The sequence below is a fragment of the Dendrobates tinctorius genome, unplaced genomic scaffold, assembly GCF_039654945.1.
Source record: "Dendrobates tinctorius isolate UK_male_01 unplaced genomic scaffold, ASM3965494v1 ptg000115l, whole genome shotgun sequence".
NCBI classification, from domain to species: domain Eukaryota; kingdom Metazoa; phylum Chordata; class Amphibia; order Anura; family Dendrobatidae; genus Dendrobates; species Dendrobates tinctorius.
The window spans coordinates 1022579-1094667 of NW_027361783.1; the positions used below are offsets into that span (position 1 = coordinate 1022579).

The window sequence follows — 72089 nt, forward strand, 5'->3', positions numbered from 1 at the left end:
CATGTCTAGAACTCTGATCATGTGACCTGTCTAGGTTTCAGCACTGGATCTGCAGTCGTCTCGTCATGTCTGGAACTCTGATCATGTGACTGTGCTCTGTTATCCTGTGGATCTGAACCCGGAAGTGCTCCCCTGGTCCTGACCTGGAAGAGGAGGTGCTATGCCCTATATCAGGCCGCCCCTTCCTATGCTCAGGGCCTGAGTATTGTGTTGTGTCTCTGCATGGCTGCTTGGTCTGTGGAGCGCTCCCTCTATTCTGTGCCCTTGCACTCTGCTCTGTCGTGCATCTCTGCACACGCTCCGTGCTCGTATTCCGTCTCTTGTCTTGTGCCATGTCTTGTGTTGTCCTTCGTGCCATGTTCTGTCCCTGCTCTGCTTTGCCTTGTAGTCCTTGTTTGCTCTGATTCTGTTCCGTGTTTCTGTCCTTGTTTCATGTCCTGCTCTGCTTTGTGGCTTCAGGTACCCTGCCTCTGTCTCTGTTCCTGGCGTGTCTCTACACGTGCAGGCCTCCGCTCTGTACCTCTCTGCACGCGCAGGACTCTGCCTCGCCTGTCCCTGGCGTGCCTCTCTGCACGCGCAGGACTTTGCCTCGCCTGTATACCCTGTCCCTGGCGTGTCTCTACACGTGCAGGCCTCGCTCTGTGCTCTATCTAGTCCCAAGGCCCTGCCTTGGCCCGGCTCTGGGCTTCGGCCTATGCTCCGCTGCTAGACTGTCCCTGTCCCTGGCATGCTCTTTGCATGCGCAGGTCTCTGCCTTGTTCTTTGTATTGTCCCTGATGTTTCGTGCGCCCTTGCACTTTTCGCACTAGGCTTTGCCATACTGTCTGTACGTGTCTCTGTCCTGAGTCTTTGCCTAGCCCTGCCTTGTGGCTCCGTGCCTCCGTGCACGTGCCTGGTTTTCGTTGCCTGCCTGGTGTGCCTCAGCCGTGCCGCCTCTAGCCATGCTCGCCTGTGTGCCTCAGCCGTGCCCCGTCCAGTGCTATAGTGGTCTGGCTGCGTGGCCCCGCGGCGGTGCCGCCTCTAGTCGTGCCCGCCTGCAACTGCCATCGTCAGTTCCACCTGCCGGCGCTCCCAGCCGTGGTCTCCGTGCTCCCTTGCACTCACGCTGGTTCTCGCATTGTGCCTTTTCGTGCTACTCTTGCACAACTCTTTGTTAACTTTGCTCTGCTCTGATCCCTGTCTTGCCTGGTCCTTGAACCCTGTTCCTGGTGTGCCTCTCTGCACGCGCAGGACTCTGCCTCGCCTGACCCTGGCGTGCCCTTTGCACGCTCAGGACTCTGTCTCGTGCCTTGGCGTGTCTCCACACACGCACCCTGTCTCATTTGTGAACCCTGGCGTGTCCCCTACACACGCACCTCGCTTTGAACCTGGCGGGTCCCCTACACACGCACCTTGCCTTGCACCTAGCCTTGAACCCTGGCGTGTCCCCTACACATGCACCTTGCCTTGCACCTAGCCTTGGACCTCGGCGTGTTCCCTAACACACACCATGCCCGGATATCTGTCGTGCCTCCTTGCCTGGAACCTGGTTTGCCTGCCGGATGCCCGGAACCTGCCGATCGCTGCCAGAGATCATGAGCTGGATGACTGCGGCCTGATGTCCGGAGCTGATGTCCGCAGCCTGATTCCTTGATGATGTCGATCGTTGCCAGCAGTCCGGAGTCCGATGCCATCGTGCCATTACCCGTACCTAGGCGTGCCAGCTGGCACGTACCATGCTATGGACCTTGGCGTGCCCACGCGCGCACCTTGCACGTTTTGCTTGTTTACACTGTATGTGATCCTGAGTTATTCTAATGAAGTTACCTTGCACCTACGTCTTGTCTCGTCTTGCTTCCTGCTCGTCCTTGTCGTCAGACACTCGTCTAGTGTCCCCTGAGCCGGCCATCTGGTCCCAGCAGTCGTGGTGGCTCACCCCCTTGGTCTTGCCCCTGACACTCCCTGTATAGGGGGTGGATTCTCACAAGGTAAGCTCGCCCTCGGTGGGTGGGTGCCATGACCCAGAGGGTCCACTCAAAAAATGGGCTCAGCAGGAGTCAGTCACAGTATCTTTTACAGCTTCTGACAAACCCTTCCAAAAGAGAGCTGCCAAGGTATTATCATTCCAGGTAGTAAGGACCGCCCACTTTTGGAATTTTTGACAGTACAATTCTGCAGAATCTCGACCCTGGCTCAATGCCAACAGGGTCTTTTCAGCCTGATCAATGGCATTAGGTTCGTCATACAACAACCCCAAGGCTTGAAAAAATGCATTCACATTAGTCAGAATAGGATCATCTGGTTTCAAAGAAAATGCCCAATCCTGGGGATCGCCACGCAGCAAAGAGACAACAATTTTAACCTGCTGCGCGGAGCTCCCTGACGAGTTAGGCTTCAAGGCAAAAAATAATCTACAATTATTTTTGAAATTCAAAAATTTAGACCGATCCCCAAAAAACACATCAGGAGTAGGGATCTTTGGTTCAGCAGCATGTGAATGAGCAAGGTAGGCGGAAATTCCCCGCACTTCCGCAGCGAGCTGCTCCACACAATCAGACAATTGCTTTATCTCCATTGATAAAAAAAAAAATTCCCCCTACGGCCTCAGAGATATAGAGGAAAAAATATACACACTTTTTTTTTTTTTTTTTTACAATTCTTTCCTGCTATTGAGTACCCTAGGATCTGCGGTATGGCTGGTGATTCTGTTATGAATGAGTCACGTAGGAGGCAAAAACAGAAATACTAGCTAAGTCCAGAAAACCAGAGAAGTTGGCAGCTATCGGATTGCAGACCCCTGAACCTATCAACAACAACTAGCAGTAGCCGTGGGGGGTTCTTACAGTGCCCTGGACCCCTCGATCACAGCCAGAGAACTAAATAGCCTAAAGACAGAAAGGGAAATCTAAACTGCCCCAGAGCAGACCCCAACATATAATGACGGTGAAGCAAGATGAAAAAACACTCACACAGATAGAAAGATAGGCTGAGCAAATGATGGGGCCCAAGCTAACTAAATAGGACAGGATAGAAAAGCTGCTGTCTGCAATCTGCCAAAACCATATCAAAACAAGAGCCAACAGACTGATAGGGAAAAAAGCCCTGAAGATGCTAGGCTTCAAAAAGACTATATCAGTACTCAGGTATTTTCTGAAGACAGAGCCAAAAGGAATTCAGCTCACCCCAGCAGGGAATGGCAGAAATCAGAAAAACAAGGCAAAACAAAACCAAAACACAAATGCAAAAAGCAGAGCAGAAAACTTAGCTTTTGAGGAGCAGGAATCAGACTGGTCTCCTAGAATCCCTCAGAGAGATCACCAGCAAGGCAGAAGGGCGTTGGCTGCCTTATATCCAGTCAGCAATTCCAGTTACCCAGTCATCATCATCCTGCTCAGGTGCTTGGTAATCAGCCTCACTACCTTCCTTCACCAGAAGAGGGAGTTCATCAGACCTCAATGGTGAAGGGGAAATTGAACTCACAACAGCGCCCAAGTATTAGGGGAGATTGAATGGTGGAATGTAGTTAATGGAATTGTTCGTGACGCCACCTGTGGTGCTCGGCAAGTGAGATGTTAAGCCGACGCTGCATGCAGATCCACTGGGACTGATGGTATGGTGCAGCAAAGATGTAAAAGCTCCCCACAGGTGAAGCTGTAGTCCCAGGGCAGTGTAGATGTGGTTGGCACGGGGATGTAGCAGTGCCGGAAGGGTAGGAAGCAGACAAAGACACAGCGGGGTGCAATTTCTGTACCTTTACTTGATAAATGCAGTCCAGGGTCCTGATTACAGATGGTACTGGAGCAGGCTAGCCTGGAAGCAGCTCAGGAATTCTCTCTCAGCAGATTGGGCTGAGCTGTGCAGTCTCCTTCTTAGCGCTTATTTGAGTGAAGTACTCCTAGTACTGAGTTACACTGAAGTTCCTCCTAGTTCTCTTCTACTAGCACTCCTCGTATGTGTAATGCTGACGAGAACTATGTCAGAGAGTGGACCCTCTGGATCGCGGATCCGGAGCCCCTGGGCCGAGCACACCAGGTGAAGACCGACCCCTATACAGGGACCGTTTGGGGCAGGACCACAGAGGACGGAGGCGCGATAGCCGGAACCAAGAGGGACGGCTCCACGAACAAAAGGCCTGGGAAGGCAGCGGACAGATATACTAGCAGGGACAGGTGGCTCAGGGAAGGACACAATACGGAATGGCAAGAGGAAGGATCAGGGCGAACTGGAGACAGGGAACGGCCACAAGGAATGGAAGGAAAGGAGAGCCTGGACAGACTGGGGAGAGCGAGAGGGAACGACACAGAGGAAGGCAGGAAGGATAAGGCAGAGATTGGACTAACTACAGGAGAACTGTAGGGGCCAGATTGCTACACAATCATCAGGCGTCCTCCTAACAGCGAGGACGCCTGAAATATACCAACCCCCGGAAGTGCGTGCCCCAGGCCAGCCCCTCAGCGCCGCCCACAGCTGGAGAGAGAGGACGGGAGGGGGCGTGCGCGCGACAGAGAGCGGGAGCCAGGAGCCGCCGTGAGGGAGCGTGGACGACGGGCGCGAGCCCGGATGGGAGCGCGCAGGTAGGGAAACGCTGCGGTGCGCGCTGCAACAGAAGGGACATCGGCGGGCATAGCCGCCGATGTCACAGTACCCCTCTCCTTACGTACTCCCTTACTGAGATTGGCAAAAAACTTTTTCAGAATCCGGGGAGCATTGACATTCTCCCGGGGCTCCCAGGACCGTTCCTCGGGACCAAAACCCACCCAATCGATAAGAAAAAGGGTCTTACCCCGGACTCTTTTCATAGCCAAGATGTCCTTGACCTCGAAGACGTTGTCCGAGATAACAGGTGAAGGAGGGACGATGGAAACTGGTTGGAACCGATTCAGGACTACGGGTTTCAAGAGCGAGACATGGAAAGCGTTGGGAACCCGGAGCGAAGCAGGCAACCTCAGTTTGTAAGCCACTTCATTAATGCGTCCAATCACTTCAAACGGCCCAATGTACCGAGGCCTCAGCTTATAAGAGGGAACTCTCAGACGGATATGTCGAGTAGAAAGCCAGACTTTGTCACCTGGATGGTACGGAGGCACATCCTTCCGTCTTTTGTCTGCATGCTTCTTAATTCGGTTGTTGGCACCCTTGAGCGCGTCCCTGGTCTCTCTCCAAATCTGCGAGAATTCTTTAGCAAGAGAATCGGCTGCGGGTACTCCTGTAGACGTGGAGAAAGGTAACGGAATACCTGGGTTTTGACCGGTTACCACAAAAAAAGGTGACTTGGTGGTAGATTCGCTGGGATGATTGTTGTGCGAGAATTCAGCCCAAGGTAAGAGTGCGACCCAATAGTCCTGATGGGCGTTGGCGAAATGACGTAGGTAGGTGGTTAACACCTGATTAATTCGCTCCACTTGCCCGTTGGTCTGAGGATGGTATGCGGAGGAGAAGTCGAGAGATGTACCCATAAGCCGGCAGAGGGCCCTCCAGAAGCGGGAGGTAAACTGGACCCCCCGATCCGACAGAATCCGCTGAGGAAGACCATGCAGCCTGAAGACCTGGTGGATGAAGATCTCGGCCAACTTCGGGGCGGATGGTAGTCCCGGTAAGGGAATGAAGTGGGCCATTTTGGAAAAACGATCTGCCACGACTAAGATGGTGGTACATCCGGCTGAGCGGGGTAAATCAGTTACAAAATCCATGGCGATCTGCTGCCAGGGGACCTCAGGAACTGGCAATGGGTGAAGAAGACCGGCGGGCAAAGTCCTAGCCACCTTGTTCTGGGCACAGATTGTGCACGAGGTAACATAGTCCATCACATCCTGGCGAAGCGTGGGCCACCAGTAATACCGAGACAGCAGCAAGAGAGTCTTTTTAGTCCCAACGTGTCCTGCAATTTTGGAGGAATGCCCCCAGCCCAACACCTCTGTACGTCTGTTTTGAGGGACGAAAGTCTTACCGGGCGGAGGAATAGCAAAATTCACAGGGGCCACGGTGATCATCTTAGTAGGCTCGATAATATGGGATGGGACTTCATCCCTCTCCGATGACTGTAATGACCTGGAAAGGGCATCGGCCTTGATGTTCCTATTACCAGGTCGAAAGTGAAGTTGGAAGTCAAAGCGGGAGAAATACAGGGCCCACCTGGCTTGCCGGGCATTGAGTCTTTGGGCAGACTGCAGGTAAGCCAGGTTCTTGTGGTCAGTGAGGATGGTAAAGGGATGTACAGCCCCCTCGAGTAAATACCGCCATTCAGCCAAGGCCATCTTAATGGCCAGTAATTCTCGGTCTCCAATGGAGTAGTTGCACTCCGCAGGTGAGAAGACTTTAGAAAAGAAGCCGCAAGGAACCAACCGTCCGGATGAAGCCTGCTGGGACAGGACCGCTCCAGCTCCAGTGGAGGAGGCATCCACTTCCAGGACGAAGGGCCTGCTGGTCACAGGCCGATGCAAAATGGGTGCTGACGCAAAGGAACGTTTCAGGGCTTGGAAAGCGTCTTCAGCTTCAGGGGACCAGCTGTTGGGCTTCATTCCCTTGCGGGTCAAGGCCGTGATGGGTTTGGTAACCGTAGAAAAATGAGGCACAAACTGATGGTAATAATTTGCGAACCCAAGAAACCGCTGGATGGCCTTAATCCCCACTGGACGGGGCCACTTGAGTACCGCACTGAGTTTTTCGGGATCCATCTTTAGGCCGGAATCGGTGACGACATATCCCAAGAAGGGCAGTGACGACTGCTCAAAAAGGCATTTCTCAATCTTGGCGTAGAGTTGGTTCTCTCGAAGGCGGTGCAAGACCAAGCGTACGCTTTTGCGATGGGAGGACAGGTCGGGCGAGAAAACGAGAATGTCGTCAAGATAGATGACCACACAGGAATAGAGTAGATCCCGGAATACCTCGTTGATAAATTCTTGAAACACATCGGGAGCGTTGCAGAGGCCGAAGGGCATAACTAGGTATTCATAATGCCCGTCACGGGTATTGAAGGCCGTTTTCCACTCATCCCCTGCACGGATCCGGACCAAATTGTAAGCTCCCCGCAGATCTAACTTCGTGAAGATCCGGGCTCCTCTCAGACGGTCAAAGAGCTCAGGAATCAACGGAAGGGGGTAACGATTTTTAACGGTGATATTGTTTAGACCCCGGTAATCAATGCAAGGCCGCAGTGATCCGTCTTTCTTCCGGACGAAGAAGAAACCCGCGCCCGCAGGAGAGGAGGACTTCCGGATAAACCCCTTGGACAGATTTTCTTGGATATATTCCGTCATGGCAGAGGTTTCGGCAGGAGAAAGAGGGTAAGTTCTACCTCTGGGAGGAACCGCTCCAGGAATCAGGTCGATGGGGCAGTCATAGGACCGGTGCGGAGGCAGGGAATCCGCCTCCTTCTTGCAGAAAACATCAGCGTAGGCGTGGTATGGAGCAGGAAGGCCGGGGAGGTCCGTTGGCCTAGGCTGAGGATGGGAACGAACCAAGGTACGTAAACAGCTAGCATGGCAGGTGTGCCCCCAGCGTAGGATCTCTCCGGAGCGCCAGTCGATGACTGGCTCATGCCGCCTAAGCCAAGGAAGTCCTAAGAGAATGGCATGGGATAATTGAGGCAGGACATAGAAGGCAATCTTCTCAGAATGAAGTGCGCCAATTTGTAGCTTTACTTCAATGGTAACCGTGGTGATGAGCCCAGGAAGAGGTTTGCCATCGACGGAGGTGATAGCTCGAGGGTTACTTAAGACGACCACGGGAATCTGGAGTTTGTCAACCTCATCCTGGCGGATGAAGTTGCCTGCTGCGCCCGAGTCCACATACGCCTCCACAGAGCCACGCCCCCGACCTGTAATAAGCAGAGCTGAAAGAGTAAGTGGGAGAGAGGGGGACAGATCACCTAGGGGGCCCTCTCCTACCTGGCCTAGGCGGATGCGTTTCCCGGTCTCTCAGGACAAGTGCGTACGAAGTGATTGGCCCCTCCGCAATATAGACAGAGTCCCTTAGTCATCCTCTCCTTACGCCGTTGTTCGGACAGCTTGATGCGATCCACCTGCATAGGCTCGGGGACAGTGTTACTAGGAAGGGCAACGGTGCGCGGAATGGGAGCTTGGTATAATCTAAAGGACCTCTTCTCCCTGGCTGACTCTCTAGCGCGTTCCTGAAAACGCAGGTCAATACGGGTAGCCAGGGAGATGAGATCTTCCAGGGTGGTAGGAAGGTCACGCCCGGCCAACTCGTCTTTGATTTTACTAGAAAGGCCTCTCCAAAAAGCACCAACCAGGGCTTCGTTATTCCACCCCAGCTCCGAGGACAAGGTTCGGAAACGGATGGCGTATTGCCCTACAGTAAGGGACCCCTGGCAGAGGTTAAAAAGGGCCTCTGTAGAGGAAGCAAGGCGTCCGGGTTCATCAAAAACCTTACGGAATGTTTCCAAAAAACTCTGGATGTTAGTCACCACCGGGTCATCCCTCTCCCACAACGGATTCACCCAAGCCAGCGCCTCCCCCTCTAGATGGGAGATTATAAAGGCCACCTTAGCACGGTCCGTGGGGTATTGTTGGGGCCGAAGATCAAAGTGCAATCTGCACTGGTTTAAAAATCCCCTACACAACTTTGGGTCCCCACAGTACCTAGGCGGCTTACCAAGACGGGGAGGAGGGAAAGAGACAGCGTCCCGGGCTTGGTTAGAAGCGGCCGCAGAGGACTGCAAAGAAAGCAGCCGATCATCCACGGACGCCATATACCCCAAAATGTGAGATTGCGCCTCGCGCTGCTGTGCGAGCTCCTGCTGAAGACTGACTAAGAGAGGTGCATGCGCTGGGTCAGCGGTTTGCAAGGCGGAGAGCCGGGTGTCCATGGACTTCATGAATGACATGATACGGGTCTGATTTTCTCTTAGGAAAAGCAGTTCCTTTTGAGTGGCCGCCGCGGCACCGGCGGGGTCCATGGCCTGATGATACTGTAATGCTGACGAGAACTATGTCAGAGAGTGGACCCTCTGGATCGCGGATCCGGAGCCCCTGGGCCGAGCACACCAGGTGAAGACCGACCCCTATACAGGGACCGTTTGGGGCAGGACCACAGAGGACGGAGGCGCGATAGCCGGAACCAAGAGGGACGGCTCCACGAACAAAAGGCCTGGGAAGGCAGCGGACAGATTTACTAGCAGGGACAGGTGGCTCAGGGAAGGACACAATACGGAATGGCAAGAGGAAGGATCAGGGCGAACTGGAGACAGGGAACGGCCACAAGGAATGGAAGGAAAGGAGAGCCTGGACAGACTGGGGAGAGCGAGAGGGAACGACACAGAGGAAGGCAGGAAGGATAAGGCAGAGATTGGACTAACTACAGGAGAACTGTAGGGGCCAGATTGCTACACAATCATCAGGCGTCCTCCTAACAGCGAGGACGCCTGAAATATACCAACCCCCGGAAGTGCGTGCCCCAGGCCAGCCCCTCAGCGCCGCCCACAGCTGGAGAGAGAGGACGGGAGGGGGCGTGCGCGCGACAGAGAGCGGGAGCCAGGAGCCGCCGTGAGGGAGCGTGGACGACGGGCGCGAGCCCGGATGGGAGAGCGCAGGTAGGGAAACGCTGCGGTGCGCGCTGCAACAGAAGGGACATCGGCGGGCATAGCCGCCGTTGTCACAGTATGGCAGACAGCTGAAGCCACTATTCCTCTCTTGGCTCACTCAGTGCTGTTGTGCCTCCGAGTCTTAGATGGCGGTAGGGCATTTACAGCCTCCTACTCCTCTGGTGTCTGTTGCAGGACCATTAGTATTCGTACAACCATGGAGACCAGGCTCCAGTTCATGCGCTCTCACTGTGAGGGAGCTCTCTTTCCTCAGCTCAACCTCCAGCTTCTCTCCACACGTCTACACACGTGGCCCTCCTCACACTAACTGACCGCTCCTTCCTCTTGGCCCTCAGAGAGGACTCTTCCCTTCAAATCTGGTTCAGAGTCCCCCCTGCTGGCCTGGAGTGGAACTGTGTTGCATGTATAGGTTAACTGCGAGAGAGACCCTTCACTGCTTCCAAGACTGGCATTACCCTCCCTGGAGGAAGGCAAAGCCACTGTGGTGGCCATACTCCTGGGGGCGCCACACATGCTGATCTGTTACCTTCCCCACCTAGGGAGGTATGGGACAGATGATTATGGGATAACACAAAGCAGACTGTAAAAACAGACAGCGATAAAAAAACTATAATCATATATTTCATTAACAAAATGTACAAGTGGGAATCAGTAGGAGGGATAAACTAAAGAGGAATAGGATTAAACAAATGGAGCGCCCGCCAGGGCCGTGGGGATACTCGGCACCAGGCCAGTTTTTAAAGGGATGCGTCACGGCAGCAGTGACCCGGTGCATCCAGTGGCCCTGTGCCACCAGTGGCCCTGTGCATCCAATAAAAAAAATGATGATTTTAAAGAGAAATAAAGTTGCGAATAGATGATTTGTGATGCCACCTTTGGTATTCGGCAATAAGATGTTAGCCGACGCTCCTTGAGGAGACCGCTGGGGCTGATGGTGATGCAGCAGAGTTGTTACAGCTCTCAACAGGTAGAGCTAAACCCCAGGGCAGTTGTAGTGTAATAGATGTGATGATGGTGGTTTAAGTGTCCCATTTAGTCTTTCCACTTTCCCACTACTTTGTGGCCTATACGGTGTATGAAATGCTTGCTGTATACCCAGGGCCTGCATGACTTCCCTCATTATTTCTCCCGTGAAGTGTGTACCCCTATCGCTTTTTATGGTTTCTGGGACACCATACCTGCAGATCAGTTCTTTCATCAGTTTGTCTGCAGTCGTTTTAGCAGTTGCACATTTTACTCGATAGGCTTCCGGCCAAACAGAGAAGAGATCTACACATACTAGGACATTTGCATACACTCCTACCTTTGGTATCTGTATGTAGTCAATCCGCAGTCTCTGAAATGGGTAGAGAGGCCTAGGTGTCGCTTTCTTAGGGACTTTTACTGTTTTATCTGGGTTGTGCTGTGCACAGATGAGGCATGATTGTACAAGATTCGCGGCTGCGTAACTGAAACCAGGAGTGATCCAGAAGCCATCTACCATGGCACACATGTGACTTTTTGAGGCGTGAGTGGGGCCATGTGTTGCTTGTGCCATGATTGGGAACAGGGACTTTGGTAGGCACAATTTATTCTTATTTTCCCATACTCAAGTCCAGCTGACCACATCCACCTCAGTAAAACTTGAGGGAAAACCCACCTGGATCCACGCCAGTCACTGCAAGAAGGTCCTGTCAACAGTAGAATGACTGTACTCATCACCTTGCTGGCAGTGACAGGGTTACTGCACTCTACAGAGACACAGGATAAACTCTTAAATGCTGACTGGGACAACAAACTTATTCGGCATCATGCTCTTCTTATAAAGGACATGGAAGGACAGAAACCGAAAGACTGTTGGATCTGTACACACAGCCCAGTATCTGCAAGGACTATGCCGTACTTTGCCTTACCTCTGGAGCCATGTAAGGTATTAACCCCACACTGCATATACAATGAGACTTGGACTCAATCTAGGTTTTGGGGAAAAGATGTGCCCCGTGATATATCTGCCTCATGGACCCCCCAGACTGAACTGTGAACTGTGGTTCAGTCTTCAACACACTGGAGCAAATACCTGTGGTGAGGACAATTATTGCTTCCGTATATACACTCATAATCAAACACAGGTTAATGAGACGGTGTACCAAGATGGTGTTGAAGGCTGTAAAGCATCTACGGGTAAAATAATAAGGAAAGGAAGGGGTAAATGTACATCTGGTATAAGGGGAAAACAAATGAATAATACCTGGTGTGCCCATAAGTCCTTTCTTGTATTTTTTATTTTTTTTGCATTGTACAGACTTGTATGCAAATTTTGTTATTTTGCTTAGTGTTTTATGTAGCCGTAAAAGCGCCAATATATTATATTATATTTATTACTTAAGCTACTGAATAATGTATGTGTGAAAAAGGAATCTGAGGCTGAACCTTCTGTAGTGTATCATAGACCTTAGATAGCCATTGCTGATGGGGAAAGTGAGTGTCCACACTGAGGGTGGATGAGCGAAGCAGGTAGGAAGCCCCCCTATGGGTACTAGACCCATGAGACAGTAGCTCCTTTGTGGACATCAGCTGACCCTGTGGCAAAGGTTATACCATTTACAAAAGGGGAAATTGATGTAGAAGAGTTAATGGTTTGCCTTTATATCCCTTTAATTGCCTTTAATTCTTGATTTGCCTTTTGCCTTTCATTTATTCTTATGACGCTGCAGTTTGCCTGTCTCATCTTCAAGGGAAAAATGCTTCTTATCATATATATGTTCTCAATAGTCAGTAACATGTTATGGGTACATTGTAAACAAGGTATGACCCTGACGGGTGGAGGGCTACATGAGCTCCCTAGAGTTACATTTGTTGTAAATGATATAAAGTGATCTGCCCATGGCCCGTGTGTGTGAGCAGTCTCTTTTGTCTCCAAGTGCTTGTAAATTACGGGCGAAACTCCTAATCCAGCCTCACTGGTGATCTGGCATACCTGACTCTTGGTCAGAACGAAAAGCAGCTACGACATAGTGCAGGGTGGATGGCGCAGTAAATAACTTGGAGGACACAGCAGTGTGCAGTCTTCACAGGTTTTACTCACAATTTTGATGTTTCAATCTGCAGCCGGGGTGCTGTGTCCTCAGGGTTTGTGGTCCTGACAGCTCTCAGGTAAATTGGGGTACACCATGTCAGAACTCCCTTCAGATGTTCCTTTCCTGGCAGTCTCATTGCACTGGCTCCCTCCTCCCCTGCGCCTTCACACACAGTGTCCCGAGCCAGCAGCCCCGGATCTTGTTGGGCGACGTGTTAGGGTCTCCTTGATCCTATCCGGCTGCCTTTTCAGTGAATGTGTTGGATGTGGCTGCAGCACATGCAGATACTGCAACCTCCGGTTAACTAGCTGAGTCCTTACTTTCTCCACTAGTCTGGGGCCGGTCCCCTACTGCGACTTGATCCCTCCACCCGACTACGGTCGGTGTGGATATGGGCCCCACGGGTGGATTCCTTGCAACCCATGCCCCTAGGACCCCTTTTTTCTCTCTTCTACTGAAGCCATCTTTCTGTTCTTGGGTCTTTCCTATCTCTCTTTCCACTGTCTGCTGGTTCAGGAATGAGCTCCTCACTGCTCAAGTCCCCAGCACCAACTGAACCCCTTCCCTCCAACTGTCACTTCCGTCAGCTCCCCCTGCTGCTTTCTCCACCCACACTCTCTGCCTAGCTCCTCCCAGGACCTGAGAGGTATAGTGTTGGATGCAAGTGTCTAGGTTCTGGGTAGTGCCCCCTCCTTACCTGAGAGCAGAGTACCACACCACTGGTTGAGGTGCAGTACCTCTGACTGAACCCTCAGGGGTTCCACACAAACAATACAAAATTCATTCCAATATCTCCTCAAACAACACCCACCAACTGCTACTAATTCAGACTACTCCTTCACCACCAAACCAGGAAGTATAAAACTATCATCCCTTGTGCAAATGGTGATCATAAATACCTGAGAGGAATGGAAACACCTAACGGCTGAGACAATTCAGGATGGAGAGCTCCAGGAAATCCACAGAACTTATTACCCTTGCAATAACAGAGCAATGAAGACCTGCACTGCAATAAGGAAGGTGAAGCAGATCTTGTACGTGCAGGAGTTTGTGTAACCAGATGCTGCAATCTTCTGGCCCCTCTCTGTTGCGGTATCCAGGTGACTGGGATTGTCAGAGTAGTGGATAACCTCTTTAACTGTATAGGAAAGTACAGCAGACTGCTTGTTCCTATACTGAAAAGCTCCTTCAAAGAAATACAGTATGCACCATGCAGTATACGTTTCTTTAGAATGAGTTCGCATACTGGACGGATGACTTGGCATCCCTCCTGATAGTGGGCACTTTTGGGGACATACTTCCTGAAAGTGTGCACCTGATAGTTTGCATAAACATGGTGTTGCCATAGCCTAAGGCAAGAAGGCTGGTCATACTATTTATATATAAAGATTTAAAATGTTACTAATAGGAGGGATTATATGAGGCATGGTTGCATTTTCTTTGATAGAAACATACCATGGGGCATGTATCAAGATTGGTGCAAAAGAAATGTGAGATAGGACTTATAAGGTAGCTGCTCTCATTTCCTAAAATGTCATTGAGAAAGGATAGAATCAGATTGGTTGCAATCATTAGCAACTCCACATTTCTTTTATTCCAGTTCTGAAACTTCATCTCAATCAGAACATTATTTCAGAACAGAACTAGTGGGCTCTAGTGCCCTATTTTATTTATTTATTGCAAATTGAAAGGAGAGCAAATTTTATTAAAATTACTGTATAATGAGTTTTATAATTAACTAATATAGTTTATTTGCTGAAGCTGAAAAATTCTATAGCACATCTATCTGCCTATATAAGGGCAGCATTTTATAGTTGCAGAAACATTGTGTCATTTGGCTACTAGGAGAATATACTGGACACTAAGTTGATGAGTCCAAGGTATTCATGAAGTGAGTACTCCCCCGCCTCCTCCCTGCTGTGTACATGCATCCATGCATGCACAACCACAGCGCGGACGGAAAGTGCTCTCCTTATGTATAAACTATGGGCCCAATTCATTATTGCTTTTGCGCCTATTTTATATCTAGTTTTTGGTGTATTGTGCCTTTTTATTGTTTGCACCAAATTCACCTTTCCATTTGTGCCTTTTTTGATGTATATTTTATATATTTTGTTCTTTTTTTTTTTTTTAAGTTAACCACTGTGACCGTGGTTTAAGGTTTTCAGATATATTCACCCAATTCATCATTTGCAACTTTTCAAAAGGTCTCAAAGTTTCTTGCAAATGTTCTCATTTCTCCCATCCTGGAGTTATTCTACATACAGCAGAAATTTTTAACACGTGTTTTTCATCATTTTGTAAAACGTGTGAATTATTGGACTAAAGAGTCCTAAAAATGGTTTAAAAACTGAAAAAAAGACCATTTTTGACTTAACGACAAATTTGTGAATATCACTTGTCATTTAGATGAATTTGGAGCTAGAAAAGGCAGTGAATACCACAAAACTAAAAAAGTAAAGGTAACGTAAAAAATCCCCCGCAAATGATAATTCGAGCCCTATGTGTCAAGAACAACAATTTTTTAACTGTTTTGGATATGAGGAGCATACTTGGCTGACAGATCCGCTTTAAGCGTTAGAACATATACTTTTCGCGTGAGCTTTGTTTTAGAAGATATCATTTTCATAGTCATTTGTCTGATCAGCTTGGTTGTTATAGGTATTATCATACTCCACAGCGCTCATTTCATTATCCTCTTCTTCCATGTCGTGACTCCGAGTTGGTCCATCTATTACATTTTCCAGTGCATCAGAATCTAGGGTTTCAGCTGGTGCTGTGACTTCAGCTTCTTGTCCATCATCGGGCTTTAAAGAATCTTTGCTTCTTATCAGAGCCATGCTTGGTAAGGCAGTCGTTGGTCTTTCACGAAGTCTTTTCTTTAGTTCCTCTTCCTTTGTCTGCAATATTGCATTAATACAATTAATGGCAACCAGACAAGGCAAAGTGAACAAAGAAGGGAACGTTATCTCGTTTCACTTATATCATGAAAGGCTGTATAAAAGCTGAGCGAGTATAATACCATTTCTACTGTAATTTTGATGCAATGATATCTGCTGTAATATGTCTTTCATTTTTATTTCTTTGAGTGGAAACATTTTAAAGAACAATGTAAGTATAATAGCAAAGAATCATTAACTTTTCACTAACAATTATGCTTGTAGGGCATCCCAAAAATGGAACAAAATAGTCCTAAAGAGCACCTGTCTCTTGCCATAAATGTACAATTTTTTCACCCTAATAACGTTCTCCTGAACTGAGTTTTATTGTTTTTTTGTTCCTGTGCCTTTCTGTTCCTGAGATGTAGCCCCCATTTTTCAATATATAAATATAACCTTGTTAGCCAAGGGGGTGTGAAGACTCCCACATAGAGAAGTTGAAGATTACGCCCCCTTGGCTAGCAAGGCTAGAATTAAAGACATGGAAGGTAGGGGGGATTCACACAGGAATGGAAAGGTGCAAGAACGAAAAAACAAAGCTCAAGTCAGGAGCACAGCGTAATTAGGGTGAAAAAAATGGTATATTTATGGCCAGAGACAGGTGCTCTTTAGGACTATTTTGTTACACTGATGCAGCAGGTAGGATCAGCACTCCATAAATTCTCATTGGTGCTACTGGAAGAAACCAAGGGCAGCGTTCATCAGCTACCGTAAACAGGTAATGAATGGAACGCCGTTCACTCCTGCACACTGCCGCTCCGTTCTAAGGGAGCTAAAAGTTCCCCCTTCTGATGATTGGGGCAGGTCATAATCCCCACTACTCAACAAGTTAGCACCTACCCTATGGATTGATGAGAAGTGATAACTTGTTTTCATTAGATAACCATTTTAGACACTCCTGAACCCATGCTCATTAATGGAGCAGAATTAGGCCAGAATGGGGTCAAAGGACACAAGATAGCAGGAATATTGGTTGCAAGAGGTGCTGTTGGGTCTATTAGATATGTAAAAAATGTGCAAAATAAGTTTCTCAGTGTTACTTTCTGATTCATCTACGATACATGATGTCAGATACATGTAAAGTCTATTTTAGGGTAACATTATAGATTTTACAGAGATTGCTAATTAGAACTAGAGTTGAGCGACTTTTGGTTTTTTAGGGTCGCGTTTCGTTTCGTGAAACCCGACTTTTCCAAAAGTCGGGTCGAGCAAGATCGTCCGATTATAGGGAAAAGTCAGGGTCGTCCCGAAACACGAAACCCAATGTAAGTCAATGGGGAATAAAAGTCGGCAGTGAGAGGAGGACAGGAAACACACCTACAGTGCCCATTTGAATGCCAAAAGCATCAATTCTTCTTACTTAAGCTTGTCAACCTTAATTAACTTCATAATACAAGTTACGCACTTAAAAATGGGGGTTATTTGGCTAAAGTTGTGGGGGGGAGGGCTGGCTGCAGGTTTTCATGTGCCCTGGGCGAAAGAGCGCCCCTTTAACACATACCACAACTCATCATGCTCCGATACGGCAGAGAAATAGCGGTATAGTACAATGAAAAATACCTCACTTTTTACATCTCATGACGAGGCCCATCTATTTCTCCATACAGAATCATTGGTCCTATATAATGTTTGAAACAGTATATGATGAGCTCCACATAATGCTACAGTATATGTTGGTCCCCATGGATGAAGCTCCACTGTCTTATGGGCCCAAATAATGCTCCAAACATAATGGGCCCCATTTCTAGTGCTCTAGTGTATAATGGGCCCTGTAAATGCTGCTCCAGTGTCTGATGTCCACCTTTGGAATGTTCCAGTGTATGGTGGGCCCCATCTATCATTCTCCAGAGTATAGTGCTCTCCAAAAATTGCTGTCCCAACATTGAAAACAATTAAATAAGTCTCCTCGCTAGGGAATCCCTGTACTTGTCTGGATTCCTCGTCGTCCCCATCTTCCATCTCACTGCACAGTATTTCAACTTTGCAAGTGCTGTGATCCAGGGCAAGCAGGGGGGGCCCACTCGTTGGCGACGGCACTGGCACAGGGCCCCTGATAGTACGGTGGTGTGTCTGATGGCGGGTGGACCGAACCTGCACTTTCATCTGCAGCTTCCTCTTTGTCACCGTGTAAGATGGAACTGTATATGGGAAGGGTAACCTGAGTTTCATCAGGGTCAGATTCAGGTCGTGTAGCGTGCGAGGGGAATGTAGTGGTCTGGGTCAATGTACCAGCAGATTCATCGAGCAGTGGCTGGGCATCAGTGCACTTGTGTCGCCCCCAGGAGTACGGTCGCCACAGTGGCATTACCTTCTTCCTAGGGAGTGTGATATCATGCTTGGGAGCAATGAAGGATCTCTCTAGCAGGTTAACTGATTGGGCGGCGTTATTCCCACGAGTCATGACCCTCCAAACAGCGTTCATGAAGGCAAAGTGTTTGTTTTACGTGGGCAGTATGGTTGCAAAGCTGAAACTTATAGGAATGTCCAGAAGGGCACCACCAGGAGTGGAGCCTACGGTTAAATTCGACTCCACCTGGGAAACCTCAACCATGCCAGCTACAGAACAGATGCACACATTGCAAGCTTAATTCCGTTAACGAACGAGACTCCGTCATGCCCCGCGGTCCGAGTCCGGCTTACTAGAGGGACACGTGAGGCTCTGGCACATGAGATTGGCCAATAACTGGTGTCTCATGCCCTTACATGTCCGTGGCTGCATGTGCGCTACACTGAAAAGGCCAGCGTTTGTCGCTTACAGGTGCAGATAACCCGCTGAACAACGTTAGTGATGGGGATCACTGATTACAATTATTACCCGTGAACAATGATTTCCCAGTAAGTGCAGGTCAACCGCAGTTCCGGAATTAGGCCTAACCGTCATTCCTGAAAAAATGAAAAACTTACGTGTGCAAACCACAGGTGCTGTAGCTTGCTTAACAGCTCGCCAGCCGTTCTCACGCCCAGTATGGATTACATGTGATTGCACAAAGGTGAGAAAGGGTACCGTATCCCCAGATAACATGTATGGATAGCGTACACATTCAAAATATATGTCTATACATCAGGAGGCAGGCTCAGACGGTGTTAGGCCCAGTATGGATTGCACGTGATTGCACAAAGGTTAGAAAGGGTACCGTTTCCCCGGATAACATGTATGGATAGCGTACACATTCAAAATATATGTCTCAGGAGGCAGGCTCAGACGGTGTTAGGCCCAGTATGGATTGCACGTGATTGCACAAAGGTTAGAAAGGGTACCGTATCCCCGGATAACATGTATGGATAGCGTACACATTCAAAATATATGTCTATACATCAGGAGGCAGGCTCAGTCGGTGTTAGGCCCAGTATGGATTGCACGTGATTGCACAAAGGTTAGAAAGGGTACCGTATCCCAGGATAACATGTATGGATAGCGTACACATTCAAAATATATGTCTATACATCAGGAGGCAGGCTCAGACGGTGTCAGGCACAGTATGGATTTGATGGCCCAGACTACACAGCGGAGGAGCAGGGAGAGGTAAAGATTGCAAATGCTGGGGCCCTGCCCAAGCAAGGGGGGCCCACTCGTGGGCGTCGGTACTGGCACTGGGCCCCTCATAGTACGGCGGTGTGTCTGACGGCGGGTGTGCACCACCACCGTCAGAGACACTTGATTGCACTATGAAGGACCCTGTACCAGTGCCCGCGCCCAAGAGTCGGCCTACCCACCTGTCCAGGGCAACGGCACTCGCACGGTGTCGTGCGCTAGGTGGTGACCCCGGCCATGGGGGGGGAGGCAGCACAGTTAGGGAGTTTTAGAAAGTGGCATATGTTGATGTTGGACATTCAGCTGATGCAAAAGGTGAAATAGGTCAAGTCCCAGGAAGAGGTGGACCAAAGCAAGCCATTTTTCTGTCACCCTATGTGTCATCAGAGGAAGGTGGGACAAAATCCTTGGAAACCCATGCGTGGTTCATTTTAATGAAGGTTAGATCATCCACATTTTGGGTTGACAGACGGGTCCTTTTTTCTGTCAGGATTGATCCAGCTGCACTGAAGACTCTTTCCGATAGCACACTTGCAGCTGGGCAAGCGAGCTCCTGTAAGGCATATTGTGCCAATTCAGGCCAGGTGTCCAGTTTAGCAGCCCAATAGTCAAAGGGGAATGACTTGTGTGGGAGAACATCGATATGGGAGGAAAAGTAGTTTGTAACCATAGTTGACAACTGCTGTCTCCTGTCACTTTCCATCGATGCAGTATTACCAGTTGTGTGAGCGGTACTTGAAAAATCAGTCCACAACATTGTCATGAAACCCCTGTCTCCAAAGCCACTTCTGCTGTGTGCACCACGAACACCTCTGCCAAGCTGCCCCCGGCCCGTACGGCTCGTGTGAGAACCATCACCGCTGCTGTGTGCTGGGAATGCCTCAAGCAACCGATTTACCAGAGTTGCTTGTTTATTAGCCAATATTAGGTCAAGGTTCTCCTGTGGCATGATGTTTTGTAATTTGACTTTATAGCGTGGATCCAGGATGCTGGCCAACCAGTAGTCGTCATCGTTCGTCATTTTGGCAATGCGTGGGTCCCTTTTTAGGATCTGCAAGGCATAATCTGACATGTGGGCCAATGTTCCCGGTGTCAATGATGCACTGCGAGTGCTGGTTGGAGGAGCACTTTCTGGCAAATCCACATTCCTCCAGTCACGCACAAACCCTGTACCAGACCTTGCCACGCCAACATTTTCACTTGCCCCACGAGATGCATCCTCCTCCCCTAAGTAATCATCCCCATCATCCTCCTCCTCCTAATCTTCTTCCTCCACCTCGTCCAGGAGAGGTCCCTGAGCAGACAATGGCTGAATGTCATCAAGGATTCCCTCCTCCTCTTCCTCCTCATCAACATTGGCTGCAGACGCCTGCTCCTTAAGGTGCGTCAAAGTTTGCATGAGCAGACGCATAAGTGGGATGCTCATGCTTAGGATGGCGTCGTCTGCGCTTACCAGCCGTGTGCATTCCTCAAAACACTGAAGGACTTTACAGAGGTCTTTCAGCTTCGACCACTGCACACCTGTCAACTCCATGTCTGCTCTCAAAGTGCCTGGCCGTGTATCCTCCCGCAAATGCATTATGGCCTGCCTCTGCTCGCACAGCCGCTCCACCATGTGCAGGGTGGAGTTCCACCTTGTTGCAATGTCGATAATGAGGCGGTGGTTGGGAAGGTGGAGCAATCGCTGCAGCTTCTGCATACGAACGGAGTGTACAGGCGACCGGCGGATGTGCGCGCACAGTCTTCGCATCTTCTGGAGCAGGGCTGTTAACTCCGGATAATTTTTGAGGAAGCACTGCACCACCAGGTTCAAGGTGTGAGCCAAGCAAGGTATATGGCTGAGTTTTGAAAGGGCTATGGCTGCCACAAAATTACGGCCGTTATCACTAACTACCTTCATTGCCTCAAGATGTACACTGCCCAGCCATGACTCAGTTTGTCGCTTCAAGTACTCGGCCAGCACCTCGGCGGTGTGTCTGTTGCCCAAACACATCATCTGCAACACAGCCCGCTGACGCTTTCCACTAGCTACTCGATAGGGGGACACATCGTGTGCAACAGTGGCAGCTGCAGATGGAGTGGTCGTACGACTGCGCTCTGTGGACGAGCTTTCGCTTCTGGAGGAGGAGGAGGAGGGTGGAACGCCTACAGCCAACTGTTTCCTATACCGTGGGCTAGGCAGCACTGTCCCACCACCGCTGTCCCCTGTGGACCCTGCATCCACCACATTAACCCAGTGCGCAGTGATGGACACGTAACGGCCCTGGCCATGCCGACTGGACCATGCATCAGTTGTGAGGGCACCTTTCCGCTCACTGACTGCTTGAGTGCATGGACAATGCGGTCTTTCACATGATGGTGGAGGGCTGGGATGGCTTTGCGAGAGAAGAAGTGGCGACTGGGTAGGTCATAGCGTGGTACTGCATAGGCCATGAGTTCGCGGAAAGCTGTGCTTTCCACCAACCGAAAGGGCATCATCTCAAACGAGATTAGTTTGGCAATGTGGGCGTTCAAACCCAGTGTACGCGGATGAGAGACTGAGTACTTTCTTGACCTACTCATAGTGTCTGGGAGGGTGAGCTGGACTTGAGAGCTGCATATGGTGGAAGTAGCAGTGGACAGGGCGGACTGAGAGAGGGTTGATGATGGTGATGGAGTTGGGGTTCTTTCTGATGGCCTAGAATCAGTCTTTCGTTGATATAAGAGTGGGATTCCCTGACTGCTGTGGCCTTGCAACGACACCTCAACATTTGCTGCTGTGCTACCCGGTGGGCTTACAGTGGGGGAAACAATGTAGCGTTGCTGACTACCTTCGTTGTGATCAGTTGCACATGTGGCACTTGAGGTTTGGTGTTGTGTCCACGCTTGCAAGTGCATGCTGGTTAAATGTCTAAGCATGCAACTGGTATTCAAATTTTTCAGATTTTTCCCTCGGCTAAAGGTCTTTGCGCACTTCTTACAGATAACCTTGGCCTGATCATGAGGATTTTGTTCAAAAAAGTGCCACACTGCACTCTTCCTACTTTGGCAGACATTTTGTGGCCTAGCACGCTGTGATCTTTTGACCCTCTGGACAAGCTGTCCAGCAACTCTTTTGATGTTTGGAACCTGTCTTTGGAGTGCTCCGGGCATGCCAGATAACAGCTGTTGCGATGTCGATGTCTGCTGTGGATGCTCCTCATCTGAGCTATTGGAAGCAGCACCCTCTTCCCCCAATGGATGCCAATCTGGGTCAACAACTGGGTCATCCATCACCTCCTCTTCTATGTCATGTGCACCTTCCTCTGTGTCACTGTGTATGGTGGTATAGTGTGCGGGAAGGGGCACCTGAGTCTCATCAGGGTCAGAATCTGGCTCTGTACACTGCGAGGACAATGTAGTGCTCTGAGTGAATGTACCAGCAGAATCATCCATCAGCGGCTGTGCATCAGTGCACTCCATGTCAGATTCATCTTGGCCTGGGTAATTCACCATTTCACTTGATAATCCAGGCATGGTATGTGAAAACAGCTCCATGGAGTAATCAGTAGTATGGCCTGCGTCATCCTTCAATCTTGGTTGGGGTGAAGGACACAAGGAAAGGTGTGGTTCATGAACATGAGCCTCCAATGACGACTCAGTGCTTTTACTTTTTACAACTGAAGAAGAGGAGGCGATAGAGCTGGAGGCTGAGTCAGCAATGTAAGACAAAACTTTTTCCTGATGCTCTGGCTTTAAAAGCGGTTTGCCAACTCCTAGAAAACTAAGCGTTCGAGGCCTTATGTAGCCAGACGATGACGCAGGCTCAACACCTCCTGCATTCGGTCCTATTTTGCTCTTGCCACTACCATCAGATCCACCACCAACACCATCATTACCAGCTGCCAACCCCCGCCCAATTCCACGGCCTCTTCCACCAGCCTTCCTCATTTTTGGTAGAAATGTAGACAAAATCCAACAAACTATATAGTAATGTAAAACAAGGTACAAGGTGTCTATAGGACAGGGGAGATTTTGAATTTCTGCAGACACTTGTGGACACTGGACACTTTTGGATTGTGTGAGGCCCAATGAATATCTGAGCGCTATGTGACAGGCTCGATGGCACAGCTGTGACCAAAGTGACTAGAGGATAAGGGAGATTTTGAATCTCTGCACACACTTTTGGACACTGGACACTTTTGGATTGTGTGAGGCCCAATGAATATCTGAGCGCTATGTGACAGGCTCGATGGCACAGCTGTGACCAAAGTGACTAGAGGATAAGGGAGATTTTGAATCTCTGCACACACTTTTGGACACTGGACACTTTTGGATTGTGTGAGGCCCAATGAATATCTGAGCGCTATGTGACAGGCTCGATGGCACAGCTGTGACCAAAGTGACTAGAGGATAAGGGAGATTTTGAATCTCTGCACACACTTTTGGACACTGGACACTTTTGGATTGTGTGAGGCCCAATGAATATCTGAGCGCTATGTGACAGGCTCGATGGCACAGCTGTGACCAAAGTGACTAGAGGATAAGGGAGATTTTGAATCTCTGCACACACTTTTGGACACTGGACACTTTTGGATTGTGTGAGGCCCAATGAATATCTGAGCGCTATGTGACAGGCTCGATGGCACAGCTGTGACCAAAGTGACTAGAGGATAAGGGAGATTTTGAATCTCTGCACACACTTTTGAACACTGGACACTTTTGGATTGTGTGAGGCCCAATGAATATCTGAGCGCTATGTGACAGGCTCGATGGCACAGCTGTGACCAAAGTGACTAGAGGATAAGGGAGATTTTGAATCTCTGCACACACTTTTGGACACTGGACACTTTTGGATTGTGTGAGGCCCAATGAATATCTGAGCGCTATGTGACAGGCTCGATGGCACAGCTGTGACCAAAGTGACTAGAGGATAAGGGAGATTTTGAATCTCTGCACACACTTTTGGACACTGGACACTTTTGGATTGTGTGAGGCCCAATGAATATCTGAGCGCTATGTGACAGGCTCGATGGCACAGCTGTGACCAAAGTGACTAGAGGATAAGGGAGATTTTGAATCTCTGCACACACTTTTGGACACTGGACACTTTTGGATTGTGTGAGGCCCAATGAATATCTGAGCGCTATGTGACAGGCTCGATGGCACAGCTGTGACCAAAGTGACTAGAGGATAATGGAGATTTTGAATCTCTGCACACACTTTTGGACACTGGACACTTTTGGATTGTGTGAGGCCCAATGAATATCTGAGCGCTATGTGACAGGCTCGATGGCACAGCTGTGACCAAAGTGACTAGAGGATAAGGGAGATTTTGAATCTCTGCACACACTTTTGGACACTGGACACTTTTGGATTGTGTGAGGCCCAATGAATATCTGAGCGCTATGTGACAGGCTCGATGGCACAGCTGTGACCAAAGTGACTAGAGGATAAGGGAGATTTTGAATCTCTGCACACACTTTTGGACACTGGACACTTTTGGATTGTGTGAGGCCCAATGAATATCTGAGCGCTATGTGACAGGCTCGATGGCACAGCTGTGACCAAAGTGACTAGAGGATAAGGGAGATTTTGAATCTCTGCACACACTTTTGGACACTGGACACTTTTGGATTGTGTGAGGCCTAGTGTTGAGCATTCCGATACCGCAAGTATCGGGTATCGGCCGATATCAGCGGTATCGGAATTCCGATACTTAATTCCGATACTTTTTTCATATCGGATTCCGGGATCGGAATCGGAATAGGAAGTTCCCATCATGCTATGAGCCTGCTTGCTTTGATTAAGCCAATGGGAATCCTCCGAAGTGTGGGCACATCCTGTTAGGCATGTAGGCATGTTAACTATTGGCATGGCTGTGATTGGCTGCCGAAATGATGTCATGATGCACTATAAAAGCCACCGCAGCCGCCATTTCTGGTCACTCTGCTGTGAATTCAGTTAGGGACAGGCTGCTGTAGAAGACTGTGAGGGACAGTTAGAAATAGCGATTCTAAAAACAATATTGTGCTTTATCCAGGCTACATAAACCACCACTGTAGCTTGCTTTTCCCTAGCAGCGCTGTTTTCACAGCTGTCTGCAAGGGCTGTGTGAGTGCAGCTCACGCTGTGGAGTGGGTCCTGCAGCCACGTCAGGCTGTAGGCCACCCAGTGTGATCACTGCTGCCTCATACATCTTTTATTTTTTGAGCTGCATTTTTTAAATAATTTCAATCTAGTGTGCTTCCATCCGTATCCATATACGTTGGTTGCAAACACTAGTAGTAGACAGCGGAGCCTTTCTGCAGCCTTTCAGTGCTAGTGTCCACTTTGCTGCACTGTTCACGGCTGTCTGAGAGGTCTCTGACTGTGTGTGAGTGCAGCTCACGCTGAGTAGTGTGTCCTGCAGCTACGTCTGGCTGTAGGACGCTCAGCGTGCGTCACTGCCTCACACATATTTTTATTTGAGTGCAGCTCATTTTTTCTTCTATTAGTGTGCATCCATCCGTCTCCATCTACGGTGGTTGCAAACACTATATAGGAGTACACAGCGGAGCCTTTCTGCAGCCTGTCAGTGCCAGTGCCCACTTAGCTGCACTGTTGACGGCTGTCTGAGAGGTCTCTGACTGTGTGTGAGTGCAGCTCACGCTGAGTAGAGTGTCCTGCAGCTACGTCTGGTTGTAGGACGCTCAACGTGCGTCACTGCCTCACACATATTTGTCTCTGAGTGCAGCTCATTTTTTCTTCTCCTATTAGTGTGCATCCATCCGTATCCATCAACATTGGTTGGTTGCAAACACTATATAGGAGTAGATAGAGGAGCCTTTTTTTCTGGCTTGTGCCCTGCCGGCGCAGCCAGATTAGTATTACCCAATTTTTTTGGAGCCTCATCTTTTGCATTGTAGGTTACCTGCCTGCATTGTAATAGCTCCAAAAAGTTGGTGATACTATCAGTTTCAATTCTTTGTTCTCATACTTTGAGTTTGTTTCAAACAAAGAAACCACATAAAAAGTTCACCAAACACTACATTTTGAACTTGTGTAGGCCACATCAGCTCCTATTAAAGTCTAGTCCACACACACACACTTCATAAAATTAGTGTTTCTTGTACCTGTAACCAGCTGTTCAGGAATAAGCACACTAAGGCCCCCCTTTGTCCTTTTTTGCCTATCTTAAGCAGTCTTGCAAGATGAAGAAGGCAGGGAGTAAGGCGCGGGGGCGTGGGCGTGGGCGTGGAGTTTCAGCAGGGAGAGGACGTGGGGATTCTGCAGGGAGAGGACGTGGGGATTCTACAGGTAGAGGACGTGGGGATTCTGGGCCTGCTGCGGGCACCAGTGGATCAGCATCCCCCAGTTTTAGCAGGCAACAGTCCTTTATGCGCAGCTTTGTAGGACCTCAACGTACCCCACTGCTGCGGGAGGAACAAATTGAAGCCGTTGTCGGATGGATGGCAGCTAACGCATCGACTTCAATTACTTCCGCATCCTCTCAGGGTCAGAGCACCGAAGAGCAACCATCTGTCTCTTCACCACCTGCCAAAGTGCCCAGGCAGTCAGAGAGACATGGACAGGAGCCATCACAATCTCTACTTCTGTTCTCGGAATCTGTTGGCTTGGAAAGAGGGGGCCAGCCAAGCAGCATTCCTGAATGTGAAGAAGAGGGAGTATGCAGTGATGCGCAACTTCTTTGTCCCTCTGAATCTGAAGAGGCGAGTGGGCCAGTGCCTATGGTCAGCACACCTCAGTACGCATCAGATGATGACGAGACTCAGTTGCCACTTTCTGGTGCGTACGGTGCTGGCGAGACAACCCCGGAGAAGCAGCTGTTTGAAGAGGGGAGGGAAGATGATGAGGTCCTTGACCCATCATGGCGTGAGCAACAGGAAGGTGGTGGGAGCAGCTCGGAGGAAGAGATTCCCCTACCGGCCAAAACAGGAGGCAGAGGGAGGGGGAAGACTTGGTTGCCTGTACCCTCCACTTCGGCACCCGTTAGGAGCATTCCTCCTTCCAAAGGCAAACCGGGCGCTCACAAGAGTTGCAGTGCGTGGTCCTTTTTTGACACAGTTGCAGATGACATTTGCTTTGTCAAATGCAAGCTGTGTCATCAGAGAGTCAAAAGAGGGAGAAATGTCAGCAACCTCAATACCACAAATATGTGGAAACATGTGCGCACCAAGCACGAGTTGGAGTTGCATAGACACCCTCAAGACGTAGGCCAACGTACAGCACCACCTACCACCTCTTCAGTTCGTGTTGGGCCCTCTTCCTCCAGCTCACACACTGCTGGTTCGGCTTCCTCACAGGATCGCCAAGGAAGAACCTCTGCCACTGTTGTCCGGAGACCCTGTCAGATTCCACCCATAACAGCACGTTCCCATCCATCACAGCCATCGGTAGCACAGGCATGGGATAAAAGGCGCCCTTACTCGGCAAACCATCCCCGAGCACAGTCTCTGAATGCTGGCATTGCCAAACTTCTGGCAGTTGAAATGCTGTCATTCAGGCTGGTGGACACTGACACCTTCCGGGACTTAATGGCATTGGCAGTCCCCCAATACAACGTGCCCAGCCGCTTTTATTTCAGCAGGCGAGCCGTCCCTGCCCTGCAGAAACATGTTGAGGGCAAAATAAAACATGCGCTACTAAACGCCGTTAGTAGCAAGGTCCACCTGACCACCGATGTGTGGACCAGTAACCATGGACAGGGACGATACCTTTCCCTCACTGCCCACTGGGTCAATGTTGTGGAGCCGGGTACGGATCTGGAGAGTGGCGCTGTACGTGTTCTTCCAACGCCACGGATTGCAGGACTCCAGTCTGTACACATAGACTCCTCCTCCTACTCAAGTTCCTCAGAAACAGCAGAGCAGGAGCCTGTTACGACCGATATGAGCACAGCCGTGGCCAAACGTCAACAGGCTGTACTCAAATTAATTTCTTTGGGGAATCGAAGCCACACAGCGCAGGAGCTCTGGAATGCTATCAAGCTGGAGAGCGATGTGTGGTTTGGGCCAGCGAATCTCCAGCCGGGCTTGGTAGTGTGTGACAATGGCCGAAATCTGGTGGCAGCTCTTGGCCTAGGCAACCTCACACACATCCCATGTCTGGCACATGTTCTTAACTTGGTCGTGCAGAGCTTTCTGAGGGACTATCCGGATCTTGATGCACTGTTGCACAAGGTCCGCATAGAGTGCACTCACTTGCGACGTTCCAGCACGGCAAGATCGCGCCTCGCTGCTCTGCAGCGACGATTTGGCCTTCCAGAACATCGCATCATATGTGACCTACCCACCCGGTGGAATTCAACGTTACATATGTTGGAGCGGTTGTGTGAGCAGCAGGCAGCAGTCATGGAGTACCAGCTGCATCAGGCGCAAACAAGTCGCACTGTGCGCCGTTCACACTTCAGCACCATTGAGTGGGCCTCTATGAAGGACATCTGCCTCGTTTTGCGTGCCTTCGATGAATCCACGCGGATGGCGAGTGCAGATGATGCACTAGTCAGCATGACTGTCCCCCTTATCTGCCTGCTTCAACAAACACTGCAAGCACTAAGGGATGAGGTTTCAGAAGAGGTGGAGGATGAGGAGTCCCAAATGCCATCTGCTTCTGGACAGTCTGCGCTACGTGTTTCCTCACAAAGGCCTAGGCAGGGGACACTTTGTGAGGAGGATGAGGAGGAGTCGATGGAGGAGGAAGACATCTCTCCAGAGGAGGGAGGTACACAAACCTCTACTCAGTATGTACAGCGAGGGTGGGGTGATGCAGAGCAGGTCGAGGTCACGCCTCAAACAGGGGACAGCGGTTCTTTGGCAGTTGGGAGTCTGCAGCACATGGTTGATTTCATGCTGCAGTGCCTGAGAAACGACCGCCGCATCGCCCACATTCTCGTCTCGGCTGATTATTGGGTGTACACCCTCCTAGATCCTCGCTACCGGGACAGCGTACAAAGGCTCATACCAACGTTGAACCGGGAGCGTAAAATGCGGGAGTACGAAGAGTCACTGGTGCAGTCCATAATGTTTTCCATTCCACCCGACAGCATTGTTGCAAGTGCTTTACAAAGCAGCTCTGTGCGTCGAGGCAGTGGAGGAAACTCTGCACAAAGAGGGAGCAGAGGCAGTGCCGCAGCACAAGGCAAGACCACTATGGCCCAAATGTGGCAAAGTTTTGTGTGTCCACCACAATTGTCTACACCATCAGCGACGCCTCGAGTCAGCAGGAGGCAACGCTTCCGTCAGATGGTGTCAGACTACATGTCTTGCCCTGTCGCTGTACTCCCAGATGGCTCTTCCCCCTTCAAGTTTTGGGTCTCTAAGCTGGATACATGGCCAGAGCTTAGCCAGTATGCATTGGAGGTGCTGGCTTGCCCTGCTGCCAGTGTATTATCGGAACGTGTCTTTAGTGCCGCAGGTGGTGTACTAACAGACCGTCGCACGCGACTATCTTCCGATAATGTTGACCGGCTGACTTTTCTGAAAATGAACAAGGCCTGGATCTCCAAAGACTTTGCCATTCCTCTTACAGACTAAATTAGTGGTTGGCAACTGTATCCAGGTCTGCTGGTGTGTTCATTTTTCTACCACCTGAACTATAATCCCTGTGCTTCAACACAGCCAGTTGTCGCTCAGATGTGTCGTCTGCACAGAGAAACACACTAGCTCCTGTGTTACTGGGGTTCAGTAATGCCAGCTGATCCCCTGCTGTGTGGACGGCAGAGTCACCAGCTCCATCAACATTCAAACCACTACTGATTTTTAACCGTGCCCAACTTAGGTCTCTGGCTCCACTGTCTCTACTATTTCCCCTGACCTCCAACCCCGCCATCTACATCTCTGAAGTGGCGTCAGCACAATCTACACTTGTTCCTGTGTTCCTGTGGCTCAGTCCCATCAGTTTATCCCCTGATGTGTGTCCGGCAAGGTCTCCTGCTCTGTCCACATTCCCATAACCAGTAGTGGGAATGAGGACAGAGCTGGCGAACTTGCCGGACAAACATCAGGGGATCAACTGATGGGACTGAGCACCAGTAACACAGGAACAAGTGTAGATTGTGCTGACGCCACTTCAGAGATGTAGCTGGCGGGGTTGGAGGCCAGGGTAAATAGTAGAGACAGTGGAGCCAGAGGCCTAAGTGGAGCATGGTTAGAATCAGTAGTAGTCCACAACCTCCATAAAAACCGCTGCCCATTGGCCTCTGCATGCGGCATGCGTAATCCTGGGCACCAACAGCGTCAGTTGGTGTTCAGAAGTGTCGTCTCCACAGAGCCAAACACATTCGTTCAAGTGTTAGTGGGGTTCAGCACTGCCAGCTGTTCCCCTGCTGTGGAGATGGCAAGTCTCCTGCTGCCTTCACCTGCCAAAATCCAGTAGGCCCCAGCCTGCTCCTCGCCTAATCCTGGGCTCCAACAGCGTCAGTTGGTGTTCAGAAGTGTCGTCTCCACAGAGCCAAACACATTCGTTCAAGTGTTAGTGGGGTTCAGCACTGCCAGCTGTTCCCCTGCTGTGGAGATGGCAAGTCTCCTGCTGCATTCACCTGCCAAAATCCAGTAGGCCCCAGCCTGCTCCTCGCCTAATCCTGGGCTCCAACAGCGTCAGTTGGTGTTCAGAAGTGTCGTCTCCACAGAACCAAACACATTCGTTCAAGTGTTAGTGGGGTTCAGCACTGCCAGCTGTTCCCCTGCTGTGGAGATGGCAAGTCTCCTGCTGCATTCACCTGCCAAAATCCAGTAGGCCCCAGCCTGCTCCTCGCCTAATCCTGGGCTCCAACAGCGTCAGTTGGTGTTCAGAAGTGTCGTCTCCACAGAGCCAAACACATTCGTTCAAGTGTTAGTGGGGTTCAGCACTGCCAGCTGTTCCCCTGCTGTGGAGATGGCAAGTCTCCTGCTGCCTTCACCTGCCAAAATCCAGTAGGCCCCAGCCTGCTCCTCGCCTAATCCTGGGCTCCAACAGCGTCAGTTGGTGTTCAGAAGTGTCGTCTCCACAGAACCAAACACATTCGTTCAAGTGTTAGTGGGGTTCAGCACTGCCAGCTGTTCCCCTGCTGTGGAGATGGCAAGTCTCCTGCTGCCTTCACCTGCCAAAATCCAGTAGGCCCCAGCCTGCTCCTCGCCTAATCCTGGGCTCCAACAACGTCAGTTGGTGTTCAGAAGTGTCGTCTCCACAGAGCCAAACACATTCGTTCAAGTGTTAGTGGGGTTCAGCACTGCCAGCTGTTCCCCTGCTGTGGAGATGGCAAGTCTCCTGCTGCCTTCACCTGCCAAAATCCAGTAGGCCCCAGCCTGCTCCTCGCCTAATCCTGGGCTCCAACAACGTCAGTTGGTGTTCAGAAGTGTCGTCTCCACAGAGCCAAACACATTCGTTCAAGTGTTAGTGGGGTTCAGCACTGCCAGCTGCTCCCCTGCTGTGGAGATGGCAAGTCTCCTGCTGCCTTCACCTGCCAAAATCCAGTAGGCCCCAGCCTGCTCCTCGCCTAATCCTGGGCTCCAACAACGTCAGTTGGTGTTCAGAAGTGTCGTCTCCACAGAGCCAAACACATTCGTTCAAGTGTTAGTGGGGTTCAGCACTGCCAGCTGTTCCCCTGCTGTGGAGATGGCAAGTCTCCTGCTGCCTTCACCTGCCAAAATCCAGTAGGCCCCAGCCTGCTCCTCGCCTAATCCTGGGCTCCAACAGCGTCAGTTGGTGTTCAGAAGTGTCGTCTCCACAGAGCCAAACACATTCGTTCAAGTGTTAGTGGGGTTCAGCACTGCCAGCTGTTCCCCTGCTGTGGAGATGGCAAGTCTCCTGCTGCATTCACCTGCCAAAATCCAGTAGGCCCCAGCCTGCTCCTCGCCTAATCCTGGGCTCCAACAGCGTCAGTTGGTGTTCAGAAGTGTCGTCTCCACAGAACCAAACACATTCGTTCAAGTGTTAGTGGGGTTCAGCACTGCCAGCTGTTCCCCTGCTGTGGAGATGGCAAGTCTCCTGCTGCCTTCACCTGCCAAAATCCAGTAGGCCCCAGCCTGCTCCTCGCCTAATCCTGGGCTCCAACAGCGTCAGTTGGTGTTCAGAAGTGTCGTCTCCACAGAGCCAAACACATTCGTTCGAGTGTTAGTGGGTTTCAGCACTGCCAGCTGTTCCCCTGCTGTGGAGATGGCAAGTCTCCTGCTGCCTTCACCTGCCAAAAACAACAGGCCCCAGCCTGCTCCTCGCCTAATCCTGGGCTCCAACAGCGTCAGTTGGTGTTCAGAAGTGTCGTCTCCACAGAGCCAAACACATTCGTTCAAGTGTTAGTGGGGTTCAGCACTGCCAGCTGTTCCCCTGCTGTGGAGATGGCAAGTCTCCTGCTGCCTTCACCTGCCAAAATCCAGTAGGCCCCAGCCTGCTCCTCGCCTAATCCTGGGCTCCAACAGCGTCAGTTGGTGTTCAGAAGTGTCGTCTCCACAGAGCCAAACACATTCGTTCAAGTGTTAGTGGGGTTCAGCACTGCCAGCTGTTCCCCTGCTGTGGAGATGGCAAGTCTCCTGCTGCATTCACCTGCCAAAATCCAGTAGGCCCCAGCCTGCTCCTCGCCTAATCCTGGGCTCCAACAGCGTCAGTTGGTGTTCAGAAGTGTCGTCTCCACAGAGCCAAACACATTCGTTCAAGTGTTAGTGGGGTTCAGCACTGCCAGCTGTTCCCCTGCTGTGGAGATGGCAGTCTCTCCTGCTGTCTCCGCATTACAAAGACAGTAGGCCTCTGCCTACACCCTCCTATTTCCTGGGCTTCAACACAGCCAGTTGTAGTTCGGAAGTGCCGTCCACACGGAAAGAGATACTTGCTCCCGTGTCTCAGTGGGGTTCAGTAACGTCAGCTGATCCCCTGCTGTGTGGATGGCAGTCTCTCCTGCTGTAAACTCATTCAAAATACAGTAGGCCTCTGCCTACACCCTCCTATTTCCTGGGCTTCAACACAGCCAGTTGTAGTTCGGAAGTGCCGTCCACACGGAAAGAGACACTTGCTCCCGTGTCTCAGTGGGGTTCAGTAACGTCAGCTGATCCCCTGCTGTGTGGATGGCAGTCTCTCCTGCTGTAAACTCATTCAAAATACAGTAGGCCTCTGCCTACACCCTCCTATTTCCTGGGCTTCAACACAGCCAGTTGTAGTTCGGAAGTGCCGTCCACACGGAAAGAGACACTTGCTCCCGTGTCTCAGTGGGGTTCAGTAACGTCAGCTGATCCCCTGCTGTGTGGATGGCAGTCTCTCCTGCTGTAAACTCATTCAAAATACAGTAGGCCTCTGCCTACACCCTCCTATTTCCTGGGCTTCAACACAGCCAGTTGTAGTTCGGAAGTGCCGTCCACACGGAAAGAGATACTTGCTCCCGTGTCTCAGTGGGGTTCAGTAACGTCAGCTGATCCCCTGCTGTGTGGATGGCAGTCTCTCCTGCTGTCACCTCATTCAAAATTCAGTAGGCCTCTGCCTACACCCTCCTATTTCCTGGGCTTCAACACAGCCAGTTGTAGTTCGGAAGTGCCGTCCACACGGAAAGAGATACTTGCTCCCGTGTCTCAGTGGGGTTCAGTAACGTCAGCTGATCCCCTGCTGTGTGGATGGCAGTCTCTCCTGCTGTAAACTCATTCAAAATACAGTAGGCCTCTGCCTACACCCTCCTATTTCCTGGGCTTCAACACAGCCAGTTGTAGTTCGGAAGTGCCGTCCACACGGAAAGAGAAACTTGCTCCCGTGTCTCAGTGGGGTTCAGTAACGTCAGCTGATCCCCTGCTGTGTGGATGGCAGTCTCTCCTGCTGTAAACTCATTCAAAATACAGTAGGCCTCTGCCTACACCCTCCTATTTCCTGGGCTTCAACACAGCCAGTTGTAGTTCGGAAGTGCCGTCCACACGGAAAGAGACACTTGCTCCCGTGTCTCAGTGGGGTTCAGTAACGTCAGCTGATCCCCTGCTGTGTGGATGGCAGTCTCTCCTGCTGTAAACTCATTCAAAATACAGTAGGCCTCTGCCTACACCCTCCTATTTCCTGGGCTTCAACACAGCCAGTTGTAGTTCGGAAGTGCCGTCCACACGGAAAGAGATACTTGCTCCCGTGTCTCAGTGGGGTTCAGTAACGTCAGCTGATCCCCTGCTGTGTGGATGGCAGTCTCTCCTGCTGTAAACTCATTCAAAATACAGTAGGCCTCTGCCTACACCCTCCTATTTCCTGGGCTTCAACACAGCCAGTTGTAGTTCGGAAGTGCCGTCCACACGGAAAGAGATACTTGCTCCCGTGTCTCAGTGGGGTTCAGTAACGTCAGCTGATCCCCTGCTGTGTGGATGGCAGTCTCTCCTGCTGTAAACTCATTCAAAATACAGTAGGCCTCTGCCTACACCCTCCTATTTCCTGGGCTTCAACACAGCCAGTTGTAGTTCGGAAGTGCCATCCACACGGAAAGAGATACTTGCTCCCGTGTCTCAGTGGGGTTCAGTAACGTCAGCTGATCCCCTGCTTTGTGGATGGCAGTCTCTCCTGCTGTAAACTCATTCAAAATACAGTAGGCCTCTGCCTACACCCTCCTATTTCCTGGGCTTCAACACAGCCAGTTGTAGTTCGGAAGTGCCGTCCACACGGAAAGAGATACTTGCTCCCGTGTCTCAGTGGGGTTCAGTAATGTCAGCTGATCCCCTGCTGTGTGGATGGCAAAGTCTCCTGCTGCCTACACAGTCGTACCACTACTGATTTTTAACCGTGCTCCAATTAGGCCTGTGGCTCCACTGTCTCTCGTATTTCCCCTGTCCTCCAACCCTGCCAGTTACAGCTCCGAAGTGGCGTCTGCACAATCCACACTTGTTCCTGTGTTACAGGTGTTCAGTCCGATCAGTTAATCCCCTGATGTGTGTCCGGCAATGTCGCCTGCTCTGTCCACATTCCCATTATCGGAATGTGGACAGAGCAGGCGACATTGCCGGACACACATCAGGGGATTAACTGACCGGACTGAACACCTGTAACACAGGAACAAGTGTGGATTGTGCAGACGCCACTTCGGAGCTGTAACTGGCGGGGTTGGAGGACAGGGGAAATACGAAAATCAGTGAATCCACAGGCCTAAGTGGAGCTTGGTTCAAATTAGTAGTCTACAACCGATCTTAAAATTTCTTCAATGCAGCCTAAGCCTGCTCCGTGCTTGTCCCTGGGCTTCAACACAGCCAGTTGTTGCTCGGAAGTGCCGTCTTCACAGAGTAAAACACTAGCTCCTGTGTTTGTGGGGTTCAGTAACGTCAGCTGTTCCCCTGCTGTTTTGATGGCAATCTGTCCTGCTGCCTCCCAATTGACAGCACATCAGGCCTCAGCCTGCTAAGTGCTTGTCCTGGGCTCCAACATCGCCAGTTGCTGCTCATAACTGACTTTGGCACGGGTACTCCCTCCTGCCCAGCTTGGTTCCAGCCCTGCCTGCTGTTTCCGGGAAGTGTCAATGTCAGTTTGCCACCCCAAGTTGCCATGTCGTGTTGCGGTTGGGTTAGCCGAGGCTAGGGTGCCAGCAGTTTAGGTGCTTCCTATGTGGACTGCGGGTTCTGGTAAGAAAGGTTTGTTCCATAGTGCCAGTAGGACAAGCACCCCCTGTAGGACTGTGTGATTCGGTAACTGCGGCCAGCTTGCGGCATGCCAACTTTGCTTTTCAGGGGTAACTTCTGATACCCCTCCGGGTTCCAGCACCGTCAGCTGGTTCTCATCAGAGCCTTTGGCCTAGGTGCCTCCATCTCGGTATCCGAGTTCCAGCAACGTCTGCTGGTCCTTGGTAGTGCTTTGTAGCACAGGTACCTCCTGCTTAGTAACCGGGTTCCAGCACCGTCAGCTGGTCCTCGGTTGTGCCATTGGCTCTTATTCCTTCTGCTGCCCCTCCGGGTGCCAGCACTGTCAGCTGGTCCTCGCTATTTCCATTTGCTCTTGCAGCTTATGCTACCCCTCCGGGTTCCAGCACCGTCAGCTGGTTCTCGTCAGAGCCTTTGGCCTAGGTGCCTCCATCTCGGTATCCGAGTTCCGGCAACGTCTGCTGGTCCTTGGTAGTGCTTTGTAGCACAGGTACCTCCTGCTTAGTAACCGGGTTCCAGCACCGTCAGCTGGTCCTCGGTTGTGCCATTGGCTCTTATTCCTTCTGCTGCCCCTCCGGGTGCCAGCACTGTCAGCTGGTCCTCGCTATTTCCATTTGCTCTTGCAGCTTATGCTACCCCTCCGGGTTCCAGCACCGTCAGCTGGTTCTCGTCAGAGCCTTTGGCCTAGGTGCCTCCATCTCGGTATCCGAGTTCCGGCAACGTCTGCTGGTCCTTGGTAGTGCTTTGTAGCACAGGTACCTCCTGCTTAGTAACCGGGTTCCAGCACCGTCAGCTGGTCCTCGGTAGTGCCATTGGCTCTTGTTCCTTCTGCTGCCCCTCCGGGTGCCAGTACCGTCAGCTGGTTCAAGAGGACAAAGAACAGGAAGACAACCACCAAGATGCAGAACAACAAGAGAGAGAAGACAAAGAAGCATAAAAAAAACAAAGCAGAAGAACATTAAGCATAAGACTAATACTCTGAGCAAATGATATTATCTTATTTATAAGCAGAAGAAGACTAAGCAGTGTATGGGGGTGAGTCCGTTCCTCCTCGTGGTGCCCCTGGAAAAGGCCTGCTTCTGCAGGCCAAACTGAACGCGGACAAATCCTGTTGTAAATCTTTTGTGACAGGCAGAACGGAAGGTGTAAACTTCTAACTTTTCTAGATAACAACTACAGGAATGCCTGACACAAACAAGAATATGATGAAGAAGAATAGGAAGAAGATGAAGAAGCTGAATATGTAGAATAATAATTGTTGAATAAGAAGAATATGAAGAATGTAAGAAAAGGAAGAAGAAGAAGAAGAAGAAGAAGAAGAAGAAGAAGAAGAAGAAGAAGAAGAAGAAGAAGAAGAAGAAGAATGTAAAAAAAGGAAGTAGAAGAAGAAGAAGAAGAATGTAAAAAAAGGAATAAGAAGAAGAATGTAAAAAAAGGAAGTAGAAGAAGAAGAAGAAGAATGTAAAAAAAGGAAGTAGAAGAAGAAGAAGAAGAATGTAAAAAAAGGAAGTAGAAGAAGAAGACATACATGTCTGGCAAAATATAAATGAGGCTAACATAGTCAATATCTTTGTAACTCCTAACATCTTTAAAAAAAAAAGTTTAATTCCTGCTATTCCATTTGATTGGGCTAAACCTCTATGGCTTTAATGTCTCCTCCACCTCCCACAATACATTCTACATTATTCTTAGTTGTTTTTCTTCATGTAGAATTAACCTACAAGGAAAGAAAGGGTTTTTTTTAATTCCGATATTTTGGCCCCATTGACTTGCATTGGTTCCCGGTATCGGAATCGGCGATACCGATACTTTTTTTTAAGATCGGCCGATCCATTCCGATCCGATATTTTCAAGTATCGGCTGGTATCGCTCAACTCTAGTGAGGCCCAATGAATATCTGAGCGCTATGTGACAGGCTCGATGGCACAGCTGTGACCAAAGTGACTAGAGGATAAGGGAGATTTTGAATCTCTGCACACACTTTTGGACACTGGACACTTTTGGATTGTGTGAGGCCCAATGAATATCTGAGCGCTATGTGACAGGCTCGATGGCACAGCTGTGACCAAAGTGACTAGAGGATAAGGGAGATTTTTAATCTCTGCACACACTTTTGGACACTGGACACTTTTGGATTGTGTGAGGCCCAATGAATATCTGAGCGCTATGTGACAGGCTCGATGGCACAGCTGTGACCAAAGTGACTAGAGGATAAGGGAGATTTTGAATCTCTGCACACACTTTTGGACACTGGACACTTTTGGATTGTGTGAGGCCCAATGAATATCTGAGCGCTATGTGACAGGCTCGATGGCACAGCTGTGACAAAAGTGACTAGAGGATAAGGGAGATTGGATTGCTTTTAAAAAAGCAGTTTGCAGAGCAGTGGGTAAAAAGCAATGCCAGCCTGTCAGGAAGCCTTAAAAGGCAGCCCAACAACCAACACCACTGATACACCACAATATAGCCTCCCCTTGCACTGCACACACAGTGACTGGTGTGTTGTGCAGGCCAAATTGCTAGCAGCAGAAGCAGTTTTTTTTTCTTCTCAGCAGGACAAAAAAAAAAAAATTGGGATTGCTTTTAAAAAAGCAGTTTGCGGAGCAGTGGGTAAACAGCAATGCAGGAATGTCAGGAAGCCTTAGAAGGCAGCCCAACAACCAACACCACTGATACACCACTATATAGCCTCCCCTTGCACTGCACACACAGTGACTGGTGTGTTGTGCAGGCCAAATCGCTAGCAGCAGAAGCAGTTTTTTTGTCTTCTTCCCTGCCTAACGCTCTCCCTACAGAATCAGCAGCAACCTCTCCCTATACTGAGATCGGCAGAAGTAAGATGGCGGTCGGCGTGCACCAAAGCAAGCCAATCACTTGCATGCCCTTCTGAAAGATGGTGGTGACCCCTGCCTATGTCATCACGTTGCCCACAGTGTCCGTGGAGCCTGATTGGCAGAAAAAGAGCGCAAAACAAACTTTTGAAACGCGACTTTGACGCGTAAGTCGCCGACCTCGTGGCCGACCTCATCCTAGGGTCGGGTTTCGTTTCATGAAACCCGACTTTGCCAAAAGTCGGCGACTTTTGAAATTTTTCGACCCGTTTCGCTCAACTCTAATTAGAACTATTGTAGAAACTCTTTTTTAACCAAAAACTATAACAGATAAAAATAGTTATAAATATGAATTAAGAAATAAATTACGGACTTTTTTCTTGTTATTATCATATGAGAATCTTGTATTTTCTTAGTACTTGTCATTAATTGTAAAAATTAATCTAGCTGGTGGAAGCCTACCGGTACAAAATAGTACTGCTACAGCATCAAAATATGGTTACCTTTCTTCTTTCTTCTGCAGCCTGCATTTTGGATTCAATGTCTTCCTTTGTAAGACTTTTGGTTTTCTTTCTTATAGTTTTCAGTTTTTCCAATTTGGCTGGGGGCCTTCGTAATGATTTTCCTGGTGTGTCCATCTACAGGAACAATTATTCACAATTATATTTGCTGACAGCTACTAACTCACTTTCTCTTACAGAAGTGCAATGTTGACATGGGCCCATAACCCCTCCATGCAGAGGGAGACATAGAGAGCAGAGTACTCCAGGCAAGAGAAAGCTTCATGTTGTCCAATAATTCTTGAGAGGGAAAATGTATGGTCTGGCTGTTAAAAAAATCAGCAAACTTGAGGATGAGTTTCCCGAGTGTGAATGGAGCAGTAGTATACATACAGGTGCTTCTCACAAAATTAGAATATCATCAAAAAGTTAATTTATTTCGGTTCTTCAATTCAAAAAGTGAAACTCATATTATACATTACAAACAGAGTGATCTATTTCAAGGGTTTATTTCTGTTGATGATTATGGCTTACGGTCAATGAAAACCCAAAAGTGTTTATCTTAGTAAATTAGAATAATTAACAAAAATCACCTGCAAAGGCTTCCTAAGCATTTAAAAAGGTCCCTTAGTCTGTTTCAGTAGGCTCCACAATCATGGGGAAGACTGCTGACTAGACAGATGTCCAGAAGGCGGTCATTGACACACTCCACAAGGAGGGTAAGCCACAAAAGGTCGTTGCTAAAGAAGCTGGCTGTTCACAGAGTTCTGTATCCAAGAATATGAATGGTACGTTGATAGGAAGGTAAAAGTGTGGTAGAAAAAGGTGCACAAGCAACCGGTATAACCGCAGCCTTGAAAGGATTGTTAAGAAAAGGCCATTCAAAAATTTCGGGGAGATTCACAAGGAGTGGACTGCAGCTGGAGTCATTGTTTCCAGAGTCACCACACACAGACCTATCCAGAACATGGGCTACAAGTGTCGCATTCCTTGTGTCAAGCCACTCATGACCAATAGACAGCGCCAGTAGAGATGAGCGAATGTGTTCGGTAAACGATCACCAAACATAAATTCGGCACAAATATGGTACATTCGGATTCGTGATCGGTAACACGAGCATTTTTCTTAATATCGGAAAAAGTCGGTAACATTCAGTAAAAGTGCAGGAAAGTAATTGTGTTGCCACTAAAGTATTTTAAAGTAGATAGATGATAGATAGGTAGAATAAAAAACGGCAATTCATGTGCTACTTACAGTATAATCACAGAGTAACTTGTTAGAATAGAACAGATAGAATAGATATATACACATAGATTACATATATACATAATAGATGTTAGTGATGTACACATATACAGTATATATGCATATTAGATTGACAGACAGACAGATAGATAGAAGAAAACTATGGTGTGGGGACCCCTCTATTCTTGATGTGACCATCCATACTGTGAACCACTGGTGAATGAGCTGCTGTCCTCAAGGTTACGTCTGGTCACTGAGGCTGAGTTCCCAGCAGGGCTGAACTGTCATGATCCCAGCACCATGGGAAAAAGTAACTGATGAGGTCACCGCAGTTCAACTTCAGTGACTTCACCGCAGATCACGGTGAGAAATCCTCACAGTGATCTGCTGTAAAGTCACTGAGGTTGAACTCAGTGACTTTTTCCCACGGTGTTAGCAGAGATCTCACCGAGGTCACAGCAGTTCAGCCCAGCTGGGAACGCAGCCTCAGCGATGAATACTTGCATCCGCCGCTCCTGCTCTCACTATTAATAGCAGCAGCAGGTGTCAGCTGATGGGAGTTGTAGTCCCATCAGCTGACACCAGTAACCGGAGGGGATTATTTCACTGCTGATCAGAAGTGCTACGCCGGTGTTTCCCACGCTGTCACACAGCGTGGGAAACACCAGCTTTTGTGCTTTGTATGTTCGGCTATATTTGGTGATTAAATCGATGATTAAATTGGCGAATATTGCAAATTCAGTAATCGCAAGCCGAATCGAATATTCAAATATTCGCTCATCTCTAAATGCCAGAACTGTCTTACCTGAGCCAAGGAGAAAAAGAATTGTCCAAGGTGTTATTTTCAGATGAAAGTAAATTTTGCATTTCCTTTGGAAATCAAGGACCCAGAGTCTGGAGGAAGAGTGGGGAGGCACCCAATCCAATCAGTGATGGTTTGGTGAACCATGTCATCTGCTGGTGTAGGTTCACTGTGGTTTATCAAGACCAAAGTCAGCGCAGCCATCTACCAGGAAATTTTACAGCACTTCATGCTTCCCTCTGCCGACAAGCTTTTTGGAGAAGGAAATTTCATTCTCCAGCATGACTTGGCACCTGTCCACACTGCCAAAATTACCAATACCTGGTTTAAAAACAACAGTATCACTGTGCTTGATTGGCCAGCAAACTCGCCTGACCTTAACCCCATAGAGAATCTATGGGGTATTGTTAAGAGGAAGATGAGAGACACCAGACCCAACAATGCAGATGAGTTGAAGGCTGCCATCAAAAAAACCTGGGCTTCCATAACACCTCAGCAGTGCCACAGGCTGATCGCCTCCATGCCACGCCGCATTGATTCAGTAATTGATGCAAAAGGAGCCCCAACCAAGTATTGACTGCATTTACTGAACATACATTTCAGTAGGCCAACATTTCGGATTTTAAAATAATTTTTAAGCTGGTGTTATAAAGTATTCTAAATGACTGAGATAATGACTTTTGCGTTTTTATTGTCTGTAAGCCACAATCATCAATGTTAACAGAACTAAACACTTGAAATAGATCACTCTGTTCTGTTTGTAATGACTCTATATAATATATGAGTTTCACTTTTTGCACTGAAGAACTGAAATAAATTAACGCTTTGATGATATTCTAATTTTCGAGAAGCACCTGTTTATGACCTCTAGATTCTAGATGCACTTCTGTGTGTCTGTAGAAGATACCTGAGCCACTAAATCTTTAAAATTGAATTGGGTTCCAGTGGTTGGTTCCCAACAATCATGCATTCATCGCCTACACTTTGGATATGTGATTATTGATATTAAGGAGAAATCTTAAATAAATTTTTTTGTTAATAGAAACCTTCTTTCAAGTACATTTGGTTTCATTGTGACGTGGATGAACAATGGTAAAAATAATGACAAAATAGTGCTGCAATATAATATCCATATGTTTGGCTATTCATACATCTCTAACCTGTCTCCCGGTACTTACGTACACGCAACCTCTGATCCTCACAAGATCTCCTTCTCTACTCCCCTCTTATCTCCTCTTCCCACAATCGCATACAAGATTTCACCCGCACATCACCCCTACTCTGGAACTCTTTATCACAACATATCAGACTCTCACCTACCATGGAAACCGTCAAAAAGAACCAGAAGACCTACCTTTTCCGACAAGCCTACAACCTGCAGTAACCACCGATCGACCAAGCCACTGCACGACCAGCTTTACCCTCGCCTATTGTATCCTTACCCATCCCTGGTAGATTGTGAGCCTTCGTGGGCAGGGTCCTCTCTCCTCCTATATCAGTTTAAGTATTGTTTTAAGCATTGTTTAAGATTACTTTACTCGTTCTTATTATGTATACCCCTTTTCACATGTAAAGCGCCATGGAATAAATGGCGCTATAATAAATAAAAATAATATCTCACTTCTTTCTGTTATATCACACATTTTATTAACCAGGCACTGCCAAAAACAAGTATTCGAGCAAGATGGCGACTCATGAAGGAAGCTAGAGAGAAGCTAATAATTACACTGAAGAAGCTAAAGAGGCTTTTGCATCAAATTTTTCATGCTGAACTGGGCACATGATGTAATAGTGGCTGCAGAGTAGGCAGAATAAGTGCACACCTTCAGTGAAAACTATCTGATAACACACACTTGGACTTAAAGCACCACTCCAGTGTTATTTTTATTGCACCGCTGGAGTGGTGCTTTAAATGTAATTCCCCTGCCCCGTGTCTTATACTCACCTGCTGCAGCCTTTATTCTTTTCCAGCATCACTCCCTTTGGTCTCTGGCAAAAAGTGATCTGCCGGCAGCTCCAGTATTTTATGGAGCGACACAGACGTCACTTTTCAACACGAGTCTATGAGAGCCTCATTCTTGCATTGAGAGCTTGTGACATAGCTTCTGACTTCCGACCGGTCAGAAACTGCGCTCATAAGATGGTGCCGATGGAACTGTAGTGGTGCCGAAAAATGGTGAAGATGCCGGAGTGTAAGTATAAGATGGGGTGAGGGGTGGGCTTACATTTAAAGCGTCACTCCAGCTCTGAAAACAACCCACACTGGTGTGGTGTTTTAACTAAATCTAACTCATTAGGTGCCAAATACTTTGATGGAGAGGATAAATTTAAAAAAATAAAATTCCGCTCTGCAGCCACTATTACATTGCGTGTCCAGTCAAGCCTGAAAAATATAATGAAAAGTCCACTTTAAAGGGTTTTATATCTGCAACTGCATTGAGGGCTCTGCATGTGAGAAAGGCTAGTCAGAAGCAAGATTGGAATTTTCCAGAAAGCATCGGAGTGACTCAGCTAAAATGTGGAAGGAGTTTTTTTTGCTGTCATTTTAGAGTATATAAAAAGTAAGAAGTACAAAGAGATCATGAAAGAAAACCTGCTTTAGAGTCCATTCACACTGCAAGAGTTTTGTGAATGAACGTTTCTACCAATATTATGTTGCACAATAATCTTGCAGTTTAAATAGGCTGATGATCACACAAAGGACCAGCAAGGCACTCGGCACTCGAGCTGACATCAGAAAGGTGAAGTGAGTTAATTGGCTGTGAACTCGCAGAACCTGTCTGACGACACCGCCAGCAGAACTTTCTCACGCTCACAGAGCATTCAGACATGGAATAGGAGTTTACAGTCAGATATCAAGCACACGCTGTTCAGTGACTCTGCTGGATGGCAGGCTGTATGGTCGCATCATGCAACCATGCAGACTGCCATCTAGATGTAGCAGAGCTAGACCCATCGTGGGACAAATGGATTAGCAGCATCTCGGTGGAAATATGAGGAATATTGCTGTTTTTTATTCTTAACTCTTTTGCAGATGACAAGGGCGTTGATGAAATGGGTGAGGTCGTAAGTATGGTTTAATTAAGATTTATTAAAGTAGTCTGTGTCATTCTTTCAATTAAAGGACTTTATTCTTGGTGTCTGTGTTTTTATACGATGTGACTATGGGGTTAGTAATGAGGGCGTCTCATTGACACCTCTCCATTACTAACCTCAGGGAATGATGTCACCTGGCAATACAAAAGTGACATCAACCCCCCCAGCTGTCACCCCACTTGCCACCGCTACAGGGCAAGTGGGAAGAGCGAGGTTAAGTGCCAGATTTGGTGCATCTTAGAGATGCGCCTTTTCTGGGGAAGCTGAGAGCTGATGTTTTTAGCCTTGGGGGTAGCCAGTATCCATGGCGCTTTCCTAGGCTATTAATATCAGCCCGCAGTGAATTATAGGGGGACCCCACATCATTTTTTTTGGGGGGGTCCTCCATTTTAATTGCCAATAAAGGCTAAGCATACAGCTGTGAGCTGATATCAATAGCCTGGGAAGCTTCATGGGTATTACTCCCTTGCCAGGCTAGAAACATCTGCTCTCAGCCGTCAGTTTTCCCTCTGCTGGTTAAGATTAAGAAAATTTTGCGGGAGCCCACACCATTTTTTTCAGAAAAATATACTTTTATTAATTAAATTCATTACAGTAAGCTGCACAGACTGTACTAATTGTATTTGTCACAGACATCTTTATATCTACCTCTTTTTGTATTTACTGTATGTAATCCATCTCTTCTATACTGACGGCTCCTGCTGTGATTTTACACTACGCAGTTGCTGAAGTGCCATCTTTTATTCTATCTATTATATCGGTGTTTTGAAGAATATTTCCTTTGAAATAATGTGTAAATGACAAAGAGAATTGCTCTATGTAAAAGCTCATGTTAAAATCGCATTGCAGTCGGATAGCAATCACACTGCATTTGGATGTAAATCGGATGCTAGGTGTGAAAAATTGGATTGTACCGTACTCGCATGAAAAACGCATGACACTCGTATGACACTTGCATTACACTCATCCAACTTTGCAGGAACAAAATAGGACTGATTTTAACATCACTAGTGTGACTCTAGCCTCTTTCTCACTTTCCCTGGAACTCTGAACTTTGCAACGGACTTCCCGGAGAAGTCCATATTCGCCGTTTAGCGCTGGACACTAACTGTCTGGTATGAATTGTCAATTTCTCTTGAGGATACACTAATATTTATGTGCACATTTTCTCCTTAGGCTGAGGTCACAATTGCAAGTGCAATGCGAGAAACTCGTATCAATACCCGGCACTGCCATCGGCACTCGGGAGCGGAGTGTGTGGCTGCATGTATTATTATGCAGCTTAACGCTCCGGTCCGTGTGCCGGCGGCAGTGCCGGGTATTGATGCGAGTTACCTCGCATTGCACTCGCAAGTGTGACCCCGACCTTAGAATTGCATTAAGTGCGGAAAATTTGAAGGTAAAAAATGCATGTTTTTAGTACATTTTAATTGTGGAAACACGCTAAAAATGAATGTAATTCGCACAAAACTGTATCAATAAAGTTTTGTCAAAGCCAAAAACCAGAGAATTTAAAAAGCAAAGCAACTTAATTTCTCAAGCAAGCCATTGGGCAATTGATTTGCAGTTGGCCCAATTTATGACTTAACATCTTTCGTTCACTCAGTATAATATACAACAGTATAGGACATTGTCATCATTGTTATTGCTTTTTTTTGAATACTGAAAATATATATTTTTACTAAAGAATGCAAAAGTAGATTGATAGCTATATGTCACAAAGATTGAGTGTAAACCCTTGTAATGGCAGAAATTTAGGATCTCCTCCAGAGTATTGTTTAACCTACCGTATATACTCGAATATAAGCCGAGATTTTCAGCCCAATTTTTTGGGCTGAAAGTCTCCCTCTCGGCTTATATTCGAGTCATATACACCGGGGGGTCGGAGGGGGAGGGGGGGGCGGGGGTGTCAGGTCATACTTACCCGTCCTGACGCTGTCTCTTGAGCCCCCAGCTTCTCCCCGTGCTCTCTCTTCCTGCCTTCAGCGGTCATGTGGTGCCGCTCATTAAAACTCATGAATATGCGCATATTCATGAGTTTTAATGAGCGGTATCACGTGACCGCTGAACGCAGGAAGAGAGAGCACGGAGAAGCTGGGGGCTCAAGAGACAGCATCAGGACGGGTAAGTATAGCGATACTCACCTGTCCTGCGTCCATGGCTGCTTGCTGCTGTCTGTCATCGGTCAGTGACTTCAGACAGCAGAGGGTGCGGTGACGTGGTTAGTGTGCGCCGCGCCCCCTGTAGTCTGAACGTCACTGACCGATGACGTGGCAGATAGTGGTGAGCAGCCATGGACGCAGGACAGGTGAGAATCTGACACCCAGCGACGGAGAGGTGAGTATGTCTTTTTTTTATTTTTACATGCAGCAGCAGCGGCAGCACATGGGGGAATCATCTATGGAGCTTCTTATGGGGGCAGCATATGGGGGCTTAATCTAAGGAGCTTCTTATGGGGGCAGCATATGGGGGCATAATCTAAGGAGCTTCTTATGGGGGCAGCATATGGGGGCATAATCTAAGGAGCTTCTTATGGGGGCAGCATAAGGCTAGTTTCACACTTGCTTTTTTTTGCAGCGCGTTTTTCCCGCAAAAAAACGCATTGAAAAAACGCATACAAAAGCATACAACTGCTGCGTTTTTTTCAAGCATTTTTATGAGCATGCATGAAAAAAACGCAGCGTTTTTATGCGTTTGTATGCGTTTTTAGTGCGTTTTTACCGCGTTTGCGTTTTTTTCCAACATTTTTAGGTGGCCCCTCACACTAACCCAAACCATGACTTTACTAACCCTAACCCTGACCCTAACCCTAACCCTGACCCTAACCCTAACCCTAACCCTGACCCTAACCCTAACCCTAACCCTGACCCTAACCCTAACTCTAACCCTGACCCTAACCCTAACCCTAACCCTGACCCTAACCCTTAACAAAACCATACTTAACCCTAATCCTGACCCTAACCCTGACCCTAACCCTTAACAAAACCATCCTTAACCCTAACCCTGACCCTAACCCTAACCCTAACCCTGACCCTAACCCTGACCCTGACCCTAACCCTTAACCAAACCATACTTAACCCTAATCCTGACCCTAACCCTGACCCTAATCCTTAACAAAACCATACTTAACCCTAACCCTGACCCTAACCCTGACCCTAACCCTAACCCTTAACCAAACCATACTTAACCCTAATCCTGACCCTAACCCTGACCCTAACCCTTAACCAAACCATACTTAACCCTAACCCTGACCCAAACCCCAACCCTAACCCTGACCCTGACCCTGACCCTAACCCTAAACCCCCTTAACTAACCCTAACTCTAACCCAAACCCCTAAATTCCATGGTTAAAAAAAAAAAACGCATATGCAAAAAAACGCATACATGAGCATGCCAGTGCGCACATATGCGCATCCATAGGCTATAATGGCCATTTTTAGCGCAAAACGTGCGCATATGTGCGCATGCGCTTTTTTGCAGGGCCAAAAAATGCAACATGCTGCGTCTGGAAAATACAAACGCACACCCCAAAAAAACGCAGCGCATGAAAATCGCATACATGCGCTTACAAGCGCGCAGGTATGCGCACCCATGTTAAATATAGGGGAAAAAACGCATGCGCACATATGCGTTTTTTTCCAGCGCTAAAAAACGCAAATGTGAAACCAGCCTAAGGAGCTCCTTATGGGGGCAGCATAAGGGGGAATAATCTAAGGAGCTTCTTATGGGGCAGCATAAGGGGGAATAATCTAAGGAGCTTCTTATGGGGGCAGCATAAGGGGGAATAATCTAAGGAGCTTCTTATGGTGTCAGCATATGGGGGAATAATCTATGGAGCTTCTTATGGGGGCAGCATATGGGGGAATAATCTATGGAGCATTTCCCACCCTAGGCTTATACTCAAATCAATAAGTTTTCCCAGTTTTTTGTGGCAAAATTAGGGGGGTCGGCTTATACTCGGGTCGGCTTATACTCGAGTATATACGGTATATTATTTTACTGGTAAAAAGGAGCCAACCCAGGTGATTCTTGCCGCATGAGGGACCTGACAATCTACCTAAACCAGGTGAGGTCTCACCCCCCATGATTGATCTTGCTGTTCCCAGTTTCTTTCTAAATTACTGACCAGAATAAGATTCAAGTAATATCTACCGTATATCAGTTATGGTAGTGACATACTAACCAGCACATCATATGCTTCGCCATTCTTCACAATCTTACTCTGGCTCTGTATTATCCCTTGAGACATAAGCTCCTCCAGGATATCAGAGGATGTTTGTCTTTCTCTCGTGACTGATTCTCCATTCAGTGCAGAAATATCTGCAACAGAAAAATGGACATACAAGTTATCAGTGTACATAATACACATAACTCCGCTGCAAATACTCAAACCTCTGACAAGATTCCTTAGGAAATATCCACCCCACATTTTATTATTATTCCCCCAACTCAATATGGTGGGTTTCATTGTTACTTGGGAGCCATATGCGGTGCATGGTCCTCTGCTCTATGGTTCTTACTCCAAAACAAACAGATTTCATGGCAATGTCCTGGATTGCTATCATTCTGTCTTGATGGGCTTCTCTGGTCTCCAGAATAGGTTGGAAGAGAAATACTGTAGATTTAAGAGGCTGCTGAGTAATTCCTCAAATGTATGGAGCAGTGCAGGGCCACAGATGAGTTAACAGGGGCACTGCATCTGGCATATTTTCAATGGTACAATTTCAGGGATAATTCTCTATGGTGGGTTTAGTGGTATCACTGTATATGGCCTGTGCCGATGTATTAGGGGGCTTTTACACTGCAAGACAATCATGAACAAATATTGTTAAAAACACCTGTTTCACAACAATATTTCTGTAAAAAAAAGATCATCATTAAAAGATCATCATTCTCGGCGGTGCATCATCCTGTGTAAACAGAATTTGCGCTGCTTAGAACTATGGCAGCCTATGTGAACTGAGCAATCTAGTATAGGTTGCTCAGTATAGATCATTAGCTTTGGTCTGCCTGTGTAAACAGGCAATCAAATAACCATTGATTGGTGCAAGTTTACCAATCAGCGGTCATATCATGCCACTCGTCCGTCCGTGTAAACAGACCTTAACTATGCTTGTAGTACTATTGTGTAGATGAATATGTTCTCATTGCAACGGATAATATTTAAATAGTTTTAAATAGTTCACACCACTGTGTTGGCAACATGAGCCACTGGTATATTAGTGGAGCAGCTGGGGACAATGTAAGGGTTACTGATGTCCTTAGGTCTCAAATGATTTTGAAAGATTGGGATTGGGGGTCAAATCTAATGATGCATTTAGAGGTACCAATTTCGGGCCATCAATTAGCTATATAACAAGTATGTAACATAACTTATATAACTATATAAGTTAACTAGTTGTAACAACCCTGCTGGCATCACTGCATGGCCTCCCTTCCCCCGCACACCAACTTACTCACTGCTCCGGGTCATGCTGTGAACTCTGTTTGCTGCCAGTTCTGTGCTCTGTGCTCTGTTCTCCTGTATGCTTCCTGGCTATGTGTTTATAGGGGGGCGGCGCTAGGGGGCCATAGCTTTGTGTTTACTTGTCCTTCCGCCTGCCAGGAGGCAGTATATCCTGTCCTTGAGTCTTTGCTCCCTGTACCTTGTCTTGTACTGTCTCCCTGTCTCCTTGTCTGTGGCTTCCTTTCTTGCTGTGTCTTTCTTTGTGTCCTCTCTGTCTGTGCCTATGGAGCCTTGCAGCTCTGTCTGTGCCTCTGCACCTTTGCAGGCTCTGTCTCTGTTCTGCTCCTGCTGCTGCAGAACCTCTTGCTGCAGCTTCTCTCCACAGACCTTGTGGTTCAGCTTTGCTCTGCTGCTGCAGAGCCTCTTGCTGCAGCTTCTCTCCACAGACCTTGTGGTTCAGCTTTGCTCCACTCCTGCTGCCGCTGCAGAACATCTTTCTGCAGCTTCTCTCCGTACTCCTGTGGCTCCGCCTACTCCGCACTCCTGCGGCTCTGCCTACTCCACACTCCTGCGGCTCTGCCTACTCCACACTCCTGCGGCTCCGCCTACTCCACACTCCTGCGGCTCCGCCTACTCCACACTCCTGCGGCTCCGCCTACTCCACACTCCTGCGGCTCCGCCTACTCCACACTCCTGCCTGTATCCACACCTGCACCTCCTGTGTGAACAGGTCCTAAACCTGTTCCTTCATATTCCACTCCATCCTGCCTGTATCAGTACCCGTTCCTGCTGTGTGAACAGGTCCAAACCTGTTCCTTCATACACCACACCTGCCTGCCCTGTGTCTCAAGCCGTGCCCGCCTGCCCTGTGTCTCAAGCCGTGCCCGCCTTCCCTGTGTCTCAAGCCGTGTCCGCCTGCCCTGTGTCTCAAACCGTGCCCGCCTGCCCTGTGTCTCAAGACGTGCCCGCCTGCCCTGTGTCTCAAGACGTGCCCGCCTGCCCTGTGTCTCAAGACGTGCCCGCCTGCCCTGTGTCTGAAGACGTGCCCGCCTGCCCTGTGTCTCAAGCCGTGCCCGTCTGCCCTGCCCTCTGTCTCAAGCCGTGCCAGCCTGCTCTGTGTCTCGTCTGTACCAGCCTGCCCTGTGTCTCCAAGCCGTGCCTGCTTGCCCTGTATCTCAAGCCATGCCTGCTTGCCCTGTGTCTCAAGCCATGCCTGCTTGCCCTGTGTTTCAACCTGCCTGTCAGTCACACTTGTCCAAGTGACTTGTCCCCGAGTGGGATCAGCAGCCACAGCCAGACATCACCCTGGAGTGGCACCCGGCAGCTACCTGCCGCACAAGCCTGACTTCACCATCAGAGGCTCCAGTGAAGACCAAGGTAGCTGTCGTAGTCACGCCCCTTCCAGGGTAATCTGGTTTGTGGCACAGTGGGGCCACAACCCCCCTGCTCACGCCAATCAGCCAAGGCGCGAGCGTGACACTAGTATAATATATATAACAAATACTATACAGCTCTGGCAAAAATTAAGAGACCACTGCACAGTTTTATAAAAATCAGCTTCTCTACATGTCTGACAGCCATTCCATTCCAGTTTCAGTTGAATTCCAACCAGAGTACACCTAATTCTACTCACTGTGCTTCTGATTAGGTGATCACCTGAACCAAATCTTATTTAACAAAGGAAAGTATAAAAAACCCTGCTGTGGTGTTCACAGTCCTCTTGCAATAGGACAAGCTGTATGGCAAAACAAGTGCTAGTAATATCCCAAAAGTAATAGGAATGAAAAAAAATAACTTTTAGCTATGCCAAAGGAGTTGAAACAAAGTCTTGAGTGAGGAAAAGAAGGGCTCAAATCTGGCTTTAATAGCTGAGGGATACAGTGAGCATCATGTTGCGAAAACGACTCTCCAATGACCGGGATAACCGACATGTTATTTGAATGTCACTCAGCAACCGCAGGATGACATCAAGTGACTTACAAAAGGAATGGCAAATGGCGCTGGGGTCAAGTGCACGGCAAGAACAGTTCATAACAGGCTACTAGAGGCAGGGCTCAAGTCATGTAAAGCTAGAAAAAAGCCTTTAATCAATGAGAAGCAAAGGAGAGCCAGGCTAAAGTTTTCCAAAGACCATAAAGATTAGACCATAGAGGACTGGAGTAAGGTAATCTTTCCTGATGAGTCTAATTTTCAGCTTTGTCCAACACCTCATCATCTAATGGTTAGACAGAGACCTGGATAAGCGTACAAGCCACATTGTCTTGCACCCACTGTGAAATTTGGTGGAGGATCGGTGATGATCTGGGGATGCTTCAGCAAGGCTAGAATTGGGCAGGTTAATCTTTGCGAAGGACATATGAATCAAGCCGCATACAAGGTTATCCTGGAAAAACAGTTGATTCCTTCTGCTCAGGAAATGTTCACCAGCTCTGAGGACTGGTTTTTCCAGCAGTACAATGCACTATGGCACACAGCTAGGTCAATGTGTGGATGAAGGACCACCACATCAAATCCCTGTTATGGCCAGCCCTATCTCCAGACTTAAACCCGAATGGAAAACCTCTGGAATGTAATCAAGGGGAAGATGGATAGTCACAAGCCATCAAACAAAGAAGAACTGCTTACATTTTTGTACCAGTAGTGGCATAAGATCACGCAAAAGTAGTGTGAAAGACTGGTGGAAAACATGCCAAGACGCATGAAAGCTGTGATTAAAAATCATGGTTATTCCACAAAATATTGATTTCTGAACTCTTCCTGACTTAAAAAATTAGCATTGTTGTTTCTAAATGATTATGAACTTGTTTTCTTAGCATTATTTGAGGTCTGCAAGCACTGCAATTTTTTGTTCTTTTGACTATTTCTCATTTTCTGAAAACAAATACAAAATATAGTGCTTGGAAATTCGAAAACATGTTTTCAGTAGTTTATAGAACAAGAGCAATTTCCATTTTACTCAAAAATATACCTATAAAGCGAAAAATCAGGCAAAATGAAAATTTTGCAGTGGTCTCTAAATTTTTGCCAGAGCTGTATATCAGCTATATTAAGCTGATCAAATACTGTATATAATAAATCGTTTGGTGATTGTTTACCAAACTCAGAATGATCACTAATCTAATTGTTCTGCCCCACACACAGTATCTATCATGTTATCGGCAGCACATTCCCTGGTTACCTGGCGCAATGTGCTGTCAATAACTATGAATGAATTATTGCTGGTTTAAACAACTTGATCACCTGCAAGACAAATATTTTCTCGTTTGTCAGGTGATTGAGGGCATGTTCTTGAAGGTCACCTAATTATTATTAACACCTAATATAAGGTAAGTCAGCACTCCAAACTGTCCGGTGCAAACAGCTCTGTACTTTATTCTTAGGCCGGGATAACACTACCATGTGTGATGTGAGAAACTCGCACGAGGCTCTCACATCAACATTTGGCAATGCCGCCGGCACGCAGGACTGGAGCTGTGGCTGCATACAAATACATGCAACTGCAGCTCCGTTCCTGAGTGCCGGCAGCAGCACCGGGTGTTGATGTGAGAGACTCCTGCGAGTGTGATCCTGGCCTTAATGTGATGTTTCAGTCCATGGCGATAGAATCTTTCTGCCTGAGAAAAGTCCAGATCACATGGACTAAAACATCACATTGGAAATAAGGCCAGAGGTGTTTGCACTCAACAATTTGGAGGAGTGCTGCCTTACCTTATATTTGGGTGTTTCTATCATTGGGCATCACAGAGCCGGGAACCTCATTCTTACACCCATGCCTTTTGGACTATCATTTTTCCTATAGTTATCATTATAGCTATAAAAAGAAAGAGAGAGTATTAGTTAACCATCCCTGACTGATCGGTATTTATCTTCGCAGGTATATAAACCTAGATGGCAATTTTGGTACCAGAATACTTTGAAGAAAAGACAAAGAATAAAATCACTTTTGCTAAACAGAAAAATAGTCCAGGTGTAAGGGCCCCGTCACACATAGCGACTCAGCAGCGATCCCGACAATGATATGAACTTGTCAGGATCACTGGTGTGTCGCTACATGATCGCTGGTGAGCTGCCAAACAGGCAGCTTCACCAGCGACACGCGGGTAACAAGCGACGCACATCGCTTAGTTACCCACTGTGTACCTTAGTTACCAGCACGCTGGTGCAGGGAGCTGGTAACCAAGGTACACATCGGGTTTCTAAGCGCCGCACGGCCCTTAGAAACCCGATGTGTACCTTGGTTACCAGCTCCCTGCACCAGAACGCTGATAACTAAGGTACACATCAGGTGAGATCGCTGTTGCGTCACAAAACTTGTGACTCTGCAGCGATCTCGCTAGCGAGATCGCTGTGTGTGATGGGGGCTTAACATTCACCGCACAGAGCTCTCCATGATTTCATGCACACATGCTGGGTAATTGAATATCAGATAATGCAATCCTGGGGAGGAAAAAGGGTAATGTCTCCATCCACCACACCAACCGGTCCATTCAGATATAAAGCACTATTGTCTGAGAGGTTTCCAGGTCAGTGGTAGGAAGTGAAGGTTAGGTCGCTGCCAGGATACCAATTATCAGGTTGTGTCTAATTACATCTTCTGCTTTTTCTTCATGAAGAGAAACAATGTACATTGTATTCTGTGACATGCAATCACGTCGGCTCCAGTGTTACTGTGTACGAGAGTTACAAGGTTCCGGATGCCAACCATTCCTGAGCCACCCATGCTGAGAATACAACAGTGAGAATATCATTGTCACCCAGCAACAATGTTTTCTTACTATTACTTTAATTACTTTAATTCTCAAAATGATACGTCTGTCTTCCGTCCATCCCTCCATCCCTCCGTCTGTCCACCCCTCCGTCTATCCATTCATCTCCCTGTCTATTGTGTACTTTATTTCTAGTTATTCATCTGTCTATGTCATAAGCATATACAGCACGGTGGCTCAGTGGTCAGCACTGTTGCTTTGCAGCGCTGAAATCCTAAGATCTAATGACAATGTCAGCAAGAATTTATACATTCACCATGTGTTTCCTCCCATACTACAAAGACATACTGATTCATAGACAGTGATGGTTATGGCTATAGAATATGATGGTGCTAAACAAGAGAATAAATCTACCGAGCCACAACCCCCAGGATCAGTATGTATGTATATCAATGTACTTACGGCAGATTGTTAGATTTTCTGTATCACCAAATGAGCTTTAAAGAATATAGTAACATTGTAAAAAATAAAGCTGGTTTCCATCTCTTTTTTTAAACTATGCAACAGTTGTAGAAGAGGGACAGCTGCAAATGTATATATATAGAGCGAGAGAGAGAGAGAGAGATATGGAGAGAGACTTTTCTTAAATTCAGGAGTAGATTTCATGCTTTACTTACCTCTATTTAAACTGACTGCCGTCCTTGGAGAAAACTTTGTTTCTGTCACTGTTCCTGGAATATGGCTGCCAGCTCCGTCATCCAGACCCACTCCACTGTCCAGCGTCCCCTTAGACATTGCAGACCCATCTCTCACATTGGATGTTACGATCTTTTGCGACTTTGACTCATCCTGCAAATTAGATTGGATGCTATGCAAGTTAATAAATAAATGAATGTAATGATGGACGTCCAGCAGGTTTAATCACTTGATATTTTGTTGACATATTTGACACATAGAGTAGAGGTTCATTTGATTTATTTTGGCTGCTCTGTCCAGGGTGCGATGACTTTAGAACTTGTGTGGAAAGACTCAGTGAGTGATCAGCTCAGCACTTTTTTTTAAGGATCAGGGAAACCAAGAAATAAAGAGGACAGAAGGACATACCTTCTGTCATGAATAGAACCCATGCCCATTATGAGTGGTCCACAAAAAAATCAAGTGGACATGTCTGTTGTTGGTCCAAGCCATGGATTAAAATCGCAAAGAAGAATAAGAAATCAGCTCACCTTTAAAGGGAACCTGTCACGTCATTTCAAGCATCTAAACTGTTCCCAGTGCATTGTTAGTGAAGCAATTTGCACCTGCTGGTTTAGTCATAGGGTTGCGCTTCATTTTCTGATCAGCCACGGGAGTCGCTGCCCACTCAATTGGATTGATTTCCCTGATTGTGCCAACATTCCTTGCGCAGTGTGGCCCTTGGAGCCTCGCTTGCCAGTGTGGAGTGTGGAGCCGGTCATTCTTGCGCAGTGTCGAGCGGGGAGCTGAGCTTGGACAGTGTAGATCTCAGCCGGCTCCATGCTACACACTGCGCCAGCACAGCTCCAATCACCACACTGCGCAAGCGCAGGATTCCAGTGACATCGGCGCAATCAGGGCAATCAATCAAATTGAGTGGGCGGAGACGCCTGTGACTAAACAGAAAATGAAGTGCACCCTACTGTATGACTAAGATCTAACTATATAAAGTGCTTTTTGGAAGGCATTACAGCGCCGTTTTTAATGAAAAACCGTGTTAGTGATGCACATTGCATCACTAACAATGCACTGGGGACAGTTTAGATGCTTGAAATGACGTGACAGGTTCCCTTTAAAGATAATCCAGATCACTTCAGGCAAAAAGAAGTACAGCTGAAACACAAGCTGCTGAACATCGGGTAAGTATACGAAAAAGGGGATCCAGCTTCACAAAGGAATGCACAGGAGTAAAATTTCTTCTTCCTTTATTTAGTGATTAAAATGTATATATATATAGAAAGGCAACACTGTGTAGCACCTAGGCATAGGTGCAATTCGGGATAAGGGTTATAAAAGGAGAACAAAAGAAACGAAACGCGTTTCGAAAGCTCATCTGACTCTTTCAGCCAGAGTCTCTGAATGCACTGAGCGTTTGAAACACATATTGTTTCTTTCATTCTCCTTTTGCACCCCTTATCCCCAATTGCACCTAAGCCTTGATGCTACACACTGTTGTCTTTCTATATATATACATTTTCATTACTAAATTAAAGAAGAAGAAATTTTACTCCTGTGCATTCCTATGTAAAGTTGGATCCCCTCTGTTCGTTGTTGGATCAAAATTATCCATACAAGTCCCCCGCCTGTGAAAATCATGGACAAGCACACGGTTCACACCAAAGTGGGTGAGTGAAAAAAAAAAAATAGCAGTCAAATACCATCAATACTGTTTAAAGGGTAAGAGATTATTTTTTATTTGCATACAAGAAAATGAATGCCACACTGATAGAGAAAACGGACAGATGGCCCAAAAAATGTCTGATAATTGGATCCAGAACGCTGATGAAAAACATTTTTTTCTCATACCTGAAAAAAACGGCCATCTCAATACGGCCTAAGGCTATGTTCACACGTTGCATTTTTTTCAGTGGTTTTATTGCTGCTTTTTTTAATACAAATTTTAAACCGCACAGTAAAGTCTACGATATTTCAGAAATCTCATGAACCCACACTGGATTATTTTCCTGACTGAAATGGAAAACTGCTGCATTTTTGCAAATTGCACCACGTCACCTCTTTCAGTGTTTTTGCAGCGTTTCTTCACCCATAGGAAACAATGGGTAAGTGCAAAAAAAAAAAAAAAACCGCCGCAAAAAAACGCAGTTATCAGGTTTTGCTGCCTTTTTAATACAAAAACCTCAGTAAGTTGCATCTTGTTGTTTTTTTATGCACAAATGTACCTGACAAAGACGCAGCAAGACGCAACAAAACCTGATTTTTTGTAAACTGCTTCTTTACTGCCAGGAGCACAGGTTTTGCCTACAGAAAGAAAAAAAAACGCGTCAAAAAGGCAATGTGTGAACATAGCATGAAGCGATTTTTTTTTATTAACCATTTCAGGCCTATTAAACTTTATTTCTAAACCCTCTTTAATACAGAAGCAAATGATTCAGTGTGACTTATCATTTTTAGTATTTTTAATATTTTCTAACGCCTTTAAAAATATTTTGAGAATGCCGTGAAGCAAGCAGAATTGTGAGAACATTGATCCAGGCGTCAAACTCTGTGTCTGCCTTGTACATTCACACCTGTCCGGTTCTGGTCACGTGCGCTCGGACATTCAGTTTTGTTCCTTTGATCTGTTGCATCAGTTATGCAAACGAAAGCAGAGGGGCCCCATTGATTATTATGGGGTCTGTTTGATTTCTATTTCTTTTTTAGCACGGAAAAAAAAAAAAGAAGAAGCCCTGTGTGCAAAACTATATCTATTTCTATCTTTGGAAGAATTAATATCCTGGATAAAAATGAATTGGGTCGCTCTTAAAAGGCAATTTAAAACAAGAAGACACTTGGGTGCCACAAAAAAAAATAAATAAAAAAAAAATAATAATAACAATACTAGTCCTATAAAAACTTATGTCCAAAGTAAGATCCAAATTAATCCCATTCTAGTACACTAAAGAGAAATAATTGCCAAACATCCAGAATCAGATGGGGAAACAATACCTCATCAGCCAGAAACCACAAAACCCCTAAGGCTGTGTGTCTGGGGCATAATGAAAACCCCAGAAATGACTGAGGTCACATTCAACAACTATACCCAGGAGTGGTGGCTGGGAGCAGACCACAGCATAGGCTCCTGCTCGGTGTGACACCGATCTGTGGGCCCACTCTGCAGCACACGGGTGGATCGGTCACAGGGCTGCAGCCCGGCCTGATTTATGATGCTCGGTGCACAGTTACGTCATATAGGATTGTCATCTGACCTGGCTTTCCGACTTGCCTTTCTCTGACCACCCGCTTCTCCTCGTGTCCGTGAGGTGTGCGCTCCGCACCTTAGAGCTCTGGCATCCCATAGTTACAGTGTAGGGGAATGTGATCGGCGCGCCGAGCCTGCACGCTTATATACAGCCGGGCTCGGTTACTAATGACGCCTCCGTCTCCATGACAGGTTACTACAATCCGTGACGTCACCGGGCTGTGGAGGGATGTGCGCGAGAACACCCCGGGGATGCAAACACTGTGTGATCGATACGCGGAAGCGTGAGGGTGACATTTACACAGAAGGTGACGTATCGTTCACCTATAGGGGGGACTAATGTCTTTTCTGGAAAATATAATGTTTGTGCGATAAGTAAATAATGCAGACATTTCACGTTATAGTGGATAGGCTCCTGATTGTGGATGTTCTGGTGATCGGGGATATTGGCAGCAGTGACCCCAGAATATGTTAACCCCCTAATGGCAGAGCTATTCTGCACATTATTTTAGGACCAAGCCACAACCTTTTTTAACACCGTGTCTCCTCAGTTACCATATATACTCAAGTATAAGCCGACCTGAGTATAAGTCGAGGCACCTAATTTTGCCACAAAAAACTGGGTAAGCTTATTGACTGGAGTATAAGGGTACGTGCACACGCTGCGGAATCCGCTGCGGATTAATCCGCACGGATTTTGCAAAAACCGCAGATAATCCGCAGGTCCAAAGACCTGCGGATTATCTGCGGTTTTGCCTGCGGTTTGGTCCTGCGGATTCACTATCTCCACAATGGTGGAGATAGGAACCCGCAGCGGTTTCCGCAGAAAGAATTGACATGCAATTCTTTCTGCGGATTCAAAACCGCAGCAAATCCGCGCGTTTTTTTCCGCAGCGTCGGCACAGCGTTTTTTTTTTCCCATTCAAATGAATGGTACTGTACACCGCAGCTAAAACTGCTGCGTGTCCGCAGCGGCCAAAACCGCTGCGGAAACGCAGCGGAATCCGCAGCGTGTGCACACAGCCTAAGCCAGGTATGCATTGTCCCCTCATCCCTGTCCTTGTATGCATGGCTCCTTATCCCCTCTCCTTGTATGCATGGCTCCCCAATCGCTGTCCTGGTATACATAGCTCCTTATCCCCTCTCCTTGTATTCATGGCTTCCCGGTCCCTGTCCTTGTATGCATGGCTCCCCCATCGCTGTCCTTGTATGCATGGCTCCCCAACCCGTCTTTGTATGCGTAGAAATCACAGGAACGTGGGATGTCGTCACGGACAGGAGGCAGATCAAGAGTTAACAGTTTTATTAACACGTATACTCCTCGTAGGGAGTGGCAGGATACGGGGATGTGATAGGGAGAAGGGCAGAACTGGGAGCTTGGAAGAGGTAGGACAGGGATGAACGATAGTTCAGTAGGAAAAGGCAAAAACTTATCAGTCTGTAGTCTTCTTGATTGCAGCGTCTCGGTTCTTCAATGGTGGCACCGACAGCAGCATGTGTAGTCTCTGAGTGGCCCAGAGCTTTAGCTCTGCAAATATATATGTGTCAGGAACACTGCACTGCACTTGCTCACTGAGCCAGTGCGCGTGTCCTGAGTAAAGCGAACTGTGCTCAAAGATACCTGTGGAGCGGGCAGCAGCCGAGTCGGTGCGTACTTCAGAACAGCAAGACCTGAAGCATGTGACTGCTGGGGGCATGGCCTAAACTCCACAGAGCTAGGAGTTGCACGAGAACTCCTAGCAGAGTAACTGTGAGACAAAGTTACCAAGGGGCATAGACAGGGAGGATAGTCAGGACGTAGCCAATGAGTCATACACAGAGATAGCTGCAAGGTACAAGAGGGGCGAGCAGAGAGTAGTCAGATCACAGGCAATGAGTCATACACAGGGAGGGTAGCGAAGTACAGAATCAACAGGCAAACTCACAACGGGGAACAGAACCGGGTCAGAAGCATATAAACAAGCTATAACAATGAACAGGCACACAGAGGTCACCACACTCGGCCAAAGGCAAAAGTATAACTGACAGGGATTGGAGCTTCCCAGGGGTTTAAGAAGCTCTCCCAGAACCAACGAGAGGCCACAATCATTAACCCCAGGTGTGCAGGTCAAAACCTGCACTGAGCTCCAGACATTAACCCCTGACGTGCAGCTCAAAAACCTGCACAGGGATCATGACAGTACCCCCCTCTCATTGGGGGGGCCTCTTGACCCCCAGGCTTCCCTGTGTACTTTGCATGGAAAGCCCGAACTAGGCAATCTGCATGTACAGAGCGAGCAGGGACCCATGAGCGCTCCTCTGGTCCATATCCCTTTCAGTGGACCAGGTACTGCAAAGAGCGGCGCACCCACCGAGTGTCCACAATATGTCCTACCTCATACTCCAATTGACCCTCCACCAGCACTGGAGGAACAACAGGCTCGGAGTCCTCTTTGACAGCCCCTACGGATTTCAACAGAGATTTATGGAACACATTGGATATTTTTAAGGAGGCGGGGAGATGCAACCTATATGCCACTGGTTTGACTATCTCCATAATCTCGTACGGACCAATGAACTTTGGTCCCAATTTAGCTGATGGTACCTTCAAGTTGATGTTACGTGTGGAAAGCCAAACCTTCTCTCCCACCTGAAACATGTCTCCCGAGGCTCTCTTTTTGTCAGCAAAATATTTGTACCTCCCCTGGGCCTGAGAGATATTATGCTGGACTTCAGCCCAGAGGTTTTTTAACCGTTGAACGGACCCCTCTACCCCTGGACAACCAGAGTCTACCCGTGAAAACTCACCAAAATGCGGATTGAACCCATAGTTTATCAGGAATGGGGACATGTTGGTGGACTGACTCACCCGGTCGTTAAAAGCGAATTCCGCCAACGGTAACACATCACACCAATCCTCCTGTCTGGCGGAGGTCAGACACCTGAGAATTTGTTCCAGGGATTGATTGGTGCGCTCTGTCTGACCATTACTCTCCGGGTGATATGCTGACGAGAAGGAGAGTGAGATGCCCAATTTCATACAGAATGCCCTCCAAAATTTGGCTACAAACTGCACACCTCTGTCAGACACAACATTCAGGGGTACCCCATGCAATCGGACCACATGCTGCACAAACAACCTTGACAATGTTTCTGCTGAGGGTAATGCTGCCAAGGGAATGAAATGGGCCTGTTTAGAAAAGCTATCCACCACCACCCAGATCACGGTATTGCCCCTGGAAGGTGGAAGGCCGGTAATAAAATCCATGGAAAGATGAATCCATGGCCTATCAGGAACCGGTAAAGGTATGAGTTCCCCAGCCGGCCGGTTATGCGAGCTTTTGGAACGGGCACACACACCACAAGCAGAAACAAATTTCTTGACATCGGACCTTAGTGAAGGCCACCAAAAACCCCTGGCTACTGCCTCTTTAGTGGCCGTGATACCTGGATGAGCACTCAACCTAGACTCATGAAACTCCTGCAGAAGTCTAGGCCGCAATAAATCTGGAGCAAACAATTTATCCCCTGGCCTGGTTGCCGGAGCTAGGGCCTGAGCCCTTAGAATTTCTTGTTCCAACTCAGATGAGACCCCCACCACTACCACCCCTGGGGGAAGAATGGAGGATGGCTGCTCAGGGGGAGACACCGGGTCAAAACTTCTGGACAGGGCATCCGCTTTAACATTTTTGGACCCCGGTCGAAAAGTAATGGAGAATTGAAATCGTGAAAAAAAAAGTGACCAACGGGCTTGTCTCGGAGTAAGCCTCTTAGCAGAATCAAGGTATGCCAAATTTTTGTGATCCGTGACAACCATGATAGGGTGAGCCGCCCCTTCCAAAAAGTGCCTCCATTCCTCAAACGCCAGCTTGACCGCAAGAAGTTCTCTAAGAATTTCTCTATTGCCTACGTCATAGTTTCTCTCAGCTGAAGAGAACTTCTTGGAGAAGAAGGCACAGGGTTTGAGATTGGTAAGGGTGGCCGGACCCTGGGACAGCACGGCCCCCACCCCCACTTCAAAAGCATCCACCTCCACAATGAATGGTTTGGACGGGTCTGGTTGTACCAACAGCGGGGCGGACATGAAACATTTCTTAATAGCTGAGAAGGAGTCCTTAACGAGTACAGACCAATTTTTTACATCAGCCCCTTTCTGGGTAAGATCCGTGAGTGGTTTAACCACTTGTGAGAAACCTTTAATGAATCTCCGATAATAGTTTGCAAATCCTAAGAAGCGCTGGAGCCCCTTGAGATCTCGAGGCTGAACCCAGTCAGCGATCGCCAGCACCTTCTTAGGATCCATACGAAACCCCTCACAGGACACAATCAACCCCAAAAAAGACAGTTCCTGTACAAAAAAACGAACATTTTTCCAATTTAGCGAACAATTGTTTCTCCCTGAGTCTCTGGAGAACTGTCTGTAGATGTTGCAAGTGAGATTGGCTGTCCGGGGAACACACCAAACTGTCATCCAAATAAATAATAACAAAACGGCCTATCAGGTCAGAAAACACAACATTGATGAAATTCTGGAAAATAGCAGGTGCATTAGTTAACCCAAACGGCATTACCAGGTTTTCAAAGAGTCCTTCTGATGTGAGGAATGCAGTTTTCCACTCGTCCCCTTCCCGAACCCTTATCAGATTGTAGGCCCCCCGGAGATCTAACTTGGAGAACCATTGGGCCCCAGCTAACTGGTTACATAAGTCTGGGATGAGGGGAAGCGGGTAAGTGTTCCTAACCGTTATCTTGTTCATTTCCCGAAAGTCGAGGCACGGCTGCAAACCACCATCTTTCTTCTTCACAAAGAAGAATCCTGCTGCCACAGGTGACACAGAAGGCCTGATATGCCCTTTGCGGAGACTCTCAGCTATGTACTCCTTCATGGCTTGGCCCTCAGGCCCAGACAAATTGAACAATCGAGCCATAGGTAACTTGGCTCCGGGTACTAAATCAATGGCACAATCGTAGGGTCTATGTGGTGGCAGCGCCTCAGCCTCACTTTCGGAAAAAACTTCTTTGAAATCCTTCAGGTACTCCAGAATACCTTCCAGACCGACAGACGACACAGATACGGATTTAACAGTGTTAACAAGATGTCCCAGGTTACCACATTTATCTTTACACCCCCATTGAGTGATCTCCCCTGTCACCCAATCAATGGTAGGATTATGGCGTTGAAGCCAAGGCATCCCCAGTACCAGTCCTGCAGGCAAGTTATCTAGCACAAGACAACTTAGTTTTTCCACGACTGGAACCCACTTTTAGAGAAAAAAGTTCAGACCTGCAACAGATACCATCCGGGGTAAGAGGGGACGAGTCAATTGCCACGTTTAACAGGATCCTGAAGCCTGACTGTCCCTATCTTATTAAGAGTCATAATTTTGGTATCAATCAGGTTCACGGCAGAACCACAGTCAACAAAAGCAGTAGTTTGAACCGGACCATTACCAAGTTCCAGTTCCACCTGCAGCACCATTTTTGCACGTGAGGAAAATTGTACCTGAAGGTCTGGGTAGCCTCTTCGACTACTACCCAGACCTAGTCGTTTCCCGCCATCTTGGAGGATGACGGACAGGAGGGGCAGTCCTTCTTTCAGTGTCCAGATTCCCCACAATAGAAGCACAACTGCTTCTCCCAGCGGCGTCTTCTTTCCTTTTCCTTACAGGTGACAGTGCTCACCTCCATAGCCACAGGAAGAGTCCGAGTCTCATCTCCACTGAAGAATAATGGTGTTTCCAGTTGCATAATGCCTCTAGCCCGCAGTCTGCGATCCATGCGAACCGCTTGGGTCATGGCATCCTCCAGGGAGTCAGGTGGAGGATGGAGTGCCAGGGCATCCTTCAGACGTTCACACAGGCCTCTACGGAACAGCCCCCGAAGGGCGGCATCACTCCAAGAAATCTCGGCTGCTCAACGTCTGAATTTAGTACAGAACCACTTGACCGAGTGCTCCCCCTGACAGACACTCATCACTTTGTCCTCAGCCAAGCGCACTCTATCAGGCTCATCATAAATAAGCCCTAAGGCTTCAAAAAACGCATCCACAGATATTCTCTCAGGGGCAGAAGAGGAAAGCGAAAATGCCCAGGCTTGTGGGGACCCCCAAAGCAGGGACATAACCACCCCCACCCTCTGTTTCTCATCCCCAGAGGAGCAGGGTCTCAAAGAGAAAAAGAGCTTACAGCCCTCCTTAAATGCTCTGAATTCATCTTTGTTACCAGAGATTTGTGCGTACTTCAGAACAGCAGGACCTGAAGCACGTGACTGCTGGGGGCGTGGCCTAAACTCCAGAGAGCTAGGAGCGGCACGAGAACTCCTAGCAGAGTAACTGCGAGACAAAGTTACCAAGGGGCATAGACAGGGAGGATAGTCAGGACGTAGCCAATGAGTCATACACAGAGATAGCTGCAAGGTACAAGAGGGGCGAGCATAGAGTAGTCAGATCACAGGCAATGAGTCATACACAGGGAGGGTAGCGAAGTACAGAATCAACAGGCAAACTCACAACGAGGAACAGAACCGGGTCAGAAGCATATAAACAAGCTATAACAACGAACAGGCACACAGAGGTCACCACACTCGGCCAAAGGCAAAAGTATAACTGACAGGGATTGGAGCTTCCCAGGGGTTTAAGAAGCTCTCCCAGAACCAACGAGAGGCCACAATCATTAACCCCAGGTGTGCAGGTCAAAACCTGCACTGAGCTCCAGACATTAACCCCTGACGTGCAGCTCAAAAACCTGCACTGGGATCATGACAATATGCTGGTGAAATCAGGGGCACAATTGTCAGTCTCGTTCTTGGCCCCTAGTTTTAGAACATATGCGACCGTAGACAACAAGTTCGCAGCACAATCAGTGTCTCCCACGGGCGAGAAAGTATATGCAGGTAAGGTGGGTCACAAAAGTCTGCACGCTACTAAGGTCTCTCCTTGTGGCACGTGCGCTGTATTGCTCAGTCACTAAGTGCACAGTACCTCGATCTCTGCCAGCTACTGGGCACACTGCACTTTCCTTTCTATGCTGCACACCGCCTGTCCGTGCCAAGACTCAAGCGCTGACAACTACTGGTGCGCTGCTTCTCTCTGGTAGTCACCGGCACACTTCACGTACCTCTCCCTCTCTGGTCTTAGCTGTTGGCGGCGAGCGATGCTGGTCTGCATGGTGCTGGTGTTCCCAGCGAAAGCACTTCTCTTGTCAGCTGCTGCAATAACTGGCTCGGCTGTGCTCTGTGCACACGCTCTGCACAGCTCTGCTCTGTGTGTGCACAGCTCTGATCTGCATGGCTCTGCTCTGTGCTATGGCGGTCTCTCTGCAGGCTACAGGGGCTCTCTACGTGGCCTGTCGCTGTGCCGGCCCTCTGTGGTGGGGGCAGGGGAGGCAGACCACGCCACTCATCGCACTGCATGCTGCTCTCCAATGGTGCCAGAACCCCTTGCTGCGCGCGCTATTCTCTTAAATATCCTTGCAGCTGCTTGCCCTTTTCAGGTTCTCCCCACCCTCTCCTGTCAGCAGGAAGCGCCGTCTCCTTAATGCTTCCCTCAGGCAGCAGGGGAAGGTCCATCTCTCTAAAGCTTCCCCCCAGAAACAGAGGATGCAGCCCTTTCAGTTCCAGACCCGGCATGCAGGTACCCGCGGTCCAGTCGACCTCTTTACATATACATGGCTCCCCCATCGCTATCCTTGTATGCATTGCTCCCCGATCCTGTCCTTGTGTACATGGCTCCCCCATCGCTGTCCTTGTATGCATAGCTCCATATCCCCTATCCTTGTATGCATGTTTCCTATTAAAAAAACCCAAACATCCTACTTACCTTGCCTGCGTGCACTCAATGCATCTCGTTCTGGCACCAGCAGCTCTTCCTGCCAAGCGATCACGTGGCCCCGCTCTTTAAGGTAATGAATATTCATTCCATGCCTACGGGAGTGGAGAGGCATGCATATTCATTACCTTAATGACTGAGGGCTACTTGATCGCTCTGTGGGGAAGGTGACTTGACGCCGTAGAGTAGTCCGGGTGGACCTCGCCAACCTGAAAGAAGTTGTCACATGGCGTGCGCGCCGGCGAGTAGCAGTAGGCTGCTCAGAGTATGGTGCTCCCGGTTTGGTTCGGCCCCCGTGGGCAGCGGGTTTGGCCCAACGACCGGTCCAACAACAGACTGTGGACAAGCTTTAGGACGACGTAGGTAGGGAGTACGATTGTCAGGATGACAATGGGCAAAGGAAGGGGGAGTGTGGGGAAGGTGACTTGACGGACAGACTTGACTGGAAGTAGGAGGGGACGATTTGTGCACTACAGAGGGAGGTTGGCAATGACAGAAAGAAAACAGCAGGGAAAGACAGAAAAGGGAGTGCAGTGCCGAAATTTGACCACAAGATGGCAGGGGGGAGTGTAGTTCAGGACTTAGCATCAGCTTACGGCTATAGAACCTGCTTAGTCATGGGGGGCGGGGAGATAGGAACCCAAGAGGGGAATTCCCAGTGAGAAAGGGGATAAATAGGACTGGTTGGGGTTCCAGAGAGGCTAGTCCTGGGAGGAGCTCAGCAGAGGAAGACTCAGGACAGAAGACGGAGAACGGTGAAGAGCTCGACCAGGGGACTGACAGGAGAAGACAGTCAGGGGGGTGGCCCTGACACAACGTACCACAGGACAGACGAGGCCCCAGGGGTACCGGTTGGACGACGACCTCGGGCAGGTGAAGCGCTGGCGGTAGATTGGTCTAGGACAGCCCCAGCGAAAGATCTGCGAGGGACGTCATCACGACTAAAGGAAAGGTGTAAGGTACCCGAGCCTGGAAATGGAGAGCTGTAAAGGAACTGCGGTGCATGGCTAAGGTCGTCAGGAGGACGGCCAATATACCCGGATCTGTTACAACTGAATTCTGCCTCCGTCTCGTCTTTGCATCGTCCAGTCGTGGTAAGCAGTGGACCACCCCCCAATCCCGGCCCCTACCACAGCTCTTCCGGAAATGCTGCTGGCATTGGAACCAACGAGATGCAGCAAGGGCACATGGGTAGGTGGCACAAAAAAATGTGCTGAACTCGGCTTACACACGAGTATATATGGTAATTGTTTTAATTTTTTTGACTTTTTTTAATCTTCCAAGAGCCATAACTTTTTTATTTTTCATTAAGCTGAATTAGATCTTGCTTTTTTTTTAGAAGGAGCTGTAGTTTTGAATTGCACCATTCATTTGGCAATATAGTGTACTTGCATAGTATGTACATACTGTGTGTGTATTGTAGGGATTTGTACTCAATCAGGTGTGCTAGAGGAAAACAGGAGGCGTGCTTTTTTTAAAGAAAAGTCTGTGTGGGTTTATTTCCTCCATAAATCCAGTAGTAACAACAAACAGTAAAAGGCCTTCAGATCAGGAAAAACAACACAAAACTGTACTTAGCTGGGTTCTCTGCTCCCTCAGACCTGTGGGCACACAGGCTGCGCAATGTCCAGCATGCAGGCTCGGTCTGGAGCCACACACACAGGGGGCCTTCTACCTCCCAAGACACAGACTGTGTCAAACAACAACCTCCATTATGTAGGCTGTAACCACACCCACAGGTGAGGTATATGGGTAGCCAGACCCACCCATCTCTCATAGCTACCCACCACCTGGACCCAGGTGCATTAAACGACATCTTAGTGCTCACGTGCACTAAAGCAAAATACTCTGGGTTGCATCACAGGGAGCAGCCATCTCTGTGACACATACCTACCATTGGCTATACAGCCATTAGCCTCCTTACATGCCTCCCCCCTCTGCCTAAAGCCGTGGGGCTTGGCATCTCCCATTACCCGACCAAAGACCCCTCTCGGTCGCCTTTGATAGTACACCCATCTGTCAAAATCGGGCCCTGTCACTGAACCTTTTTGGAACAATGTATCATCTGACTCCATCACCTCCTCTAATACAGTTGCCCCTTTTCCAGACCATTCTCTACCTGACCGCCTCCACTGATTTGTGCAACCGCGAGACTCCCTCACAGTCGAGCCTACTGTTTTGTTTTTTTTTTTTCATTTTTCTGTCAACAGATTTATGAGGGCTTGTTTTTTGTGCTGTTATTGGTACCATTTTGGGGTATAATTTTCAAATTGTGGAGAACCCCAAGTAAACCCTCACTAGAGGACCATAGAATTGAACTTTTCTATTAATTAAAATAAAGTATATACATAGGGTATAAAACATTTTGTCCCCAATCTGTCTCAATAGTCTGCAGTTATTTTATGCTATGGGACAAAGCCTATGTCTCATCCCCTGATGATGCCGCCAGTACGGTGAAACATGTTGGGGGATGCTGGTGCTAAAATTTGTTTTCCTTTTCTGCCAATATGTATTAGCATCCCAGGTGCTTTACACTTTATAAATCTGAATTAGCAGGAATGTGTCATATAGGTTAATAATAGGGATGAGTGAACGTGTTTGGTGATACTTGGATATCACTCGAGTATCTGGGTGCTTGGCAGGGCCGGTTTTAGACAAATTTGGGCCCTAGGCAAAATTCAAAGTGGGGCCCTCATGTCCATATAAAAAACGTACATGTTGCACCGATATTGGTGCTACCAGTGTTTTCAATCAGTGTGTTACCCATGTGCAATCCGTGTTTTTCCAGTATAAATAATGGAAATGAATTACAAAGCTTCTCATATACTTTCCATGTTAAACACGGACGTCACACGGACGGCATGTTTACATGAAACTATAAACTTGTATTGGCCCTTTTCAAATGTGCTGCTGGGAAAACTCGTACATGAATGCAGCACCGTAGGTCAAATAGTTGACACGTGGCATCTATGAAAAACAAGATAAGTCGTGTGAAGGAGCTGTACAGTCACAAAATAGAAAACACTAGCAGAATTGACATCTTTTTCTACATCGTACGTCACAAACAGCAGAATAAAAAGCGATTAAAAAAAAAGTCCTACATGTCCCCCAAACTACTCTGCTAAATCCCCTCTGGCTCCTTGGCCGATGGTTCGGGGTCCCTGATGGTTATTATTCACTTTGCAGCTATAATATAAGGTGAAGCCACAAGACCACTGCAGCCCAGGGCTGAGACTGGCGGAGACCCCCGGAGCCACAAGACCACTGCAGCCCAGTGCTAAGACTGGCAGAGACCCCCGGAGCCACCTGACCCGTGCAGCCCAGTGCTAAGACGGACGGAGACCCCCAGAGCATCAGTGCTGGAGCCGCAGGGGATTTATCATTTGATACTAATTATTTTTACAATATCAGAAAACCCCTGTAGTGTCTGTTCACACACACCATTTTTGCTGCGGATTGATCTACAGTGTTGGCAGGAAATATTCTGCTTTTTCGCAGCCTTTTCACTTGCATTTTTGTGTCCCATTCATTTGAATAGGGAAAAATACGCTGCAGAAAATCTGAAAGACGACAGCAACTGATTTACAAAAAATAATGATAATCTTTATATAGCGCAGACATATTCCGCAGCGCTTTACAGTGTAACAGTTTCAAAACACAAGTTATAAGTAGCAACGTTAACAATACAATAATTAAAGCAAAATAAGACGACCCTGCTCGTGAGCGCTTACAATCTACAATGAGGTGGGGGAGATACAAAGTACAGGTGTGTATTTACAATGATGGTCCAGCCATCTTGAGGGAGTGAAGGTTGGATGGAGATAGTGAATGGGCTACACACGCACACTTACACATAGAATTACTTTGATTAGTGAATGTGATAGGCCGCTCTGAATAAATGTGTTTTGAGGGAGCGCCTAAAACTATGCAAATTGTGGATGGTCCTAATTTCTTGGGGTAGAGCATTCCAGAGGATTGGCGCAGTGTGGGAGAAATCTTGGAGTCGGGAGTGGGAGGTACAGATTAGTGCAGAGGTTAGTCGAAAGACGTTTGCAGAGTGTAGTGGTCGGTTAGGCCGATAGACAGAAATGAGGGAGGAGATGTAGGGGGGTGCTGCACTGTGGAGAGCTTTGTGGGTGAGAACAAGTACTTTGAATTGGATCCTATAATGAATGGGCAGCCAATGTAAGGACTGGCAAAGAGCGGACGTGTCCGAGTATAGATTAGCCAGATAGATGACCCCCAAAAAAATGTCAGGGACAGCGCGGAATAGTATAATAGACTGCACTATTCCACACAATAGTATATTAAGCCCTGTTCACTCTGCGCTCCTGCAGTGCGTCCAGGAGCTCTGCCTAAAATAGGATTCACGTAAATCCCCGACGGGACCACAGACGGCATTGAGGCAAGCAGAGGTCAAATGAATTTGTTTTGTTTTTTTTCTGAAATTGACTGATTTATTTTCTTAGGCAAGGTGCACACGATCAGGAATTGGCAGCGCTTTGGACGCAGCACATGTCTGCTGCCATTTACTAAACGCAGGTGACTCCACATGTGATCACTGAACCGTGCGGATTCACTGCGTCCAATACATTGTACGGGTGAGATTTATGGCGTCTCTGCAAGATAAATAGACATATTGCGATCTGGAAAGACGCGCTGCATGTCCGTCTCTGCAGGTGGACGCATAGTGGGCATGGGATTTCTTGAGATCCCATTCACTATCCTGTAACAACTGGACGCTGCACAAGTACACAGCATCCAACCCGCAATGATTACTGATCATGTGCACATACCCTCAGAGTCTGTTTCTGTTTTTTTTTGTCTTTTCTGTGGCTGTTGGAACACACGGACACGCTCAGAAAAAAAAAACATCACACATAGAATTCCTGTGAGCTCAGTTCCTGTCATTGCAATCTATGGCTCTATACAGGATTCAGGCAGAAAACACCGAAAAACACACTTTATAAATATAGAAACATACACTACATATTGTATGGACGGTATACAGACACATATGTTGTGTACAAGGACAAATATAAGGTATATACACACAAAAACATTCAGTTTATATATAGTATATTCAGTATGCTCACATACATATACACTTTATACATATATTTCACAATATGCTGCACACATGCAGTATACATATATAATATGCACATACACACTATATACTGTATGTACATGCAAATGTGGCACCCCCAGGAGTATGGTCGCCACACTGGCATTGCCTTCCTCCAGGGAGGGTGATGTCAGGCTTGGAAACAATGAAGGGTCTCTCTGGCAGTTAACCATAACATGCAACACAGTTCCCACTCCAGGCCAGCAGAGGGAGCTCTGAACCAGAATTGGGGGAGGAGTGCTCTCTGAGGGCCAGGAGGGGAAATTAGTAGTTAGTGTGAGGAGGGCAACGAATGTAGATGTGCGGAGAGAAGCTAGAGGTTGAACTGAGGATAGAGAGCTCCCTCCCAGTGATAGCGCATGATCTGGAGTCTGGTCTCCACAGTTGTAAGGATACTGAAGGTCCTGCAACAGAAACCAGAGGAAAAGGAAGCTGTAAATGCTCTATTCCCAACTAAGACTCGAAGGCACAACAGCGAAGGGTGAGCCAAGAGAGATAGAAGGCTACTGCTGTCTGCCATACGAGGTAGATCCAATAGGGAAGAAGGAGGAACGTCAGTGTAACACTGTACTGCATGTACCTCAAGTAAGCGCTACGGAGGAGACTACACAACCCATCTGACAGAGAGATTCCTAAGTTGCTTCCAGGCTAATCAGCTCCTGTGCCATCTGTAATCTGGACCCTGGACTGCACTTACAAGTAAAGGTAAAGAAACTACATTCCGCTGTGTCCTTGCCTTCTTCCTACAACTTCTTCAGCACTGCTACATCTCTGTGCCAGACACTGCACCCTCTTCCCCAACACCTATCTACACTGCCCTGGGACCAACAGCCCTGCCTGTGGATGGCTACAACATCTCTGCTGCACTACACCATCTGTCCCAGAGGATCTGTCTGCGGCGTCGGCTTAACACCTTCATTGCCGAACACCACAGGTGGCGTCACGAATCACTCATAAACTTTATTTCACCACTCAAACCCCTTTTTACATGGGTGCCCAGGGCCACAGACCGGGTCACCGC

At 48.0% G+C, this 72089-nt stretch overlaps 1 protein-coding gene across 1 annotated transcript; it reads right to left on the minus strand.

The window, feature by feature from the left end:
- Positions 1 to 12580: 12580 nt before the first annotated feature.
- Positions 12581 to 58297, minus strand: STMND1 (stathmin domain containing 1). The gene is made up of 5 exons (XM_073589938.1): positions 58144 to 58297; positions 54880 to 55051; positions 48234 to 48370; positions 38911 to 39045; positions 12581 to 15497 (listed from the first exon to the last, which is right to left on the minus strand). The coding sequence occupies exons 1-5, from the start codon at positions 58231 to 58233 to the stop codon at positions 15207 to 15209; spliced, it is 825 nt and encodes a 274-aa protein (XP_073446039.1). The 5' UTR covers positions 58234 to 58297; the 3' UTR covers positions 12581 to 15206.
- Positions 58298 to 72089: the final 13792 nt, after the last annotated feature.

What these genes read in the sequence shown, in the direction of transcription:
- STMND1 (XM_073589938.1), bottom strand. Translation starts at nt 58,233, where the DNA reads ATGGGATGCCAGAGCTCTAAGGTGCGGAGCGCACACCTCACGGACACG. An exon ending in GCGAAGCATATGATGTGCTG is followed by an intron (nt 39,046 to 48,233) that starts GTTAGTATGTCA and finishes TTGTTCCTGTAG; the next exon opens with ATGGACACACCAGGAAAATC. An exon ending in CTGCAGAAGAAAGAAGAAAG is followed by an intron (nt 15,498 to 38,910) that starts GTAACCATATTT and finishes GCAATATTGCAG; the next exon opens with ACAAAGGAAGAGGAACTAAA.